The sequence below is a fragment of the Rutilus rutilus genome (assembly GCF_951802725.1).
Source record: "Rutilus rutilus genome assembly, chromosome: 25".
Taxonomy (NCBI): Eukaryota; Metazoa; Chordata; class Actinopteri; order Cypriniformes; family Leuciscidae; genus Rutilus; species Rutilus rutilus.
The window spans coordinates 23,179,825-23,251,913 of record NC_140229.1 but is presented as its reverse complement, the minus strand read 5'-3'; the positions used below and the strand labels follow the sequence as shown (position 1 = coordinate 23,251,913).

Sequence of the window (72,089 nt, the reverse complement as noted above, 5' to 3'; positions counted from 1 at the left end):
GACACATAGACTTTGGGATCACAGTCAGTTGCAGAGTGTGTCTTTGTGAAGAACATACAAACAGTCTTCTTGACATTAAGAAACAAGTGTGAATCATAAACCATTTGTTAACATTTATCATTGATTCATTGAGTTTAAGAGCTGCTTGTTCTTTGGTTCTTGCATGTACATACATTACAGTATTGTCTGCATACATCTGAACCTCACAGGGTGTGAGGTTCAGATGTATGCAGACAATACTGTAAAGTACATACCGAAGGTAAATCATTTATATATAAGCTGAACAGGAGGGGTCCCAGGATGGATCCCTGAGGCACACCCATTTCATTGCTCAGAAAGGGTCTCACAACCCACCCTTACACACTGAACTCTGCCTGTAAGGTAGGACTTCATCCAATTCAGCACGCTAGGGGAGAAATTACAATGAGATAATTTACAGATGAGTATTTGATGGTTGACAGTATCAAATGTAAAAAGTAAAAAAATATGGCACCAACAACACCTCCTTTGTCCATTTTTAGCTTGATGTTTTCTAAGAAGAGGCAATTTGCTGTCTTTGCTGTAGAATGGTTAGCTTGGAAACCAAATTGCATTGGGTGAAGTGTGTGAGGGCTGCTATTGAGATGAGTGGTCAGCTGTTCAGCAACACATTTCTCAGCAATTTTGGAGATGACAGGTAAAATGCTAATAGGCCTATAATTACTCACCTCAGTCGGGTCTCCTAATTTATGAACTGGAACAACGATGGCTAACATCCAGTCCTTCAGAAACCTCCCTTCTTTAATAGAGGCATTAATTATCTTTGTTATTGGTCCAGTAAATAAATCTGCATGCTTTTTAAAAAACAGAGACTCTAGTCCAAATATGTCCTTTGATTTTATAAGTGAGTTCAGAAATGTATTAACTTTAAATTCGGAGACCTCCATTAGAGATAAGGCTGATTGAGAGATGGGTCCGAAGTTTCAGTTTGATTAAAATAACACTAGGAATGAACTTCCGGTTTGGTAATGCGGTGTTGACACGCACAGTGATGAAGCTCCGCATTATTTCATGTAATCTCTTCAGAATACACCCTATTTTATCAGCACATCATATTCATTTAATCCTTTTTGTATGTTTGAAACATTCCACCTTCGGAATCTTTCACTTAAAACGAGCAAGTCTACGAGGACAGGAGGTAAACAACAGACTCAAGTTCAACATGCACAGGCCTGTCAAGAAAGCAGCAAAATGGCAGAAAACGAGCCCATATCTGCTCAGCTCACAATCGAATCTCTAGTCAAAGAGCTCGAAAAATTCAGAAAAAACATGACTGGGGAGTTCGTTGCACTTCTAAATAGCTCTCTGGAACCAACCGATCTTCAATCAAATCGATTGGTGCGACCCTGACAACACAGGCAGTGACCATAAGCGAGATGGAATCGGGTCTCTCAGACCATAGCGACGAATAACTCAAGCATGATGTAAACGCTCTTCAATCAAAACTGACGACCATGGAAAAGGAAAACACGGTGCTTAAAGCTAATGTTGAAGATCTGATTTCTCGCTCGAAGTGCCATAACATATGAGTGGTAGGCCTTCCTGAGGGCCTTGAGGGAAAAAGCGCGAGGAAGTTCATGACTAACCTGCTTTCTGAACTTCTCTGTGACTCCCTTACAGAACCACCTGAGCTGGGCCACTGCATCATGAGGCCCAGACCTCGCGCAGAGGAATCTCCACGTCCGCTGATTATCAGATTTCACCGATACATTGTTAAGGAAACTGTCATGAGTTGAGCTAAATCTCACAAAGACATTTCTTACAAGGGCCACAAAATCAAGATGTATGAGGACTTCAGCACCGAGTTGGCAGGGAAACGAGTGGCTTTCAACAAGATCAAGAGCCTACTTTACCAGCAAGCAGTGTGTTTTGTAATGCTGTACCCTGCTCGCCTCCGAGTGAGACGTAACGGCGGGGAACAGATCTTCAACTCCCCTGAACTCATCAGAACTTTCCTAATTAAGTCGTGGACAAATACTCGTTTCCGAAACGGGATGGTAAATTCAACAGGTACAAGCTGCTGTAAATAATTTAAGGACAGTTTTAAGCTCTCACGCTACTTCTGATTGGCCTTGAGGGAACATTAGACTGTCACACTACGAGTGCCTCTGTCTGCTTTATTTTGATGTTATTCACGCATCCCCAAATTATATAGTTTATGGGTTGCACATTAATGAAGCTATTCGGTTGATGAGTTTAAATGTTATACCACCTGATCCATGTTGGCAGTGCCATCTTGTGGCGGATCGCTTGTATAACTTTTACAACTTTAAATATTTTTTGTTTAATTTTTTCTTATTATCTACTAGTTTTTTTCTTCTCATAGTCTCTCAGCACATAACTAAGCTTTGATGGCTGTTTTGGGTGTATATTTAAGTTTTAGGAGTTGACAGTTCTACGTGGTTGATCTGTTGTGTGAATCGGTGTTCTGGCTACTCGTCATGTTCAAAAAGACGAGCATCAGGGTTGTAAGTATAGGTTTGTACCCCCCCTCCATCTCAGACTTTTTCCTTTTCTTTTATCTTCACGATAATATAAATGATTAGTCCTAAAGTGAACACAGAGGAGCTGGCTGATCATACCGTCAAATCTGTTACTTGAAATGTGAGGGTCAGGTGGTCAAATGAAAAGATCAAGAGTGTTCTCGCACTTAAAGAGCCTGTTTTCAGGATATAAGTTGAACTTTGCTAAAAGTGAGTGTTTTCCCATAAATGAATTAGCAAAACAAATTCCTCCAGCTATTCTCCCTTTCCACATGTCCTCTATGGGTTACCATTACCTAGGGGTTCATATTTCAAACTCATTCAAGTCATTGCACAAAGAAAATTTTACAAAATTAATGGACCGCATTAAAGCAGATCTTCAGCATTGGAGTAGGATTGTAGTAGTAGCGTTGGAGTAGTATCTTTACTAGGTAGGATTGAATCAGTTAAAATTAATATTCTACCACAAATACTTTTTTTATTTCAGACTATTCCTATGTTTCTTCCTAAATCTTTTTTGAAATCATTCGACACCATTAAATCCTCATATATTTTGGGCTGGTAAACCTCTGCATGTACACAAGTCAACTTATGAGGGTCTCGCTCTTCCAAATTTCCTTTTCTATTATTGGGCAGCTAATATTCAGAAAATATATACATGGTGTAATTCTCCGAATATTGATTGGTGTATGATAGGAGCTAAATCCTGCTTATCATCCTCGTTATCGGCATTAGTTTTTGATCCCAATTTGCGACGCTCCTCTAAATACAACACTAACCCGATTGTGCTTTCATCTCTCATTTTGAAAACAGTTTCATCATCATTAGGGCCCAAGCCCTGAAGGGGCGAAGGCCCTATTGTTTTCGTTAGGATTATTAGGGCCCAAGCCCTGAAAGGGCGAAGGCCCTATTGTTTTCGGTAGGATTATTTATTATTATTAGGGCCCAAGCCCTGAAAGGGCGAAGGCCCTATTGTTTCCGGTAGGATTATTTTTAGGGCCCAAGCCCTGAAAGGGCGAAGGCCCTATTGTTTTCGGTAGGATTATTATTATTATTTTTCTTACGACTATTTAGGCATTTTTGGGGCCCTTAACATGCTCAAAAACTCTTGAAACTTTGCACACGAGTCAGAACCCGCGGCCATCAGGGCCGGGCTGAAGCTGGTACCCGGGCGTGGCAGGGGGGCTCGACAGCGCCCCCTGGAACAGGGTCCGAAAACTTGGTCCATAAATCAAACACGCTTGCATGTAATAATATGAAACTCGGTACACATATAGATATCATCGGGCCGCACAACTTTCATGCTCTAAGTTTTACGCCAGCCCAACAGGAAGTCGACTATTTAGGGTTGTTTGGAAACGCATGCTTAGGAATTTGAAACACTTCTCTTAGGGAATTCACCCGGTCAGCACCAAACTCTGTGTGCATGAAGTCAAGACATTGAGGATGAAAAATTGCCAGGGGATTTTTGATATCTCGAACGGTTTGGCTGTGGCGAGGAAACAAATTTATGGCGAATAATGGGACACAGGAAGTGTATTATAACTTCTGCATACATTGACGGATCTTGATAAAACTTCAGCAGTGTGTTCGTGGTCAGAGGCTGATCACATTGATGTGACTATTGTGAGTCAAAATTATAGCGCCACCTACTGGCAGCAAGAAGTGTGTCACTTTCAAAATGCTTTGAAATCACCCTCTTATTTTTACCCGATTTGCTTCAAACTTTATCTGTATAATGTAAACACACGGCAGATGTAGACCTGTGAAAGGATTATTGATATCTTAGATACTGTTGCCGTGGCAACGCATCAAACTTTAATTTTCTTTTTGGATGCTTTTGAGATTCTTAAGATGCTTGAAATTGGATGAAACTCGACAGACACATCACATTTATTAGCCCGTAGACATGTGCAAAGTTTCAGAAACGGGCGTGGTGAGGGGCTCAGTAGCGCCACCTTTAGTCATAAATGGGGCGGTTAGTTTTATCAACAGCAACAAAACTTGGTATGTGTATTGTTCTCATCAAGACGGACAACTTTCTAATTGACATTAACCATCTCCGACCAACAGGAAGAGAGATATTTTGGTTTGAATGTGGATTTTCTGAAGAATTTTCTCTCCCTCTCTCTGTGTCTGTGTGTGTGTGAGGGGAGGGGGGGGATTTGACTATTGCTTTTATATTGTTAATCAAGGTTTCAGGGGCTTTTGGGGTCCTTAACATGCTCAAAAACTCTTGAAACTTTGCACACAGGTCAGAACCCACGGCCATCAGGGCCGGGCTGAAGCTGGTACCCGGGCGTGGCTGGGGGGCTCAACAGCGCCCCCTTGAACGGGGTTCTAAAACTTGATCCATATATCAAACACGCTCGCATGAATTAATATGAAACTCGGTACACATATAGATCTCATCGGGCCGAACAACTTTACCCCCGTCAAGTTTTACGCCAGCCCAACAGGAAGTCGGCTATTATGGGTTGTTTGGAAAACGCTTGCTGTGGAATGTGAAATACTCCTCCTAGAAAATTCACCGTGTCCCCTTCAAACTCGGTGTGCATGTAGTCAAGACTTTGAGGATGCTAAATTGCGGACGGATTTTTGATCTCTCGAACGGTTTGGCTGTGGCGAGGAATCGAATTTATGGCGAGAAAAGAGATACACGGAAGTGGAATAACTTCTGCATACATTAACTGATCTTGATGAAACTTCAGCAGTGTGTTCGTGGTAAGAGGCCGATCAGATGGATGTAGCTATTGTGAGTCAAAGTTATAGCGCCACCAACTGGCAGCAGGAAGTGTGTCACTTTCAACATGCTTTTGACAAAAGTGGGGGGGTTACTTTTAACTACAGTAAAGAAAAAATAGTTTGTATATTGTTCTCATCAAGCCGGACAACTTTCTAATTTACATTCAATAGCTCTGGCCATCAGGAAGTCAGATATTTTGGTCTGAATGTGAATTTTTTTGCAAAATCAGCCTCTGAATTTTTAGCCACTCCTCTTAAACTATTTATTTTATTCGTACCAAACTTTTTCAACATGATGAAACTACATTAAATATGCTAAATTGTGAATGGATAATAAATATCTCAAACGGTTTTGCTATGGCGAGGGATTAAAGTAAAAATCTTCTAAAAATGTAATTATATACCATTTATTTCTATATAAAAGTATACAAATATCACAACTAAACCCATTTTATTCTGTTTTTGCAATTCAAGAAGAATGAAAAAGTTAAAAACAGGCTATTTAGTGCTATTTGGTTCAACAAAAAAGCAAACATAGGGCTATACTGCCCTCTTGTGTCCAAAAGGACATCAAAATAGTATATAAAACTTTTTACCAGGTAGGCCAATATTGTATTTAAATATACATTTATTAGGTATGTGTCTGAGGATATTTTCCCACCGGTTAATCGACGTGTGACACGAGTGGGTGCTTTTAAATCGCTAATATAATAGTGAAAGAAAAATAATGATAATGTTGCACACACAAATCACACACATGTGGGAAAGAATGATGCTTTTAAACAACACTAAACCGCCATTAGGTGTCGCCAGGCATCCATCTTAATAAGCGAGTCATTGATTCATTCGTTCAAACGATTCGTTCGAATGAGTCGATCATGATTAAGACAGATGTTTATGGATTGATCATTCAATCTTTGAGTCAACCGATTCGTTAAAAATGCTGAATCGTTCAGTTATGAGAAAACACGTGATGCGTGATGGTTCTGCCGTGATCTTTGTTTAACTATTTTCGCTGCTGAAACAGAACAAAAACAGTCAACATTGCATTTAAAATGTAAGTGACTTAATTGTAACTGTTTATTAACCTGTTGTATGAAATCTAGGGGTGGGAGAAAAAATTTATTCTTAGATGCATCGCGATGCGGACGTGGACGATTCTGAATCGATTCACAAATGTCAAAAAATCGATTCTCTAAAAAAATATTTTTCTAATAACGTAATATTGACGGAAGGCAAAAGGCGGAACTCTAAGCGGACGTGCGTGCAGTCTGTGGCGCGCACATAACAGAGAAGTTTCTTCTGCTCACCAAGGCTGCATTTATTTGATTAAAAATACAAACAAAAACAGTAATATTGTAAAATAGTATTCCAATTTAAAACAGCTGCTTTCTATTTTAATATATTTTAAACTGTTATTTATTCCTGTGATCAAAGCTGAGTTTTCAGCATCATTACTCCAGTCGTCACTGTCACATGATCCTTCAGAAATTATTCTAATATGATGATTGATACTCAAGAAACATTCATTATTATTTTAAATGTCGAAAACAGTTGTGTACAGTCTTTGATGAATAGAAAGTTCAAAATAACAGCATTTATCTGAAATCTAAAGCTTTTGTAACGTTAAACACTACCGCTCAAAAGTTTGTGGTTAGTAATAATTAAAATTTTATTTTTGGGGGAAAGAAATAAAATAAATCAGTACTTTTATTTATGAAGGATGAGTTAAACTGATCAACAGTTACAGTAAAGACATTTATAATGTTAAAAATATATATATTTGAAATATATGCTGTTCTTTTGAACTTTACATTCATCAAAGCATTTTGAAAAAAAAAAATCTGTACACAACTGTTTTCAACATTGAAAATAATAATGAATATTTATTGAGCATCAATCATCATATTAGTATGATTTCTGAAGGATCATGTGACACTGAAGACTGGAGTAATGATGCTGAAAACTCAACTTTGATCACAGAAATGAATTACTATGTAAAATATTTTAAAATTGAAAACAGCTGTTTTAAATTGGAATAATATTTCACAATATTACTGTTTTTGTTTGTATTTTTAATCAAATAAATGCAGCCTTGGTGAGCAGAAGAGACTTCTCCTAAAAACATTAAAAATCTTCCTGACCCCAAACTTTTGAACGGTGTATATATATATATATATATATATATATATATATATATATATATACACACATATATAAATATATATATATATATACATAAATAAATATATATATATATATATATATATATATATATATATATAAATATAGCTGCGAGCAGCGATGGAGGGCCAAAGCCGGCGGTACCGCCACCCCGGTGCCTTTAGGTAACTAAAGGCACCGGGGTTGCGGTGCCACCGGCTTGGGCCCGTAATCGCTGCTTGCAGCTATATTTATTATTATTATTATTATTTTGTCAACCTTTCGGGCACTTTTGGGGCTCTTAACATGCTCGAAAACTCTTGCAATTTTGCACACACGTCAGAACCCGCGGCCATCAGGTCCGGACTGAAGCTGGTACCCGGGCGTGGCAGGGGGGCTCGACAGCGCCCCCTGGAACGGGATCCGAACACGTGTCCATAAATCAAACACGCTTGCATGTAATAATATGAAACTCGGTACACATATAGATCTCATCGGGCCGAACAACTTTCGTGCTCTAAGTTTTACGCCAGCCAAACAGGAAGTTGGCTATTTAGCGTTGTTTGGAAACGCATGCTGTGGAATTTAATGTACTCCTCCTAGGGAATTCATCGATTCGCCTTCAAACTCGGTGTGCATGAAGTTAAGACATTGAGGATGCTAAATTGCGGACGGATTTTTGATATCTCGAACGGTTTGGCCGTGGCGAGGAAACAAATTTATGGCGAAAAAATGAAACAGGAAGTGTGTTATAACTTCTGCATACATTAACTGATCTTGATGAAACTTCAGCAGTGTGTTCGTGGTAAGAGGCCGATCACATGGATGTGACTATTGTGAGTCAAAGTTATAGCGCCACCAACTGGCAGCAGGAATATGTCACTTTCAAAATGCTTTGAAATCAGTGTCTTATTTTTACCCGATTTGCTTCAAACTTTATGTGTACAATGTAGACACACAGCAGATGTAAACCTGTGAAAGGATTATTGATATCTTAGATACTGTTACCGTGGCAACGCATCAAACTTTAATATTCTTTTTTGATGCTTTTGAGACTCTTAACATACTTGAAATTGCATGAAACTCAACAGACACATCACATTTATTAGCCAGTAGACATGTGCAAAGTTTCAGAAACGGGCGTGGTGGAATGGCTCAGTAGCGCCACCTTTAGTCAAAAATGGGGGCTTAGTTTTTCCTAGAATCACAAAACTTGGTATGTGTATTGTTCTCATCAAGACGGACAACTTTCTAATTTACATGAACCATCTCCGACCAACAGGAAGAGAGATATTTTGGTTTGAATGTGGATTTTCTGAAGAATTTTCTCTCCCTCTCTCTGTGTCTGTGTGTGTGTGAGGGGAGGGGGGGATTTGACTCTTGCTTTTATATTGTTAATCAAGGTTTCAGGGGCTTTTGGGGTCCTTAACGTGCTCAAAAACTCTTGAAACTTTGCACACAGGTCAAAACCCACGGCCATCAGGGCCGGGCTGAAGCTGGTACCCGGGCGTGGCTGGGGGGCTCAACAGCGCCCCCTTGAACGGGGTTCTAAAACTTGATCCATATATCAAACACGCTCGCATGAATTAATATGAAACTCGGTACACATATAGATCTCATCGGGCCGAACAACTTTACCCCGGTCAAGTTTTACGCCAGCCCAACAGGAAGTCGGCTATTATGGGTTGTTTGGAAAACGCTTGCTGTGGAATGTGAAATACTCCTCCTAGAAAATTCACCGTGTCCCCTTCAAACTCGGTGTGCATGTAGTCAAGACTTTGAGGATGCTAAATTGCGGACGGATTTTTGATATCTCGAACGGTTTGGCTGTGGCGAGGAATCGAATTTATGGCGAGAAAAGAGAAACACGGAAGTGGAATAACTTCTGCATACATTAACTGATCTTGATGAAACTTCAGCAGTGTGTTCGTGGTAAGAGGCCGATCAGATGGATGTAGCTATTGTGAGTCAAAGTTATAGCGCCACCAACTGGCAGCAGGAAGTGTGTCACTTTCAACATGCTTTAGACAAAAGTGGGGGGGTTAGTTTTAACTACAGTAAAGAAAAAATAGTTTTTATATTGTTCTCATCAAGCCGGACAACTTTCTAATTTACATTCAATAGCTCTGGCCATCAGGAAGTCAGATATTTTGGTCTGAATGTGAATTTTTTTGCAAAATCAGCCTCTGAATTTTTAGCCACTCCTCTTAAACTATTTATTTTATTCGTACCAAACTTTTTCAACATGATGAAACTACATTAAATATGCTAAGTTGTGAATGGATAATAAATATCTCAAACGGTTTTGCTATGGCGAGGGATTAATGTCCAAAAAGGAAACACTAAAAATCTTCTAAAAATGTAATTATATACCATTTATTTCTATATAAAAGTATACAAATATCACAACTAAACCCATTTTATTCTGTTTTTGCAATTCAAGAAGAATGAAAAAGTTAAAAACAGGCTATTTAGTGCTATTTGGTTCAACAAAAAAGCAAACATAGGGCTATACTGCCCTCTTGTGTCCAAAAGGACATCAAAATAGTATATAAAACTTTTTACCAGGTAGGCCAATATTGTATTTAAATATACATTTATTAGGTATGTGTCTGAGGATATTTTCCCACCGGTTAATCGACGTGTGACACGAGTGGGTGCTTTTAAATCGCTAATATAAAAGTGAAAGTAAAAAAAACGGACGTCCGCACGGACATTGATAATGGTGCACGTTGGAAAGAATGATACTTTTAAACATAACACTAAACCGCCATTAGGTGTCGCCAGGCGACCATCTTAATGAGCGAGTCATTGATTCATTCGTTCAAATGATTCGTTCCAATGACTGAGTCATTCATGATTGAGACAGATGTTTATGGATTGACCATTGAATCTTTGAGTCAAGCGATTCGTTTCAAAATGCTGAATCATTCAGTAATGAGAAAACAAGTTGCTGTGATCTTTGTTTAACTATTTTTGCTGCTGAAACAGAACAAAAACAGTCAATATTGCATCTAAAATGTAAGTGACTTAATTGTAACTGTTTATTAACCTGTTGTATGAAATCAATGTCACAGTTTCAATCGTGATTGTATTCAGGAAATAGTTGCCTACTCGTCAAGTGAGGTTGCTTAACTCTATCATATGTTATAAAATATATAAAAACTCCATATTTGTAATTTTTATAGTCAGTATGTTGTTAACTGGGTTGCTTTTTTGTGTGCTGCGCTCATTTGTTTACAATTCTCCTGGAGAAGCAGCATGAGCCTCAGCAGTGCAACCTTGTTACCATTGATCAGTAATACATTTATTATTAACTGATGATTGCAACTTAAAATGAATGTAATGAAATTAGAATAATCTCTCGTTTTAGTGATTCCCAAGTTATTTTTTTGTTATTGACGTTCTAATCAGGCTATACTCTGGTCGGGCAAGTAAAATTCTCTTTCAGGTAGGCCTATTGTATTTATATATAAATATATTAGGGATGTGACTGTGATAACATTTTCCCACCGGTTAATCGACGTGTGACACCACTGAGCGCTTTTAAATCGCTAACTATAGTATACTATATACTAGTAAAATACAGACGTCCGCACAGACATTGATAATGGTGCGGAGTAGAGCGAGCATTTTCAATTTATTCCTATGGATGTAGGAATTAACTAAAACATTTTATTTATGTTTTTGTGTCCACTGTTCAACCGCAACCGCGTCACACACACACACACACACATTCCAGAATTGCAATCTTGACATCGCAGCCTGTTCATTATAGCCCTAATACAATATAATAATAAAAATAGTCAACCTAACATAAACGAATTACACTGCTCTGTTTAAATAGTCAGTAGTACAATCTGTACCATTCACAGTAAGCAGAGCTCCACTGTGATGTTTCCAAGAACATTTTCGCGCGTGTGAAGAGGATGATTTTTTCCATCGATATTGGAACACGAGTGAAGTACAAAGCCTATAATAAAGAATAGTTTAGCATCCAAATACATCGCAAATATTGAAACATTTTGATTCTAATGAGAGGGTTACGTGAGACCAACACTGCTTACTTTCGTTTTTATTTTTACATTAAATTTAAAGGATTTGTTGTGGAATATTTTGGGTGTATCATAAAATCAGAATAAGGTAAGACAAGTAAAATTTTCTGTCTTATATTTATATATATATATATACGTATATATATAAGTATATATATATATATATATATATATATATATATATATATATGTGTGTGTGTGTGTGTGTGTGTGTGTGTGTGTATATATAGATATTTATATACATATATATATATATGTATATATATAGATATTTATATACATATATATATATATATATATATATATATATATATATATATATATATATATATATATATATATATATATGTGTGTGTGTGTGTGTGTGTGTGTGTGTGTATATATATATATATATATATATATATATATATATATATATATATATATAAATATAGCTGCGAGCAGCGATGGAGGGCCAAAGCCGGTGGCACCGCCATCCCCGGTGCCTTTAGGTAACTAAAGGCACCGGGGTGGCGGTGCCACCGGCTTGGGCCCGCAATCGCTGCTCGCAGCTATATTTATTTATTATTTTTCTGTCAACCTTTCGGGCACTTTTGGGGCTCTTATCATGCTCGAAAACTCTTAAAACTTTGCACACAGGTCAGGACCCGCGGCCATCAGGGCCGGGCTGAAGCTGGTACCCGGGCGTGGCAGGGGGGCTCAACAGCGCCCCCTTGAACAGGGTCCGAAAACTTGGTCCATAAATCAAACACGCTTGCATATAATAATATGAAACTCGGTACACATATAGATCTCATCGGGCCAAACAACTTTCGTACTTTTACTTTTTACGCCAGCCAAACAGGAAGTCGGCTATTATGGGTTGTTTGGAAAACGCATGCTGTGGAATTTGATGTACTCCTCCTAGGAAATTCATCCATTCGCCTCAAAACTCGGTGTGCATGAAGTCAAGACATTGAGGATGATAAATTGCGGACGGATTTTTGATATCTCGAACGGTTTGGCCGAGGCGAGGAAACGAATTTATGGCGAATAATGGGACACAGGAAGTGTGTTATAACTTCTGCATACATTAACTGATCTTGATTAAACTTCAGCAGTGTGTTCGTGGTCAGAGGCCGATCACATTGATGTGACTATTGTGAGTCAAAGTTATAGCGCCACCAACTGGCAGCAGGAAGTGTGTCACTTTCAAAATGCTTTGAAATCACCCTCTTATTTTTACCCGATTTGCTTCAAACTTTATGTGTATAATGTAAACACACGGCAGATGTAGACCTGTGAAAGGATTTTTGATATCTTTAATACTGTTGCCATGGCAACGCATCAAACATCAATATTCTTTTTTGATGCTTTTGAGACTCTTAGCATGCTTGAAATTGCATGAAACTCGACAGACACATTACATTTATTACCTAGTAGACATGTGCAAAGTTTCAGAAACGGGCGTGGTGAGGGGCTCAGTAGCGCCACCTTTAGTCATAAGTGGGGGGGTTAGTTTTATCAACAGCAACAAAACTTGGTATGTGTATTGTTCTCATCAAGACGGACAACTTTCTAATTTACATTAACCATCTCCGACCATCAGGAATAGAGATATTTTGGTTTGAATGTGGATTTTCTGAAGAATTTTCTCTCCCTCTCTCTGTGTCTGTGTGTGTGTGAGGGGAGGGGGGGGGGGGGGATTTGACTATTGCTTTTACATTGTTAATCAAGGTTTCAGGGGCTTTTGGGGTCCTTAACGTGCTCAAAAACTCTTGAAACTTTGCACACAGGTCAGAACCCACGGCCATCAGGGCCGGGCTGAAGCTGGTACCCGGGCGTGGCTGGGGGGCTCAACAGCGCCCCCTTGAACGGGGTTTTAAAACTTGGTCCATATATCAAACACGCTTGCATGAATTAATATGAAACTCGGTACACATATAGATCTCATCGTGCCGAACAACTTTCCCCTGGTCAAGTTTTACGCCAGCCCAACAGGAAGTCGGCTATTATGGGTTGTTTGGAAAACGCTTGCTGTGGAATGTGAAATACTCCTCCTAGAAAATTCACCGTGTCCCCTCCAAACTCGGTGTGCATGTAGTCAAGACTTTGAGGATGCTAAATTGTGGACGGATTTTTGATATCTCGAACGGTTTGGCCGTGGCGAGGAATCGAATTTATGGCGAGAAAAGAGAAACACGAAGTGGAATAACTTCTGCATACATTAACTGATCTTGATGAAACTTCAGCAGTGTGTTCGTGGTAAGAGGCCGATCAGATGGATGTAGCTATTGTGATTCAAAGTTATAGCGCCACCAACTGGCAGCAGGAAGTGTGTCACTTTCAACATGCTTTTGACAAAAGTGGGGGGGTTAGTTTTAACTACAGTAAAAAAAAGTTCATATATTGATCTCATCGACCCGGACAACTTTCTAATTTAAAGTCATTAGCTCTGACCATCAGGAAGTCAGATATTTTGGTCTGAATGTGGATTTTTTTGCAAAATCAGCCTCTGAATTTTTAGCCACCTTTATCTAAGTGGTTTATTTTATTCCCACCAAACTTTTTCAACATGATAAAAATATATTAATGATGCTAAATTGTGAACGGATAATAAATATCTCAAACGGTTTTGCTATGGCGAGGGATTAAAGTATTGTCTAAAAAGCTAACACTCAAAGGGTCATATATTCTAAAAATGTAATTATACACCATTTATTACTATATAAAAGTATACAAATATCAGAACTTAACTCATTTTATTCTTTTTTTTCAATTTAAGAATGAAGTTTAAGTTTAAAAACTGCCAGAATGGTTGTTTAGTCTAAACAATAAATAAATAAAGTCAAACATAGTGCTATACTGCCCTCTTGTGTTCAAAATCAGGTAGGCCTATTATATCTATATAAAAATATACTAGGTATGTGACGGTGGGAATATTTTACCACCGGTTAACTGACGTGTGACACCGCTGGGGGCTTTTTAATCGCTAACTTAAAAACGAAAGTAAAATATGTTCGTCCGCACGGACATTGATAATGGTGCGGAGCAGAGCGAGCGTTTTCAATAAATTTCTATGGAAGGAGGAATGACCTAAAAAACGTTGACTCTGTTCTGCTCGTTCCTCGCTGAGGACGCGCACCATTATGAATGCCTGTGCAGCCGTGAGCATTTTAGTTTCATTTTCTAGGCGGATTGCTTAAATGTATTTTAAAAAAGCACAATGTTGTGTTTTTTGCTACTGTACAAAAATATAAGTTAACACTTTGCAGTTTGAATGATGTTCTGAACAAAATGACAGTATGTTTTTATGTGTCCACTGTTCAATCGCGCCCTCGTTTTAGTGATTCCATTTTTTCATTTAAGTTTTTTCATTGTTCTAATCAGGTCAGGCAAGTAAAATTACCTGTGTCTTATCCCTTACATTTTAATATAATATATATACACTACTGTTTGGCGTCAGTAAGATTTTTAAGCGAAGTTTCTTCTGCTCACCAAGGCTGCATTTATTTGATTAAAAATACGAACAAAAACAGTAATATTGTAAAATAGTATTCCAATTTAAAACAGCTGCTTTCTATTTTAATATATTTTAAACTGTTATTTATTCCTGTGATCAAAGCTGAGTTTTCAGCATCATTACTCCAGTCGTCACTGTCACATGATCCTTCAGAAATTATTCTAATATGATGATTGATGCTCAAGAAACATTCATTATTATTTTAAATGTCGAAAACAGTTGTGTACAGTCTTTGATGAATAGAAAGTTCAAAAGAACAGCATTTATCTGAAATCTAAAGCTTTTGTAACATTAAACACTACCGTTCAGAAGTTTGGGGTCAGTAATAATTTAAATTTAAATTTTGGGGGAAAGAAATAAAATAAATCAATACTTTTATTCATCGAGAATGAGTTAAACTGATCAAAAGTTACAGTACAGACATTTATAATGTTAAAAAAAATTATATTTGAAATAAATGCTGTTCTTTTGAACTTTACATTCATCAACGCATTTTGAAAAAAAATCTGTACACAACTGTTTTCAACATTGAAAATAATAATTAATATTTATTGACCATCAATCATCATATTAGAATGATTTCTGAAGGATCATGTGACACTGAAGACGGGAGTAATGATGCTGAAAACTCAGCTTTGATCACATAAATTAATTACAGTGTAAAATATTTTAAAATGGAAAACAGCTGTTTTAAATTGGAATAATATTTCACAATATTACTGTTTTTGTTTGTATTTTTAATCAAATAAATGCAGCCTTAGTGAGCAGAAGAGACTTCTCCTAAAAACATAAAAAATCTTCCTGACCCCAAACTTCTGAACGGTGTGTATATATATATATATATATATATATATATATATGTTTGTATAATATATATATATATATATATATATATATATATATATATATATAAATATAGCTGCGAGCAGCGATGGAGGGCCAAAGTCGGCGGTACCGCCACCCCGGTGCCTTTAGGTAACTAAAGGCACCGGGGTTGCGGTGCCACCGGCTTGGGCCCGTAATCGCTGCTCGCAGCTATATTTAGGGCCCAAGCCCTGAAAGGGCGAAGGCCCTATTGTTTTCGGTAGGATTATTATTATTATTATTATTTTTCTTACGACTATTCAGGCATTTTTGGGGCTCTTAACATGCTCAAAAACTCTTGAAACTTTGCACACGAGTCAGAACCCGCGGCCATCAGGGCCGGGCTGAAGCTGGTACCCGGGCGTGGCAGGGAGGCTCAACAGCGCCCCCTGGAACGGGGTCCGAAAACTTGGTCCATAAATCAAACACGCTTGCATGTAATAATATGAAACTCGGAACACATATAGATCTCATCGGGCCGCACAACTTTCATGCTCTAAGTTTTACGCCAGCCCAACAGGAAGTCGACTATTTAGGGTTGTTTGGAAATGCATGCTTAGGAATTTGAAACACTTCTCTTAGGGAATTCACCCGGTCAGCACCAAACTCGGTGTGCATGAAGTCAAGACATTGAGGATGAAAAATTGCCAGGGGATTTTTGATATCTCGAACGGTTTGGCTGTGGCGAGGAAACGAATTTATGGCGAATAATGGGACACAGGAAGTGTATTATAACTTCTGCATACATTGACTGATCTTGATAAAACTTCAGCAGAGTGTTCTTGCTCAGAGGCTGATCACATTGATGTGACTATTGTGAGTCAAAGTTATAGCGCCACCAACTGGCAGCAGGAAGTGTGTCACTTTCAAAATGCTTTGAAATCACCCTCTTATTTTAACCCGATTTGCTTCAAACTTTATGTGAATAATGTGGACACACGGCAGATGTAGACCTGTGAAAGGTTTATTGATATCTTAGATACTGTTGCCGTGGCAACGCATCAAACTTTAATATTCTTTTTTGATGCTTTTGAGACTCTTAACATACTTGAAATTGCATGAAACTCGACAGACACATCACATTTATTAGCCAGTAGACATGTGCAAAGTTTCAGAAACGGGCGTGGTGAGGGGCTCAGTAGCGCCACCTTTAGTCAAAAATGGGGGCTTAGTTTTACATAGAGTCACTAAACTCGCTATGTATATTGTTCTCATTAAACCGGACAACTTTCTAATTCACACTTATTAGCTGAGAGCAACAGGAAGTCAGATATTTTGGTTTGAATGTGATTTTTTGGAGAATTTTCTCTCTCTCTCTCTCTCTGTCTCTGTGTGTGTGAGGGGTGGGAGGGAATTTCCAATTGATTTCAGTGTGTTTCAAGGTTTCAGGGGCTTTTGGGGCCCTTAACGTGCTCGAAAACTCTTGAAACTTTGCACACAGGTCAGAACCTGCGGCCATCAGGGCCGGGCTGAAGCTGGTACCCGGGCGTGGCAGGGGGGCTCAACAGCGCCCCCTGGAACGGGATCCAAACACTTGTCCATAAATCAAACACACTTGCATGTAATGATATGAAACTCGGTACACATATAGATCACATCGGGCCGAACAACTTTCGTGCTCTAAGTTTTACACCAGCCCAACAGGAAGTCGGCAATTATGGGTTGTTTGGAGAACGCTTGCTGTGGAATTTGAAACACTTCTCCTAGAGAATTAATTAAATCGCCACCAAACTCGGTGTGCATGAAGTCAAGACATTGAGGATGCTAAATTGCGGACGGATTTTTGATATCTCGAACGCTTTGGTCGTGGTGAGGAAATGCATTTATTGCGAGAAAAGAGAAACACGAAGTGGTATAACTTCAGCATACATTAACTGATCTTGATGAAACTTCAGCAGTGTGTTCGTGGTAAGAGGCCGATCAGATGGATGTAACTATTGTGAGTCAAAGTTATAGCGCCACCAACTGGCAGCAGGAAGTGTGTCACTTTCAAAATGTTTTTGACAAAAGTGGGGGGGTTAGGTTTACCCACAATTACAAAAATCAGTAAGTATATTGGTCTCATCGAGCTGGACAACTTTCTAATTTGCAGTCATTAGCTTGGACCAACAGGAAGTCAGATATTTTGGTTTGAATGTGGATTTATTTGCAAATTCAGCCTCTGCTTTTTACCCACTCCTGCTAAGTGTTTTTTTTTTTATTCACACCAAACTTTTTCAACATGATGAAAATACATTAAATATGCTAAATTGAGAACGGATATTGAATATCTCAAACGGTTTTGACATGGCGAGGGATTAAAATAATGTCAAAAAAGGAATCAGAAAACATCTCATATATTCTTAAAATTTAATTATACACCATTTATTTTTATATAAAATTATACAAATATTAGAACTAAACCTATTTTATTCTGTTTTTGCAATTCAAGAAGTATGAAAAAGTTAAAAACAGGCTATTTAGTGCTATTTGTTTCAACAAAAAAGCAAACATAGGGCTATACTGCCCTCTTGTGTCCAAAAGGATATCAAAATAGTATATAAAACGTTTTACTAGGTAGGCCTATTGTATTTAAATATAAATTTATTAGGTATATGACTGTGAGGATATTTTCCCATCGGTTAAGCGACGTGTGACACGAGCGGGTGCTTTTAAATCGCTAATATAAAAGTGAAAGTAAAAAAACGGACGTCCGCACGGACATTGATAATGGTGCACGTTGGAAAGAATGATACTTTTAAACATAACACTAAACCGCCATTAGGTGTCGCCAGGCGACCATCTTAATGAGCGAGTCATTGATTCATTCGTTCAAACGATTCATTCCAATGACTGAGTCATTTATGATTGAGACAGATGTTTATGGATTGACCATTGAATCTTTGAGTCAAGCGATTCGTTTCAAAATGCTGAATCATTCAGTAATGAGAAAACAAGTTGCTGTGATCTTTGTTTAACTATTTTTGCTGCTGAAACAGAACAAAAACAGTCAATATTGCATCTAAAATGTAAGTGACTTAATTGTAACTGTTTATTAACCTGTTGTATGAAATCAATGTCACAGTTTCAATTGTGATTGTATTCAGGAAATAGTTGCCTACTCGTCAAGTGAGGTTGCTTAACTCTATCATATGTTATAAAATATATAAAAACTCCATATTTGTAATTTTTATAGTCAGTATGTTGTTAACTGGGTTGCTTTTTTGTGTGCTGCGCTCATTTATTTACAATTCTCCTGGAGAAGTTTGTCAACCTTTCGGGCACTTTTGGGGCTCTTAACATGCTCGAAAACTCTTGAAATTTTGCACACACGTCAGAACCCGCGGCCATCAGGTCCGGACTGAAGCTGGTACCCGGGCGTGGCAGGGGGGCTCGACAGCGCCCCCTGGAACGGGATCCGAACACGTGTCCATAAATCAAACACGCTTGCATGTAATAATATGAAACTCGGTACACATATAGATCTCATCGGGCCGAACAACTTTCGTGCTCTAAGTTTTACGCCAGCCAAACAGGAAGTTGGCTATTTAGCGTTGTTTGGAAACGCATGCTGTGGAATTTAATGTACTCCTCCTAGGGAATTCATCGATTCGCCTCCAAACTCGGTGTGCATGAAGTCAAGACATTGAGGATGCTAAATTGCGGACGGATTTTTGATATCTCGAACGGTTTGGCCGTGGCGAGGAAACAAATTTATGGCGAAAAAATGAAACAGGAAGTGTGTTATAACTTCTGCATACATTAACTGATCTTGATGAAACTTCAGCAGTGTGTTCGTGGTAAGAGGCCGATCACATGGATGTGACTATTGTGAGTCAAAGTTATAGCGCCACCAACTGGCAGCAGGAATATGTCACTTTCAAAATGCTTTGAAATCAGTGTCTTATTTTTACCCGATTTGCTTCAAACTTTATGTGTACAATGTAGACACACGGCAGATGTAAACCTGTGAAAGGATTATTGATATCTTAGATACTGTTACCGTGGCAACGCATCAAACTTTAATATTCTTTTTTGATGCTTTTGAGACTCTTAACATACTTGAAATTGCATGAAACTCAACAGACACATCACATTTATTAGCCAGTAGACATGTGCAAAGTTTCAGAAACGGGCGTGGTGGAATGGCTCAGTAGCGCCACCTTTAGTCAAAAATGGGGGCTTAGTTTTTCCTAGAATCACAAAACTTGGTATGTGTATTGTTCTCATCAAGACGGACAACTTTCTAATTTACATGAACCATCTCCGACCAACAGGAAGAGAGATATTTTGGTTTGAATGTGGATTTTCTGAAGAATTTTCTCTCCCTCTCTCTGTGTCTGTGTGTGTGTGAGGGGAGGGGGGGATTTGACTATTGCTTTTATATTGTTAATCAAGGTTTCAGGGGCTTTTGGGGTCCTTAACGTGCTCAAAAACTCTTGAAACTTTGCACACAGGTCAAAACCCACGGCCATCAGGGCCGGGCTGAAGCTGGTACCCGGGCGTGGCTGGGGGGCTCAACAGCGCCCCCTTGAACGGGGTTCTAAAACTTGATCCATATATCAAACACGCTCGCATGAATTAATATGAAACTCGGTACACATATAGATCTCATCGGGCCGAACAACTTTACCCCGGTCAAGTTTTACGCCAGCCCAACAGGAAGTCGGCTATTATGGGTTGTTTGGAAAACGCTTGCTGTGGAATGTGAAATACTCCTCCTAGAAAATTCACCGTGTCCCCTTCAAACTCGGTGTGCATGTAGTCAAGACTTTGAGGATGCTAAATTGCGGACGGATTTTTGATATCTCGAACGGTTTGGCTGTGGCGAGGAATCGAATTTATGGCGAGAAAAGAGAAACACGGAAGTGGAATAACTTCTGCATACATTAACTGATCTTGATGAAACTTCAGCAGTGTGTTCGTGGTAAGAGGCCGATCAGATGGATGTAGCTATTGTGAGTCAAAGTTATAGCGCCACCAACTGGCAGCAGGAAGTGTGTCACTTTCAACATGCTTTAGACAAAAGTGGGGGGGTTAGTTTTAACTACAGTAAAGAAAAAATAGTTTTTATATTGTTCTCATCAAGCCGGACAACTTTCTAATTTACATTCAATAGCTCTGGCCATCAGGAAGTCAGATATTTTGGTCTGAATGTGAATTTTTTTGCAAAATCAGCCTCTGAATTTTTAGCCACTCCTCTTAAACTATTTATTTTATTCGTACCAAACTTTTTCAACATGATGAAACTACATTAAATATGCTAAGTTGTGAATGGATAATAAATATCTCAAACGGTTTTGCTATGGCGAGGGATTAATGTCCAAAAAGGAAACACTAAAAATCTTCTAAAAATGTAATTATATACCATTTAATTCTATATAAAAGTATACAAATATCACAACTAAACCCATTTTATTCTGTTTTTGCAATTCAAGAAGAATGAAAAAGTTAAAAACAGGCTATTTAGTGCTATTTGGTTCAACAAAAAAGCAAACATAGGGCTATACTGCCCTCTTGTGTCCAAAAGGACATCAAAATAGTATATAAAACTTTTTACCAGGTAGGCCAATATTGTATTTAAATATACATTTATTAGGTATGTGTCTGAGGATATTTTCCCACCGGTTAATCGACGTGTGACACGAGTGGGTGCTTTTAAATCGCTAATATAAAAGTGAAAGTAAAAAAACGGACGTCCGCACGGACATTGATAATGGTGCACGTTGGAAAGAATGATACTTTTAAACATAACACTAAACCGCCATTAGGTGTCGCCAGGCGACCATCTTAATGAGCGAGTCATTGATTCATTCGTTCAAATGATTCGTTCCAATGACTGAGTCATTCATGATTGAGACAGATGTTTATGGATTGACCATTGAATCTTTGAGTCAAGCGATTCGTTTCAAAATGCTGAATCATTCAGTAATGAGAAAACAAGTTGCTGTGATCTTTGTTTAACTATTTTTGCTGCTGAAACAGAACAAAAACAGTCAATATTGCATCTAAAATGTAAGTGACTTAATTGTAACTGTTTATTAACCTGTTGTATGAAATCAATGTCACAGTTTCAATCGTGATTGTATTCAGGAAATAGTTGCCTACTCGTCAAGTGAGGTTGCTTAACTCTATCATATGTTATAAAATATATAAAAACTCCATATTTGTAATTTTTATAGTCAGTATGTTGTTAACTGGGTTGCTTTTTTGTGTGCTGCGCTCATTTGTTTACAATTCTCCTGGAGAAGCAGCATGAGCCTCAGCAGTGCAACCTTGTTACCATTGATCAGTAATACATTTATTATTAACTGATGATTGCAACTTAAAATGAATGTAATGAAATTAGAATAATCTCTCGTTTTAGTGATTCCCAAGTTATTTTTTTGTTATTGACGTTCTAATCAGGCTATACTCTGGTCGGGCAAGTAAAATTCTCTTTCAGGTAGGCCTATTGTATTTATATATAAATATATTAGGGATGTGACTGTGATAACATTTTCCCACCGGTTAATCGACGTGTGACACCACTGAGCGCTTTTAAATCGCTAACTATAGTATACTATATACTAGTAAAATACAGACGTCCGCACAGACATTGATAATGGTGCGGAGTAGAGCGAGCATTTTCAATTTATTCCTATGGATGTAGGAATTAACTAAAACATTTTATTTATGTTTTTGTGTCCACTGTTCAACCGCAACCGCGTCACACACACACACACATTCCAGAATTGCAATCTTGACATCGCAGCCTGTTCATTATAGCCCTAATACAATATAATAATAAAAATAGTCAACCTAACATAAACGAATTACACTGCTCTGTTTAAATAGTCAGTAGTACAATCTGTACCATTCACAGTAAGCAGAGCTCCACTGTGATGTTTCCAAGAACATTTTTGCGCGTGTGAAGAGGATGATTTTTTCCATCGATATTGGAACACGAGTGAAGTACAAAGCCTATAATAAAGAATAGTTTAGCATCCAAATACATCGCAAATATTGAAACATTTTGATTCTAATGAGAGGGTTACGTGAGAGCAACACTGCTTACTTTCGTTTTTATTTTTACATTAAATTTAAAGGATTTGTTGGGGAATATTTTGGGTGTATCATAAAATCAGAATAAGGTAAGACAAGTAAAATTTTCTGTCTTATATTTATATATATATATATATACGTATATATATAAGTATATATATATATATATATATATATATATGTGTGTGTGTGTGTGTGTGTGTGTATATATATAGATATTTATATACATATATATATATGTATATATATAGATATTTATATACATATATATATATGTGTGTGTGTGTGTGTGTGTGTGTATATATATATATATATATATATATATATATATATATATATATATATATAAATATAGCTGCGAGCAGCGATGGAGGGCCAAAGCCGGTGGCACCGCCATCCCCGGTGCCTTTAGGTAACTAAAGGCACCGGGGTGGCGGTGCCACCGGCTTGGGCCCGCAATCGCTGCTCGCAGCTATATTTATATATATTTAGGGCCCAAGCCCTGAAAGGGCGAAGGCCCTATTGTTTCCGGTAGGATTATTAGGGCCCAAGCCCTGAAAGGGCGCAGAGCCCTATTGTTTTCGTTAGGATTATTATTATTATTATTATTATTATTATTATTATTATTATTGTTGTTCAAGGGTTCGGGGGCTTTTGGGGCCTTTAACGTGCTCAAAAACTCATGAAACTTTGCACACAGGTCAGAACCTGCGGCCATTAGGGCCGGGCTGAAGCTGGTACCCGGGCGTGGCAGGGGGGCTCAACAGCGCCCCCTGGAACGGAATCCGAACACTTGTCCATAAATCAAACACACTTGCATATAATAATATGAAACTCGGAACAGATATAGATCTCATCGGGCCGAACAACTTTCGTGCTCTAAGTTTTACGCCAGCCCAACAGGAAGTCGGCTATTATGGGTTGTTTGGAAACGCATGCTGTGGAATTTAATGTACTCCTCCTAGGGAATTCATCCAATCGGCTCCAAACTCGGTCAGCATGAAGTCAAGACATTGAGGATGCTAAATTGCGGACGGATTTTTGATATCTCGAACGGTTTGGCCGTGGCGAGGAAACGAATTTATGGCGAATAATGGAAACAGGAAGTGTGTTATAACTTCTGCATACATTAACTGATCTTGATTAAACTTCAGCAGTGTGTTCGTTGTAAGAGGCCGATCACATGGATGTGACTATTGTGAGTCAAAGTTATAGCGCCACCAACTGGCAGCAGGAAGTGTGTCCCTTTCAAAATGCTTTGAAATCACCCTCTTATTTTTACCCGATTTGCTTCAAACTTTATGTGTATAATGTAAACACACGGCAGATGTAGACCTGTGAAAGGATTTTTGATATCTTTAATACTGTTGCCATGGCAACGCTTCAAACTTTAATATTCTTTTTTGATGCTTTTGAGACTCTTAACATACTTGAAATTGGATGAAACTCGACAGACACATCACATTTATTAGCCCGTAGACATGTGCAAAGTTTCAGAAACGGGCGTGGTGGAATGGGTCAGTAGCGCCACCTTTAGTCAAAAATGGGGGTTTAGTTTTTCCTAGAATCACAAAACTTGGTATGTGTATTGTTCTCATCAAGACGGACAACTTTCTAATTTACATGAACCATCTCCGACCAACAGGAAGAGAGATATTTTGGTTTGAATGTGGATTTTCTGAAGAATTTTCTCTCCCTCTCTCTGTGTCTGTGTGTGTGTGAGGGGAGGGGGGGATTTGACTCTTGCTTTTATATTGTTAATCAAGGTTTCAGGGGCTTTTGGGGTCCTTAACGTGCTCAAAAACTCTTGAAACTTTGCACACAGGTCAAAACCCACGGCCATCAGGGCCGGGCTGAAGCTGGTACCCGGGCGTGGCTGGGGGGCTCAACAGCGCCCCCTTGAACGGGGTTCTAAAACTTGATCCATATATCAAACACGCTCGCATGAATTAATATGAAACTCGGTACACATATAGATCTCATCGGGCCGAACAACTTTACCCCGGTCAAGTTTTACGCCAGCCCAACAGGAAGTCGGCTATTATGGGTTGTTTGGAAAACGCTTGCTGTGGAATGTGAAATACTCCTCCTAGAAAATTCACCGTGTCCCCTTCAAACTCGGTGTGCATGTAGTCAAGACTTTGAGGATGCTAAATTGCGGACGGATTTTTGATATCTCGAACGGTTTGGCTGTGGCGAGGAATCGAATTTATGGCGAGAAAAGAGAAACACGGAAGTGGAATAACTTCTGCATACATTAACTGATCTTGATGAAACTTCAGCAGTGTGTTCGTGGTAAGAGGCCGATCAGATGGATGTAGCTATTGTGAGTCAAAGTTATAGCGCCACCAACTGGCAGCAGGAAGTGTGTCACTTTCAACATGCTTTAGACAAAAGTGGGGGGGTTAGTTTTAACTACAGTAAAGAAAAAATAGTTTTTATATTGTTCTCATCAAGCCGGACAACTTTCTAATTTACATTCAATAGCTCTGGCCATCAGGAAGTCAGATATTTTGGTCTGAATGTGAATTTTTTTGCAAAATCAGCCTCTGAATTTTTAGCCACTCCTCTTAAACTATTTATTTTATTCGTACCAAACTTTTTCAACATGATGAAACTACATTAAATATGCTAAGTTGTGAATGGATAATAAATATCTCAAACGGTTTTGCTATGGCGAGGGATTAATGTCCAAAAAGGAAACACTAAAAATCTTCTAAAAATGTAATTATATACCATTTATTTCTATATAAAAGTATACAAATATCACAACTAAACCCATTTTATTCTGTTTTTGCAATTCAAGAAGAATGAAAAAGTTAAAAACAGGCTATTTAGTGCTATTTGGTTCAACAAAAAAGCAAACATAGGGCTATACTGCCCTCTTGTGTCCAAAAGGACATCAAAATAGTATATAAAACTTTTTACCAGGTAGGCCAATATTGTATTTAAATATACATTTATTAGGTATGTGTCTGAGGATATTTTCCCACCGGTTAATCGACGTGTGACACGAGTGGGTGCTTTTAAATGGCTAATATAAAAGTGAAAGTAAAAAAACGGACGTCCGCACGGACATTGATAATGGTGCACGTTGGAAAGAATGATACTTTTAAACATAACACTAAACCGCCATTAGGTGTCGCCAGGCGACCATCTTAATGAGCGAGTCATTGATTCATTCGTTCAAATGATTCGTTCCAATGACTGAGTCATTCATGATTGAGACAGATGTTTATGGATTGACCATTGAATCTTTGAGTCAAGCGATTCGTTTCAAAATGCTGAATCATTCAGTAATGAGAAAACAAGTTGCTGTGATCTTTGTTTAACTATTTTTGCTGCTGAAACAGAACAAAAACAGTCAATATTGCATCTAAAATGTAAGTGACTTAATTGTAACTGTTTATTAACCTGTTGTATGAAATCAATGTCACAGTTTCAATCGTGATTGTATTCAGGAAATAGTTGCCTACTCGTCAAGTGAGGTTGCTTAACTCTATCATATGTTATAAAATATATAAAAACTCCATATTTGTAATTTTTATAGTCAGTATGTTGTTAACTGGGTTGCTTTTTTGTGTGCTGATCTCATTTGTTTACAATTCTCCTGGAGAAGCAGCATGAGCCTCAGCAGTGCAACCTTGTTACCATTGATCAGTAATACATTTATTATTAACTGATGATTGCAACTTAAAATGAATGTAATGAAATTAGAATAATCTCTCGTTTTAGTGATTCCCAAGTTATTTTTTTGTTATTGACGTTCTAATCAGGCTATACTCTGGTCGGGCAAGTAAAATTCTCTTTCAGGTAGCCCTATTGTATTTATATATAAATATATTAGGGATGTGACTGTGATAAAATTTTCCCACCGGTTAATCGATGTGTGACACCGCTGAGCGCTTTTAAATCGCTAACTATAGTATACTATATACTAGTAAAATACAGACGTCCGCACAGACATTGATAATGGTGCGGAGTAGAGTGAGCATTTTCAATTTATTCCTATGGATGTAGGAATTAACTAAAACATTTTATTTATGTTTTTGTGTCCACTGTTCAACCGCAACCGCGTCTCACACACACACACACATTCCAGAATTGCAATCTTGACATCGCAGCCTGTTCATTATAGCCCTAATACAATATAATAATAAAAATAGTCAACCTAACATAAACGAATTACACTGCTCTGTTTAAATAGTCAGTAGTACAATCTGTACCATTCACAGTAAGCAGAGCTCCACTGTGATGTTTCCAAGAACATTTTTGCGCGTGTGAAGAGGATGATTTTTTCCATCGATATTGGAACACGAGTGAAGTACAAAGCCTATAATAAAGAATAGTTTAGCATCCAAATACATCGCAAATATTGAAACATTTTGATTCTAATGAGAGGGTTACGTGAGACCAACACTGCTTACTTTCGTTTTTATTTTTACATTAAATTTAAAGGATTTGTTGTGGAATATTTTGGGTGTATCATAAAATCAGAATAAGGTAAGACAAGTAAAATTTTCTGTCTTATATTTATATATATATATGTGTGTGTGTGTGTATATATATATATATATATATATATATATATATATATATAAATATAGCTGCGAGCAGCGATGGAGGGCCAAAGCCGGTGGCACCGCCATCCCCGGTGCCTTTAGGTAACTAAAGGCACCGGGGTGGCGGTGCCACCGGCTTGGGCCCGCAATCGCTGCTCGCAGCTATATTTAGGGCCCAAGCCCTGAAAGGGCGAAGGCCCTATTGTTTCCGGTAGGATTATTTATTAGGGCCCAAGCCCTGAAGGGGCGAAGGCCCTATTGTTTTCGTTAGGATTATTATTATTATTATTGTTCTTCAAGGGTTCGGGGGCTTTTGGGGCCTTTAACGTGCTCAAAAACTCATGAAACTTTGCACGCAGGTCAGAACCTGCGGCCATTAGGGCCGGGCTGAAGCTGGTACCCGGGCGTGGCAGGGGGGCTCAACAGCGCCCCCTAGAACACAATCTTAAATCTTGGACACATACAAGAACGTATTAGTATGAAACTCGGTACACATATAGATCTCATCGGGCCGAACAACTTTCGCACTCTACGTTATTAGCTCTGCCCAACAGGAAGTCAGCTATTATGGGTTGTTTGAAAAATGCATGCTGTGGAATTTAATGTACTCCTCCTAGGGAATTGATCCGATCCACACCAAACTCGGTCAGCATGAAGTCAAGACATTGAGGATGCTAAATTGCGGACGGATTTTTGATATCTCGAACGGTTTGGCCGTGGCGATGAAACGAAATTATAGCGAGAAAAGATAAACAGGAAGTGTGTTATAACTTCTGCATACATTAACTGATCTTGATGAAACTTCCACAGTGTGTTCGTTGTAAGAGGCCGATCACATGGATGTGACTATTGTGAGTCAAAGTTATAGCGCCACCAACTGGCAGCAGGAAGTGTGTCACTTTCAAAATGCTTTGAAATCACCCTCTTATTTTTACCCGATTTGCTTCAAACTTTATGTGTATAATGTAGACACTTGGCAGATGTAGAACTGTGAAAGGTTTATTGATATCTTAAATACTGTTGCCGTGGCAACGCATCAAACTTTAATATTCTTTCCAGATGCTTTTGAGACTCTAAACATACTTGAAATTGGATGAAACTCGACAGACACATCACATTTATTAGCCGGTAGACATGTGCAAAGTTTCAGAAACGGGCGTGGTGAGGGGCTCAGTAGCGCCACCTTTAGTCAAAAATGGGGGCTTAGTTTTAAGTAGAGTCACAAAAATCGTTATGTATATTGTTCTCATCAAGCCGGACAACTTTCTAATTTATAGTCATAAGCTGTGACCAACAGGAAGTGAGATATTTTGGTTTGAATGTGATTTTTTGTAGAATTCTCTCCCTCTCTCTCTCTGCCTCTGCGTCTCTGTGTGTGTGAGGGGTGGGGGGATTTTTCTTTTGAGTGAGATTTGTTTAAAATTCCTGTTTTTCAAGGTTTCAGGGGCTTTTGGGGCCTTTAACGTGCTCGAAAACTCTTGAAACTTTGCACACAGGTCAGAACCCGCGGCCATCAGGGCCGGGCTGAAGCTGGTACCCGGGCGTGGCAGGGGGGCTCAACAGCGCCCCCTGGAACGGGATCCGAACACTTGTCCATAAATCAAACACACTTGGATGTAATGATATGAAACTCGGTACACATATAGATCACATCGGGCTGAACAACTTTCGTGCTCTAAGTTTTACGCCAGCCCAACAGGAAGTCGGCAATTATGGGTTGTTTGGAGAACGCTTGCTGTGGAATGCGAAGTACTCCTCCTAGAGAATTCATCCAATCCCCACCAAACTCGGTGTGCATGAAGTCAGGACATTGAGGATTCTAAATTGCGGACGGATTTTTGATATCTCGAACGGTTTGGCCGTGGCGAGGAAACGAATTTATGGCGAGAAAAGAGAAACACGAAGTGGTATAACTTCTGCATACATTAACGGATCTTGATGAAACTTCACCAGTGTGTTCGTGGTAAGAGGCCGATCAGATGGATGTAACTATTGTGAGTCAAAGTTATAGCGCCACCAACTGGCAGCAGGAAGTGTGTCACTTTCAAAATGCTTTTGACAAAAGTGGGGGGGTTAGTTTTACCCACAGTTTTAAAAATCAGTACGTACATTGGTCTCATCGAGCCGGACAACTTTCTAATATACAGTTATTAGCTCTGAACAACAGGAAGTCAGATATTTTGGTTTGAATGTGGATTTATTTGCAAATTCAGCCTCTGAATTTTTACCCACTCCTGCTAAGTGGTTTATTTATTCACATCAAACTTTTTCAACATGATGAAAATACATTAACCTGTTAAGCGTTGCCAGTGCGCCCGCGCACTGAAGCGTTATTTATTTATTTAATTCAAAATTACTATCAGATTTAATGTTATACCTTGACAAACTATACATAATTAAAAAGATATAATACTCAAGTTTCAGTATTTAACCACTATTGTATTCTGAGAAACTCATAGTGACAGTTATGTCTTAATTTGTGTCAGGAGTTTTGAAATGAAAAAATGAGTCGATACCTTTAATATGAATTATGCGCGTCAGCCGCTTTCATTCATAAAAAACTCCGTGCTGTCGTCATGACAGCGATACACAAAACAACGTGCCTCAGGGCTTTAGCTAAAAAATGTGCAGATTTGGAGAAATATTGATAGATTCTCATAGATTTACATCATATTTCTATAGACAGGAATAATATTTATTGAATTTATACCCAAATGCGTCGATGTAATCTTTATGAGCGTTTGGGACTCTGATTTACTGTGTTTTTAATTCATACCAACAGCCTGAGGGCGCTACATGCACAATAATAGTCCATATATGGAACATGAAGAAGAGCCATGATCATGTGACATTCCAGGACGTTAAAAATAAAGTCATTTGACATGGTCTTGAAAAACATTTAACTAAATCCAGAGTTTTGGACTTATTATCTTCAGATTTTAAACATAAAATGTTTAGACATGTGGCTTTAGCTATAATGCATTTCTAGATTGCTCCAGTGCCAACTTCAATTTTATTTTCATGAGGATGTTTCATAAAAAATAATTTCTAATAACTTTACAAAACTTTGAAGCTATTTATAAAAATTTTTTTCATTATGACAATAATTAATTCTACATTTACAATAAACTGCCAGGTGTCAGCTTTCAAATGAGATCATACTTGTGCTTTTAGTACAAAGGGTTCATGAACTGTATGTGTTTCAGTTTGGGTATGTCATTTCTGGGGATTTTTCAAAAGTGGGGTTGCAGCTTAACAGGTTAAAGATGCTAAATTGTGAACGGATATTAAATATTTCAAACGGTTTTGACATGGCGAGGGATTAAAATAATGTCAAAAAAGGAATCAGAAAACATCTCATATATTCTTAAAATTTAATTATACACCATTTATTTTTATATAAAATTATACAAATATTAGAACTAAACCTATTTTATTCTGTTTTTGCAATTCAAAAAGTATGAAAAAGTTAAAAACAGGCTATTTAGTGCTATTTGTTTCAACAAAAAAGCAAACATAGGGCTATACTGCCCTCTTGTGTCCAAAAGGATATCAAAATAGTATATAAAACGTTTTACTAGGTAGGCCTATTGTATTTAAATATAAATTTATTAGGTATATGACTGTGAGGATATTTTCCCATCGGTTAAGCGACGTGTGACACGAGCGGGTGCTTTTAAATCGCTAATATAAAAGTGAAAGTAAAAAAACGGACGTCCGCACAGACATTGATAATGGTGCACGTTGGAAAGAATGATACTTTTAAACATAACACTAAACCGCCGTTAGGTGTCGCCAGGCGACCATCTTAATGAGCGAGTCATTGATTCATTCGTTCAAACGATTCATTCCAATGACTGAGTCATTCATGATTGAGACAGATGTTTATGGATTGACCATTGAATCTTTGAGTCAAGCGATTCGTTTCAAAATGCTGAATCATTCAGTAATGAGAAAACAAGTTGCTGTGATCTTTGTTTAACTATTTTTGCTGCTGAAACAGAACAAAAACAGTCAATATTGCATCTAAAATGTAAGTGACTTAATTGTAACTGTTTATTAACCTGTTGTATGAAATCAATGTCACAGTTTCAATCGTGATTGTATTCAGGAAATAGTTGCCTACTCGTCAAGTGAGGTTGCTTAACTCTATCATATGTTATAAAATATATAAAAACTCCATATTTGTAATTTTTATAGTCAATATGTTGTTAACTGGGTTGCTTTTTTGTGTGCTGCGCTCATTTGTTTACAATTCTCCTGGAGAAGCAGCATGAGCCTCAGCAGTGCAACCTTGTTACCATTGATCAGTAATACATTTATTATTAACTGCTGATTGCAACTTAAAATGAATGTAATGAAATTAGAATAATCTCTCGTTTTAGTGATTCCCAAGTTATTTTTTTGTTATTGACGTTCTAATCAGGCTATACTTTGGTCGGGCAAGTAAAATTCTCTTTCAGGTAGGCCTATTGAATTTATATATAAATATATTAGGGATGTGACTGTGATAAAATTTTCCCACCGGTTAATCGACATGTAACACCGCTGAGGGCTTTTAAATCGCTAACTATAGTATACTATATACTAGTAAAATACAGACGTCCGCACAGACATTGATAATGGTGCGGAGTAGAGCGAGCATTTTCAATGTATTCCTATGGATGTAGGAATTAACTAAAACATTTTATTTATGTTTTTGTGTCCACTGTTCAACCGCAACCGCGTCACACACACATTCCAGAATTGCAATCTTGACATTCATTATAGCCCTAATACAATATAATAATAAAAATAGTCAACCTAACATAAACGAATTACACTGCTCTGTTTAAATAGTCAGTAGTACAATCTGTACCATTCACAGTAAGCAGAGCTCCACTGTGATGTTTCCAAGAACATTTTTGCGCGTGTGAAGAGGATGATTTTTTCCATCGATATTGGAACACGAGTGAAGTACAAAGCCTATAATAAAGAATAGTTTAGCATCCAAATACATCGCAAAAATTGAAACATTTTGATTCTAATGAGAGGGTTACGTGAGACCAACACTGCTTACTTTCGTTTTTATTTTTACATTAAATTTAAAGGATTTGTTGTGGAATATTTTGAGTGTATCATAAAATCAGAATAAGGTAAGACAAGTAATATTTTCTGTCTTATATATATATATATATATATATATATATATATATATATATATACATATAGATATATATAGATATAGATAGATAGATATTTATATACACACACACACATATATATATATATATATATATATATATATATATATATATATATATATATATATATATATATATATATGTGTGTGTGTGTGTATGTATATATATATATATATATATATATATATATATATATATATAAATATAGCTGCGAGCAGCGATGGAGGGCCAAAGCCGGTGGCACCGCCATCCCCGGTGCCTTTAGGTAACTAAAGGCACCGGGGTTGCGGTGCCACCGGCTTGGGCCCGTAATCGCTGCTCGCAGCTATATTTATTATTATTATTGTTCTTCAAGGGTTCGGGGGCTTTTGGGGCCTTTAACGTGCTCAAAAACTCATGAAACTTTGCACGCAGGTCAGAACCCGCGGCCATTAGGGCCGGGCTGAAGCTGGTACCCGGGCGTGGCAGGGGGGCTCAACAGCGCCCCCTAGAACACAATCTTAAATCTTGGACACATACAAGAACGTATTAGTATGAAACTCGGTACACATATAGATCTCATCGGGCCAAACAACTTTCGCACTCTAAGTTATTAGCTCTGCCCAACAGGAAGTCAGCTATTATGGGTTGTTTGAAAAAGGCATGCTGTGGAATTTAATGTACTCCTCCTAGGGAATTGATCCGATCCACACCAAATTCGGTCAGCATGAAGTCAAGACATTGAGGATGCTAAATTGCGGACGGATTTTTGATATCTCGAACGGTTTGGCCGTGGCGATGAAACAAATTTATAGCGAGAAAAGATAAACAGGAAGTGTGTTATAACTTCTGCATACATTAACTGATCTTGATGAAACTTCCGCAGTGTGTTCGTTGTAAGAGGCCGATCACATGGATGTGACTATTGTGAGTCAAAGTTATAGCGCCACCAACTGGCAGCAGGAAGTGTGTCACTTTCAAAATGCTTTGAAATCACCCTCTTATTTTTACCCGATTTGCTTCAAACTTTATGTGTATAATGTAAACACACGGCAGATGTAGACCTGTGAAAGGATTTTTGATATCTTTAATACTGTTGCCGTGGCAACGCTTCAAACTTTAATATTCTTTTTTGATGCTTTTGAGACTCTTAACATACTTGAAATTGGATGAAACTCGACAGACACATCACATTTATTAGCCAGTAGACATGTGCAAAGTTTCAGAAACGGGCGTGGTGAGGGGCTCAGTAGCGCCACCTTTAGTCATAAGTGGGGGGGTTAGTTTTATCAACAGCAACAAAACTTGGTATGTGTATTGTTCTCATCAAGACGGACAACTTTCTAATTGACATTAACTACCTCCGACCAACAGGAAGAGAGATATTTTGGTTTGAATGTGGATTTTCTGAAGAATTTTCTCTCCCTCTCTCTGTGTCTCTGTGTGTGAGAGGGGAGGGGGGAATTTGACTATTGCTTTTATATTGTTAATCAAGGTTTCAGGGGCTTTTGGGGTCCTTAACGTGCTCAAAAACTCTTGAAACTTTGCACACAAGTCAGAACCCCCTGCCATCAGGGACGGGCTGAAGCTGGTACCCGGGCGTGGCAGGGGGGCTCAACAGCGCCCCCTTGAACGGGGTCCCAAAACTTGGTCCATAGATCAAACACGCTTGCATTAATTAATATGAAACTTGGTACACATATAGATCTCATCGGGCTGAACAACTTTCCCCCGGTCAAGTTTTACGCCAGCCCAACAGGAAGTCGGCTATTATGGGTTGTTTGGAAAACGCTTGCTGTGGAATGCGAAGTACTCCTCCTAGAGAATTCATCCAATCCCCACCAAACTCGGTGTGCATGAAGTCAAGACATTGAGGATTCTAAATTGCGGACGGATTTTTGATATCTCGAACGGTTTGGCCGTGGCGAGGAAACGAATTTATGGCGAGAAAAGAGAAACACGAAGTGGTATAACTTCTGCATACATTAACGGATCTTGATGAAACTTCACCAGTGTGTTCGTGGTAAGAGGCCGATCAGATGGATGTAACTGTTGTGAGTCAAAGTTATAGCGCCACCAACTGGCAGCAGGAAGTGTGTCACTTTCAAAATGCTTTTGACAAAAGTGGGGGGGTTAGTTTTACCCACAGTTTTAAAAATCAGTACGTACATTGGTCTCATCGAGCCGGACAACTTTCTAATATACAGTTATTAGCTTCGACCAATAGGAAGTCAGATATTTTGGTTTGAATGTGGATTTATTTGCAAATTCAGCCTCTGCTTTTTACCCACTCCTGCTAAGTGTTTTTTTTTTATTCACACCAAACTTTTTTAACACGATGAAAATACATTAAAGATGCTAAATTGTGAACGGATATTAAATATTTCAAACGGTTTTGACATGGCGAGGGATTAAAATATTGTCAAAAAAGGAATCATCTCATATATTCTTAAAATTTAATTATACACCATTTATTTTTATATAAAATTATACAAATATTAGAACTAAACCTATTTTATTCTGTTTTTGCAATTCAAGAAGTATGAAAAAGTTAAAAACAGGCTATTTAGTGCTATTTGTTTCAACAAAAAAGCAAACATAGGGCTATACTGCCCTCTTGTGTCCAAAAGGATATCAAAATAGTATATAAAACGTTTTACTAGGTAGGCCTATTGTATTTAAATATAAATGTATTAGGTATATGACTGTGAGGATATTTTCCCATCGGTTAAGCGACGTGTGACACGAGCGGGTGCTTTTAAATCGCTAATATAAAAGTGAAAGTAAAAAAACGGACGTCCGCACGGACATTGATAATGGTGCACGTTGGAAAGAATGATACTTTTAAACATAACACTAAACCGCCATTAGGTGTCGCCAGGCGACCATCTTAATGAGCGAGTCATTGATTCATTCGTTCAAACGATTCATTCCAATGACTGAGTCATTCATGATTGAGACAGATGTTTATGAATTGACCATTGAATCTTTGAGTCAAGCGATTCGTTTCAAAATGCTGAATCATTCAGTAATGAGAAAACAAGTTGCTGTGATCTTTGTTTAACTATTTTTGCTGCTGAAACAGAACAAAAACAGTCAATATTGCATCTAAAATGTAAGTGACTTAATTGTAACTGTTTATTAACCTGTTGTATGAAATCAATGTCACAGTTTCAATCGTGATTGTATTCAGGAAATAGTTGCCTACTCGTCAAGTGAGGTTGCTTAACTCTATCATATGTTATAAAATATATAAAAACTCCATATTTGTCATTTTTATAGTCAGTATGTTGTTAACTGGGTTGCTTTTTTGTGTGCTGCGCTCATTTGTTTACAATTCTCCTGGAGAAGCAGCATGAGCCTCAGCAGTGCAACCTTGTTACCATTGATCAGTAATACATTTATTATTAACTGATGATTGCAACTTAAAATGAATGTAATGAAATTAGAATAATCTCTCGTTTTAGTGATTCCCAAGTTATTTTTTTGTTATTGACGTTCTAATCAGGCTATACTCTGGTCGGGCAAGTAAAATTCTCTTTCAGGTAGGCCTATTGTATTTATATATAAATATATTAGGGATGTGACTGTGATAAAATTTTCCCACCGGTTAATCGACGTGTGACACCACTGAGCGCTTTTAAATCGCTAACTATAGTATAATATCAACTAGTAAAATACAGACGTCCGCACAGACATTGATAATGGTGCGGAGTAGAGCGAGCATTTTCAATTTATTCCTATGGATGTAGGAATTAACTAAAACATTTTATTTATGTTTTTGTGTCCACTGTTCAACCGCAACCGCGTCACACACACACACACACATTCCAGAATTGCAATCTTGACATCGCAGCCTGTTCATTATAGCCCTAATACAATATAATAATAAAAATAGTCAACCTAACATAAACGAATTACACTGCTCTGTTTAAATAGTCAGTAGTACAATCTGTACCATTCACAGTAAGCAGAGCTCCACTGTGATGTTTCCAAGAACATTTTTGCGCGCGTGAAGAGGATGATTTTTTCCATCGATATTGGAACACGAGTGAAGTACAAAGCCTATAATAAAGAATAGTTTAGCATCCAAATACATCGCAAATATTGAAACATTTTGATTCTAATGAGAGGGTTACGTGAGACCAACACTGCTTACTTTCGTTTTTATTTTTACATTAAATTTAAAGGATTTGTTGTGGAATATTTTGGGTGTATCATAAAATCAGAATAAGGTAAGACAAGTAAAATTTTCTGTCTTATATTTATATATATATATATACGTATATATATATACATATATATATATATATATATATGTGTATGTGTGTGTGTGCGTGTGTATATATATATATATATATATATATATATATATATATATATAGATAGATAGATAGATATATAGATATAGATAGACAGATATTTATATACATATATATATATATATATATATATATATATATATATATATATATATATGTGTGTGTGTGTGTGTATATATATATATATATATATATAAATATAGCTGCGAGCAGCGATGGAGGGCCAAAGCTGGTGGCACCGCCATCCCCGGTGCCTTTAGGTAACTAAAGGCACCGGGGTGGCGGTGCCACCGGCTTGGGCCCGCAATCGCTGCTCGCAGCTATATTTTTAAATTAAACACATTGTCCACCTTAATGCCAATTTGTGGTAACCATCTTTTTGAACCTTCTACTTTGGATTCAACTTTTGCACAGCTCAGAGAGAAGGGCCTAGTGCTGTTTCATGATTTGTTTCCTGATGATCATGTATTTGTGTCATTTCATGATTTACTGAGTAGATTCAAAATTCCTAAATCCAATTTATTCTGCTATTTTCAATGCATGACTTTGCTAAAGCAGACTTTTTTCTTTTTTTTTTTGCTACACTGTTTTGCTACACTGTCAAAGGCTCTTAACGGGATAGTTCACTTTGAAATTAAATGTTGGTATGTTTTATCTTAGCTCAAGGGCGTCCAAGATGTAGGTGTCTTTGTTTCCGCAGTAGTTTCAATTTTGATATTTTTAGGTCAAACCGTTCTTGTCTGTCAGTCATATAATGCAGGTCTATGGTCACTATCTCAAAGAGCATGCACAGAGTCCAAATGAAACAATTCCCCATCGTAAGTACACACTGATGACCTAAGACACGAAACGAGCGGTTTGTGTGAGAAAACGAACAGTATTTATATCGTTTTTACCAGTGGCGGCTCCAGAGATTTTCTGTTGCAGGTGCTATGGGGATGCTCAACACTTAAGAGAAGGTGCTTTGAATTTTGGGGCGTTTCATTATGGAGGGATGCAAATCGGACCACCCTTGGTATAGGCCTACACATGCGTACACGCCTGCATTAACTGTATACTCGTTCCGCGACTATAAGCATATATATACTGTAACTGTATATATATATATATGTATATATATATATATATACATATATATATATATGTAAAAGTATTCAAGGCAAGGGCAGGGACGCAACTACCCAGTGTCAGAGGGGTATGCAGCAACAATTTTGGCAATCATCAATCTGGTGCACTTTGAGAGTTAAAAATTAAAAGCTCCAACCCATATTCAGTGTGCAAATTAAACAAAGAAAAATTCAAACCTCTTTTAGTTACAGTGTCAGTCTACATTACACTACTACATAATAATAGTTATAATATTAATCCCACGATAGTAATAGCCATATATTGTAAAACAAATGCACTGCAAAATAAAGGAAACTTTCATAATTAGTTCTGTACTAATTTCTATACTTGAAAGAATGTATTTCTACTTCACATTAAAGATGTGATTGGGCCAGCCCAGTGTCAATCAAGAAAAGAACCAATAATTTTGATTGATCACGGCTGATCTACGTAAAAAAAAAAAAAAAAAAAAACCCTAAAGCTGACTTTTTTTGACCAATGCATTACACCGGCACTAACCCAAACGAATGGGCCCCCGCCGATGTACGAGTTTTATGGGCCGTTAAGACAAAAAAAAAAAAGTATGAGATGTATCGGCCCAAAAAGCACGTCGGCCAGCCCACCGGGAATCTCCCAGTAGTCCCGATAGTCTACATGCCTGGACGTCACACTTTAAATCCTACCTGTTGCCTTTCACCATCCACTTATTTAGCTGCTGTCGCATCAATTGACATGCCATCTACTTTTCTCTCTTTCTTTTTCTATGTTTAGTCCCCGACAGCTTTTTTGCTTTATCCATCATTTTCGACGACAACTCACTACTCGTTCCTGCTCGCTCCGCGCTCACGGCGCCACCGCCCGCTCGCAATTTTTTTATTATTATTTAATTCCTATTTTTAACAACATGAAAAAGACTATTCAAACATGACATTAAAATATAAATATAAACAATTACAGACATTTCTTGGGGGTGCTGGGCAGGTGCTATGGCTATTATAGGGGGAGCTACAGCACCACCTAGCTCCTCCCTGGCGCCGCCACTGGTTTTTACCTCTTGTACACAGCCACGTCCAAGTGATCTGAGGGCGCGCGCGCTTCCTGGTGTGTGATGGGTGCTTGCGCAGACTAAGCCAGAACGCGCGCACACGTCACACACCAGTAAACGCACGCGCCCTCAGATCACTTGACCACGTCTTGTTGCAATACTGTTGCATTGGAAATCTTCATGCCCCCTTCTAATGTTTCTTGGCTGAAGGACTTAATGTCCTTTCTACACCTGGAAAAACACTCCATCAGAGACTCTGTTAACTCATTTTATAAAATGTGGAATCCTATCATTTTCTTTGTTGAGACTGTACCTTCATTGGAGATTTGATGATTTTCTCCCCCTTTTTTTCCTCTTTTTCTTTTCTTCTGGTTCTTTTTTGGGGGGGGGGGGGGGGGGGTAATTTGGGATGGGTAGAGTGTTCTGTATATTTGTATCATTTTTTTATTTATTTCTATGGATGTTAAAAAAGAAAAACAGTAGGTTGTGATGTATTTCATATATGCCATGCACATATTGTAACTTCAAAATCTGCTCAATAAAAATATACATAAAGAAAATAAATAAATAATAACACTAGGAATAACAGCAAATTTTACAATGGCTACTTCACCTTCAATGACATATGTGACCCCTTCAAGATGAGACACAGACAACTGAATTCAGAATTGCATACTAACAGACTATAACTATTTTTGCCATAGAAAGATATAGGAGAATAGTAAGAGTATGCTAGGATGCAGTTCTGAATTCAGCAGCTGAATGAGGGAATGAGTGAGGCATATACAGTGCATGCATTCCTTGATTCAATGTCTGTTGCTTGCAGGTAGAGGTGATTAAAAGGTGGTTATCTTTTAATTGATCACATTTTGTATGTCTCTCTTATTTGACACAAAATTCAGTTCATAGAGCTCTCATGATGAATGACTGAATCAGGTGTGTTAAATGAAGAAGAAATACAAAATGTGCAGAGTGGTGAAGTTGAGTATCACTGACTAAGAAAATGGTAAGACAAAAGTTCATAATTTAAGATCAAAAGTTCATAATATACTTAGAAGTTATGTTGAATATTTTGCATTTTTTGCTGAATGTATGTGTTGTGTTACATGTATGGTCTGTCTCCCTTGTTTCATAGTGTTTTTGGTTTAGTCCTGTGACCCAGTTTCCCCCATCTGTCTAATTAGTCATCTCCTTCACCTGTGTCCTGTAATTATCTAATTTAGTTCCTTTTGTTTTCTCTGTGTATTTATACCCTGTGTTCTCCCTCAGTCTTCGTCCGTTCTCATTAATGTTTAGTGTGGTTTTCTCCTAGTTCCTGAGTTTTGTCATTAAAGACTATTATTTTCATCCTCCTTCATCTTCGTGCTATTTCCACTACCACGTTACAAAATGTTGTTTGTCACAACATGTCTATTTAAAATGAAGTGTTGACCGGACAGTTTTAAAGACTCACTCTAAAAAATGCCAAAACAAAGGAAAAAAGAACAGTTGTAATTGCTAATGTTCATTCACATTTGGTTGTAAAATTTGCAGGACATTTTAGATATCTTTAAAAATCTAAATCATTTTGATTTTAGGCAACTCTATCCCACATATATTGTAAAAGGAATAACAACTACTTGCAGGAAGGAGGTGTTGGAGGATACATGCAGAAGACATTAAAACTCCCAGTGAGTCCATTAGATGGCCTAATAAAAGACCCAAATGTGTATAGAAGTTTGATATGGCCATGCTTTTTAATATATTTTATCAATATCTTTAGATGATTGTTTAATGGTGATTTTGTTCAATTGTAGATGCAAGACATACAATATATTATTAACAATAAAAGTTACAAAACAACTCTGATGCCGGTAACATTTATTCAGGTTACACTGATTTCATGAGATTGGCAAATGATTAAAATGTTAATTAAACTGATGCAGATGTCAGCAGTGTTGTGACCTCACTAATACAGACATGCCTGTATATGTCTTAACAGAGTCAACCACTTTTAACAGAGATACATTCACAATCACAAACCAGATCAAATTCACAATCACAAACGTAGCTCAGAAAAACACCTCACAGTTACAGTACATGATTAAAAATCAAAGAGTAAGATTTGAAGCTCAAGATTTTTCTTTTGAACATTTGAAAGAAAATCTGTTCTAAAATAATGTCATGAATGTCAACAAAACAAAAGAATTCATGCATGTATAGGTAAAATAATTATTTGTCTCTAAGAGTACACCACAACATTCAAATTAGTACTTCAGGTTTATATATTTAAAACACATCTTTATTTTATTGGAATAAAACACTTAGCTTAGTTTAATTATTTTTCCTGTTTTCTTATTACAAGGCAAGAGCAAGAGCAAGAGCAAGCAACTTTTTGTTTAATGGCACTCATGCATTAGTCAGGATATGCTATGATTAATATTAAAACCAGCAGGGTTTTTTTCCATTTGTTGTCATAGTTAATGTTAATGGATTCTTGAATTTTAAGGTGTGAGTTTTAAGTTTTCTTACCATAATGTACTGGACTAATTTAAAAAGAGACCAAAGGGGCACAAGTTAATTTACTAAGCTTTCTTTTATAATGTCTTTCCAAGATGAGGGTATTTCTGCAGGCTCTGCATTGTACTCCAGTGCAAACTGCTCATTGAATTCTGCCATCACATATTTCCAGTATGCTGTGGCCTCTATGCTGGGGTCTGGATCGATTTGCCAGTCTGGATAGATTTTTTTGTATTCTTTATATGGATGCGACTGATTGTTAGTGTCACGGCACTCAAAGTTTCTGTTGCTGTGCACTAGTGATGAGCAGATGTCGGTCACTAGTTTCTTAGAATCATTAGATCTGTAGCGACCGAGACCTATTGGTCTGTGGATTGAGACAAAGTGTTCAGCGTGACCGTCTCCTCCAGCCTCACATGGTGCTTTACAGAATGGACACTGTTTCCCACAGCCATGCACTCGATTGAACAGCACATCCTGGGGTTTGGGGTGAAGACAGTATATTTTCCTTTGAAAATCTACTTCAAAACTTGTTTTCAGTGATTTATCCATGTCCGTTACAGAACATTGAAGGCATTCAGCAAATCTTCTTAGATTTGCATCGCTCAGTGTGCTGATTCTGTCCACTGCGTCCTTGGGAAAAACAAGCCTATTTACAAGTTTATTACAAATGTTCTCAATAAATCCCTTGATGTCATTTATCTTTCTGTCTCGCTCTGCCTCTTCAATGGCCTGTTTAATTTCACTGATGACTTCATTGACAAGGTTCTCCTCCAATGTGTACATTCTGTTCTCTGCTGAAAAGTGCTCTTTGATTTTGTCCACAATAAAGGCTTTAACAAACGTTTCATATGACGTGATGAACCCCAAATATGTTTCAAATTTAGATTTATTGAGAAGATTTTTCAAGATTGATTTCTGAAATGTTGTCCTTGATCCGAAAATTGCTACGTTTTCACCAGTCACCATCTTGTCTGCCATGTTCATGCCCAAGTTCTCTGAAATAAATCTTTCCAAGGCAGGTTTAAGGCAGTTTCTGATGAATTCATCAGCTTTCCTCTGACACTGGTCTCGTTCACTGTAAAGGTCAATGAAGTCAGAGCGGTATGTTTGTTTGAAGTTCTCCAAGGCTGTTTGCGGGTTGTTTTCCTTGATGAATTGATTGTGAATCTCTTGAAATTCTCTGCTTGCAAAGCCGCATATGTGCAGTTTAAGAGACAGCTCAAAATCTTCCTTTAGCTCAAGATCTTCATGAGCCTTAAGTTTATCATCAATCATGTTAAGAATTTCCCTGATATATGTGTCATCATAATCATCCTTACTTTCCCTCTTTAATTTAGCAAATTCCTGACAATCCCTGATGAGGTTTTCTGACATCTCTTGAACTGTATTGATATGGTTTTTATACCACCACTTGGATACACTTGTTTTGTCTTTGTAGGCAATAAACTTTCCATTGCCATGACTGTTTAAATCTTTAACATTGTCTAAGTTTATTGAACTTCCTTTAGATTGAAAATGTATCCTCAAACAAGTTAAAACTTTTGTCCTGATATCTTGTTGTTCGAGCCCTGTGTCTGCCAGTGTCCTGACAGTCTCCTGCCACATTTTTTCAAATGCTTCATCCAGCATGGAGTCTGACATGTCTGACTTGTTCTCACGACAGTTTTTCAGCAAGTTCAGAACTTTCTTCTCCATTGTGTCCATGTATGTCTTTTGGATTCCTTCCACTTTGATCATTCCATTTCGACGTGAAACAGCTGCATCCAGTTTGCTTTTGACAGAATTTGAAAGTTCCTTCTTCAAAGACTTGGCAGAGTTTATAAAGTCTTGTCGATAATTTTCCACTAGTTCAACATGACCTTCTCCTTGTTCATAGTATGATTTGATCTTGTAATTAATTTTATCTTGTCCTTTTGAAAGCTCAAATTCTGCTTCTTGTTGTAAATGACAACAAACATCTTCAACGGTGCACTTCTCAGAGTTTTTAAATTTTCCATGGTTTAAGATCTTGGTTTCAGCTTCTAATGCCCATGTGTGCATTTGCTTTCTCAGTGTCCAGTCCCATCTGTTGTACTCTGTGCACAGTTTCATGTATGCATCAGCCACCAGGCTGTTTCTGAAACTGAAGATGAATTTCTCATGTTTCACAGCTTTCCACAAGTCTTTGGTCCATTTAAGAAATTCATTGATGTTGTAGGACTTGTAAACTCTGAGGATTTCCATTATATGCTTTTTGAGAGCATACACAGACTCACTATAGCCAATACTCACGGGTGCCATTGGGGGGTTTCCATGCCACAATCCAGGGATGTAGTGGTCACCCGTCTCAGTGTCATAGTTCATCACATCTGTAAATTTGCTGAATTTTTTCTTCTCCATTTTGGCTGCAGCTTGTGTCATTTCATCCAGTTGTTCCAACAGAAACTTACGGTCTCTCATGTTTGAAACATGAGCCGAGACATCAGCAACATTCTGGTGTACAAACAAACACGTGTGTTTCTTTCCGACCTCCTTCATCCTGAGGAAGGCATGAACAATGATCTGTAAAATGTCTTTCATCTCTGTTGAATTCTCCATGGCAATGTTGACAATTGTTACGTCACTCAGTCCAACAACAAGAGTTGCCAACTCATTGTCATGTTCATGGCTGTTGTCCAGTTGTGCGAGCTCAGGGGATTTCAGTCCTTCAGTGTCAATTATCACTATATAATCACAATTGAGTTCTGCTTGGCGATCATCTGCTACTTTAATAAGCTGCATAAAGGCTCCCCTGGTGCACCTTCCACTGCTTACTGCAAACTGAACTCCAAACATGGTGTTCAACAGTGTTGACTTTCCTGAACTCTGGACCCCCAAAACCGTGACAACCATAATCCTGTTTTTGGACTCCACCAGTGTGTTTAATTCAGAAAACACACCAGAAAGCCATTTTTCAGGGACATTTGAAGAATCTCCATCCACTAGTTCAAGTGAAAATCCATCCAATAGTAGTTCAGCACAGAGTTTAGGTAAGTGTTCCAGCTGTTTTCGGTGAAGTGAATCTTCTGGAAGTGAGACTGAAGCCTCGTAAAGCTGGCTCATCTCTCGAATGAAGTGCTCCACTCCTAAAGAACTGTTTGATATCTTTTTATCAAGCTCAGCAATTTCTGCCTTATTTGGACAATCATCTTGACATTTCTGTTTGTACAGTTCTCTGAGTTGAGGCAGTACTTCATGTGATCGATTCTCTAGAGCGATTCTCAACCATTTTAAGAAGTAGGCCCTTTCTGGTGTTGATATTGCACTGATAAAGCAGCTCATAGTGGCAGACATGTTTTTGCTACGTTGCTCTTCTCTGAGTTTATCTTTCTGTTTCTCAAGGTCATTTTTGTACTTCTCAATATCCTCATCCCCTAATTCCTTCAGCCGGCATTTCTCCTTTTCTAACTTGGCCAGTTTAATCAAGATCTCTCCTTGCAAGGGCAGCTCCTCCTTCTTGAACTGCACTATATCCTTTATTTTTGATGTGATTTCATATGCACATTTTTTTGCACGCTGACATTCTTCACCATCCTCGTCCACCAAGATTCCCAGATTTCGTGCAATCTCAGCTAAACGAACAACTGAGGTTTTGAGATTGTTGTTCTTAATTGCATCTTGTAATTTGCTCTGAATTTTGTCAACAAAGTCTGCATCATTATGGCTGGATTTAAAGATGAAATTGCTTTTCTTCAGATTGAGCTTGTTGACTGTTGCTTTTATGTTGTTGTTGGAGTCCCCCACAAAAAATAGCTGAGGTGTAGGTTTCTGACTGGGGACTGAAAATAATTGTGTATCTAAAAACTGTGATTCAAAAAACACAAACATAGCAGTTGAAGCCTCACAAAGAAAAGAGTACTGTGTTTCAAAGTCCTGGATGTCACCTCTCAAGTTTGCAATCGCTATTGGCTCAGGAAAGACATCAATGTTCTTGTTTCCACAAGGAAGATACAAGGTCATCTCAACTAAGCCATTTGATATTTTATTGTCGATGTTTCCACAACCCATGTTGAAGTGCACAAAGGTATCGGTGTATTGTTGTGAATTGCTGAGCAGTTTATTCAGAATTTCTGATTTGGAAATGTTGCACCTGCCAAGTCTCACAAAAGACACTAACGGTAGGTCTGAGAGAACAATCCTTTCTTCCACAAATCCACTTGGATCTGACAGGGAGTGTGGTCTGTATTTTTTCACAATATCTCTCATTGCCCAAAGCATAAGCGTGATCTGATTGTTATCACTGTTTGGAAGCAGCAGAGGAATCGCAAACTGACACATGGACATTTTCATGATCATTTCCTGCTGAAGAAAACTGTCAGAACAAAGAAACACAGCAGTCAAAACATCTAAAGGGTTTACTGACTGAGAACAGTCTGATTCAGCACTATCCTGATCATCATCCCACTCTGAATCTTCTGACTCATCTGAAGAGGAAAACTTAACACTCCTCGCTGTCCTTTGTAGCAACATCAGTCTCTTCAAGAACAGCCATGGCAGATCTGAAAGGGACTGGACAAGCACATCTGTCACACTGTTCTTGTTGATCTGCAGCACTGTGTGCAGAGTGAGTTTCTTGCCATAATACTCTGCCAAACCCACATTTTCCAGGAGGATCTTCATGATTTTCCCTGTAAATTAGAAGAAAATGAGTTACATTTTAAAATATCTTCTTTTGTGTTCAACAGAAGAAAGAAACTCATACAGGTTTGGAACAACTTGAGGGTGAGTAAGTGATGACAAAATTTTCAGCCCTTCCTTGGACTTCAGACAAATCACCAAATCATCCTAACCGAGAGCAGGCAGCACATAATAAGAGGTATACACACAGGATAAATGGGAATATGGGATAGCCAGCATGGTCAAAATAGATCATTGAATTATTGAAGTAAACAGCCAGTATTAAAATTAGAAAACATAAGCAAATCAAAAGAAATAGGTCAAATGAATACAACTGAATAAAGATACAAATGAAATAAACAGTGCTTTAGAAATATTACAGAAACTGAATGAAGTAATCAAATGTAAAAAAAAACAACAACAACAACAACATTTTATAGACTTCACTGTATGAACTACATATACATTGATCCTTATTAAAGGGGCCATAACATGCCTTAATATTATTTTAATAGGTTTCTTGTGGTTTACATATAATGTTGGTACAGTTTTTGCACATAAAGCAGTTATATAAAATTAATTTTTCTGCCCTAATTTTGATCTTTAGTCTAAAATGCTCTGTATTAGTTCTGAGTGTCATTTAAGACAGCCACTGTTACGACTGGCTAACCCATCCCATCCCACCCCTGGTAGACTTCAAGAAAATAAAAATAAAATACAAACATAGAATGTAGACCCAAAAAAAAAATAATAATAAATAAATAAAAATTACATGGATGTTAAAAAAGTTGACACAATATCAAAAGCAGCATGCAATAAATTCACTCTGTCTTAACATTGGATCCATGCATACGAGAAGTTGAGAGTTCCATCGATATAATGTCCAGCAAAGACACTGTCCATGTTCGTCTGTCCATTGTGTGAGGAGAATTCCAGCGGTTAACTAAAAATTGTTTTGCCGCTGTGAGAGCGGTAAAACAGTCCCAAAAGAAGTGCAAGTACGTGCCTAGAGATCCTTGAGAACACAGATTACACTTGGGAGAGGAAGATAGATTCATATAGAAACGTTTCATAGGAGTCAAGTAAACCCTATGTAGTAATTTCTAGTGTATCATTTGATGATTGGGGTTCTTCGAAGACAACTTAAACATCCTCCATACCGGATCCGAAAATAAAACATGCACATCTTTATTAAGATCCTTGGCTTAAACAGCTGTAATAGATAAGGGTTTGAATGAATGTTCAAGAAGATACCGATAAATAACTGAAACAGAAGAGGGAGATCTCTCAGAAGGAATGATTATTTTTGCAGTGGGTGAATAGGTAAATGAGAGTCCCAAGGCAAGGGTGAGAAGCTCAGTCACTCGGGAGGAGCTCAGAGTAGAGCTGCTGCTCCTCCACATCGAGAGGGGCCAGCTGAGGTGGCTCGGGCATCTTTTCAGGATGCCTCCTGGACGCCTTCCCGGGAAGGTGTTCTGGGCATGTCCCACCGGGAGGAGACCCCGGGGAAGACCTAGGACACGCTGGAGGGACTATGTCTCCCGGCTGGCCTGGGAACGCCTCGGTGTCCCCCCGGAAGATCTGGAGGAAGTGTCTAGGGAGAGGGAAGTCTGGGCATCCCTGCTTAGACTGCTGCCCCCGCGACCCAGCCCCGGATAAGCGGAAGAAGATGGATGGATGGATGGATTGAGTCCCAAGGCACCCCATATGCCCGAAGGGCCAATCTTATTCGCAAATACATATAAAAATATGTACCTTGTAAATTACAGACTGAGCATTCTTAAAGTCATTGCTAGGGAGGTTGTGTCTGGAGTGCCAGGGCGATACACTGTAAAAAAAAAAAAAAAAGTTGAGAAAACGTAAAAGTTTAAGGCAACCAGCTGCAGGACATTTTTGAGTTTTCTCAACTTACGTGTTTGAGTTATCTCCACTTTTCTCAACTTTTTTCATGTTAAATAGTTGAATAAACCTTAAGAACTGAATTTGTCCTACAAACCGTAAGTTGGATTTTTTACAGTGTACCTGAGGGACCGACCAAGAGGGCTCCGCCACATCTGGAGAACTGAGGGGCTGGGTGGTAACCTAACCCTAACCCATGCAGAGAGAGGCCATATCCTTAACTTCAAGACCCACAAGACCAGGGCCATGCACAGATATTTTGAGGGGCAGTGGCCTAAACCAAAAAAAAGGGGCACTAAGGGGGTGGTTGCTTGTTAACACAAATTATCCAGTTATTACAAAATGTACAATTAAAAGAGAAGACAGCACACACTCAAATACATTTTAGACTTTATTGTAGATGTTTTGATAGAACATCACAATTACACATTGCTGATAATAACAGAAACTATTTACCATTTTACATTTTGGTATTTACCTTTTCCTTTTACAGCAAAACCTTTCTATTTGGTACCATGTCCTGAAAGATCTTAATAACCTCATCTTTTACGTTCTTGTCCACACGCATTATGAAGTTTAGTTTTCACCAGCTTCAACTTCGAGAATGAGCGTTCAACAGCGGCTGTTGAGACAGATAGTGTTGCAAATATTTTCAACAGCTTAAAAAGTGTTGGAAACACAACATGAGCATCAAACTCCTTAAATGTTTCCAAAATTGCATGGGCACTTTTTTGTGAACATGTGAATGAAGAGTGGAAAACTCTAAGCTCAGTTCGCAGCTGTTCCTCCTCCTCTTGAAATCCGTAAAACTCACAGAGAGTATTGGCAGCATTAAGTGCTTCAGCATCTGCAGTGTCTTTCCACTTTGATGGCTCAATCAAACAATGCAGTGACATCACAATTTTGTCAGTGTTCCCCTTCCCTTGAAATCACCTGTGGAGTTCCTGAATCAGGGAATCCAAAAAAGTGAAGTACATCCTTAAGGGCCCTACACACCGGGACGAATATCGGCGCGCGTTATTCGCCAGCGTTTTTCAACGCGTTTTTTGTGTTCACACCCAAGCGATTTTCGCTGACGATGAGCCGAGTGAACATGCAAATTCATTCCCTGACATTAGATGGCGCTTAATGTAAAACAGAAACCACTCCATAACAATTCTCTTTTATCAAGATTTTTGTAGTCGCTGTCGCGTTTGTCATATAGTTCTTTATGTTCCGACACCAACGAGACCAGCAGCTCTACACTCATCTTGCCTTGCATCTTCCTCGTCTCATTTCTTCCCGGCAGTGTAGACGCTACTTGGTGTCTATCTTCTTCGCCGTTACGTATGTGTGCACGGCAAGACCGTTTGTGTTTGAGCGCCCCCAAGTTGTGTTTTACTGTAACTTCAGAAGCTCCAGACACGTGAGCAAAAGCGCCAATCTCATTGGTCGGATAGTTTTTGACGCGGCGCGTCAAACCAAAAAAACGAACCCGAGGCGTTTTTTAAAAAATGACGCTTTTACGCGTGCCGTTTTTCGCGCCGGTGTGCACACTCACATTGGCGCCCTTTGTTTAGTCATGAGGCGTTAAACGTCGGCGAATATCGCGCGCGAAATTCGTCCCGGTGTGAACAGGCCTTTACTCTGTACTCCTCTAAAGTCTGTGGCTGGTGGTCCTCTGTTGCTGATGTTGAGCAGTACTTAAACTTTGTTGGTACTTTTCGCCGCCTTGCTTGTCCTGGAATCTCTTCAGGCACATTGATCCCTCTTGTCTCTGCTTGAATGGTAGTGTACTGAAGTTGTGTGACGTCAGTACAATTTGGTAGGTGGCCAATGAGCATTTGCCCATTGGGGCATATAAACCGTTCATTCATGCCTCCTGGTGTGCGTCATGGTTGAGAGCCCGCCCCTTCCTGTCGCAACTACGGATTGAGTGTGCGGCTGGGTGGCTGAGGGTTTGTGCGCGTGGGTTGCTGCTTACTCCCAGTACGGTGTGCCTTCAGGGCTTCCATCGGTGTGGCATCGCAGCTTAACTGATCGGAACACCACCTGTTGCAATCAACAAGGCTGTTACATGATTCTCTTACGGTATATGTTGAAGTGTAACGATCGTATTCTCTGGTCTTCATGGACACTAAAGTGGGTTAAGTGAGCAGTCGCATTAAACAGCGCGCGCGCTCTCTCTCTCCGCCACTCGCTCTTTAAAGCCACGCTGCTGCTTTCTACACACCATTACGTTTAAGTTAAACATGTCTATGCGGGCTTGAAAGATAATTTTTTTGTTTGTTTGTTTGCTACTAGTTGGCATTTTTTTTACTTTTTGGAAGATTTGTTTTTTTTTTGTTATTTGATTCTGAGTGATTGTGTCTGCTTGGAATTACTTTCAGGTGTAATGTTATTACCGTTAACTCTGTATTTGGTGTAAGTTTCTGCCGCGGTCACAGTAGATCTGTTTGTTTTTCTTGAATGTGAATGTGAGTGTTTAGAGTAATTATATTTTGTTTATTTTGGGGTGCATTGTAAATTGTTTATTTTCGTGTTGGTTTTCGTCATGTTAGAGTCAAGAAATTGAGTTGAATGTTTGTTTGTTTTCTTTGTTTGGTTATTTAAATAGTTTAGTTTATTAATTATCTACATTTTTCTTTTTTTTTCTTCTTTCCTTTAGGAGCTGAGGACTTCCCGGAGCGGGCTGGTTGTCGGTCTCACTGCAGGTTTTGCTTCACTAAGAGTGTTATTGCAGTTTCATTATTGCCGTGTCACTACCTTTGGTTATTTGCAGTGAATTTGGTGGGTGTACGTTGGGTTGGCGTGCTTCTTATGGTAGACCTGCTGCCAGCACACTAGCCTGCTCCTGACCGGAAGCCTCAGCCCCTGTGAAGATTTATTGTGAATCTGTGGAGATTTATTGTGAATCTGTGAAGGTTTATTGTGAATCTTGTGAGGGTTTATTGTGAACCCTGTGAAGGTTTATTGTGAATCTTGTGAAGGTTTATTTATTTTTTCGCTTTGTCCAATTCAATCATGACCCATGTGAATTATTGATTTTAAATCATTGATCAACTTTTAGCCTTAATAAAACATTTTTGTACGGAAGCCCATGCCTCTTGCCTTTTCTAGGTGGAACGTATTTGTGTGCTTTATTTGGGTTGTTTTCCCCGTTAACCTGGGGTGGCGTAGTCGCTAAAATTGAGCCACTTGCTACATGTGGCGTAGTCGGCAGGGTCCACAGGATTTTTGGCAGAGGCGTGGGACCGTATAGTAGTTTGTTTTGTATTTATGTGTGTTTTCTTTTTTTTTTTTTTCTCTCTTTTGTAGGAATAAAGCAGTAGCGTGTGCTCTGGAGACGGCAGTTTCTGGTTTGACTCCCTTCGGTGACGTCCCTTGGGGTTGGGTATAAAGTATATATATTTTATAATAATGGAGGGAGAATTACAGGAACTTAAAGAGCTTGTGGCTCAACTGTGAGCTGATAACGAGAGATTGCGACAGGAGGGGGCGTTTGAGCTGCAGGGGGCTAGCGTTGCTGGACCTAGCACCTCTGCCACAGGCTTTTCCTCCATACCTCCACCATTGACTGGTACTAGGAGGTGCCTAAGTTAGTGCACACAGCCGTCAAGGCAGAGAACTTGTGTATCACTTGTTTTCCGTTGTATAGCCGTCATGGCAAGAGCACTTGTAACCAGTATTTCGCATTGTGTAGCCGTCAAGGCAGAGAACTTGTGTATCACTCGTTTCTCGTTGTATAGCCGTTATGGCAAGAGCACTTGTAACCAGTGTTTCTTATTGTGTAGCCGTCAAGGAGGGGAACTAGTGTATCACTTGTTTCTCGTTGTATAGCCGTCATGGCAAGAGCACTTGTAACCAGTGTTTCTTATTGTGTAGCTGTCAAGGCAGAGAACTTGTGTATCACTTGTTTTCCGTTGTATAGCCGTCATGGCAAGAGTACTTGTAACCAGTATTTCGCATTGTGTAGCCGTCAAGGCCGAGAACTTGTGTATCACTTGTTTCTCGTTGTATAGCCGTTATGGCAAGAGCACTTGTAACCAGTGTTTCTTATTGTGTAGCCGTCAAGGCAGAGAACTTGTGTATCACTTGTTTTCCGTTGTATAGCCGTCATGGCAAGAGTACTTGTAACCAGTATTTCGCATTGTGTAGCCGTCAAGGCCGAGAACTTGTGTATCACTTGTTTCTCGTTGTATAGCCGTTATGGCAAGAGCACTTGTAACCAGTGTTTCTTATTGTGTAGCCGTCAAGGCAGAGAACTTGTGTATCACTTGTTTCTCGTTGTATAGCCGTCATGGCAAGAGCACTTGTAACCAGTGTTTCTTATTGTGTAGCCATCAAGGCAGAGAATTGTGTATCACTCGTTTCTCGGTGTGCAGCCGTCATGGCAGAGAACTTGTGTGCCGCTTGTTTCTCGGTATGAGTGCCAGTTAGTCTGAATGATTTGAGTATGATGATGCTGATCCATTGTTCTCTGTATTCTCAGATTTTAGGTGCAGTGAAGCATATCCATCGCCTTTTTGTAAATGATTTTAAGTGTTGTCGCTATGGTGGTTTGTCTAATTTTGTCTCTACCTACTTTAGGCCCTGGAATTGAGTGGCAAGGGTTTGCTTATCATCGGGGCGACGACACAAAAGTAAGGGGTAGAATGTAGTGAAGTTGTGTGACGTCAGTACAATTTGGTAGGTGGCCAATGAGCCTTTTTTTTGAGCCTGCTTTATTTGGGTTGTTTTCCCCGTTAACCTGGGGTGGCGTAGTCGCTAAAATTGAGCCACTTGCTACATGTGGCGTAGTCGGCAGGGTCCACAGGATTTTTGGCAGAGGCGTGGGACCGTATAGTAGTTTGTTTTGTATTTATGTGTGTTTTCTTTTTCTTTTTTTTTTCTCTCTTTTGTAGGAATAAAGCAGTAGCGTGTGCTCTGGAGACGGCAGTTTCTGGTTTGACTCCCTTCGGTGACGTCCCTTGGGGTTGGGTATAAAGTATATATATTTTATAATAATGGAGGGAGAATTACAGGAACTTAAAGAGCTTGTGGCTCAACTGTGAGCTGATAACGAGAGATTGCGACAGGAGGGGGCGTTTGAGCTGCAGGGGGCTAGCGTTGCTGGACTTGAAATTGACTTTGAATGTTTGTTTGTTTTCTTTGTTTGGTTATTTAAATAGTTTAGTTTATTAATTATCTATATTTTTCTTTTTTTTCCTCTTTCCTTTAGGAGCTGAGGACTTCCCGGAGCGGGCTGGTTGTCGGTCTCACTGCAGGTTTTGCTTCACTAAGAGTGTTATTGCAGTTTCATTATTGCCGTGTCACTACCTTTGGTTATTTGCAGTGAATTTGGTGGGTGTACGTTGGGTTGGCGTGCTTCTTATGGTAGACCTGCTGCCAGCACACTAGCCTGCTCCTGACTGGAAGCCTCAGCCCCTGTGAAGATTTATTGTGAATCTGTGGAGATTTATTGAGAATCTGTGAAGGTTTATTGTGAACCTTGTGAGGGTTTATTGTGAACCCTGTGAAGGTTTATTGTGAATCTTGTGAAGGTTTATTATTTTTTCGCTTTGTCCAATTCAATCATGACCCATGTGAATTAGTGATTTTAAATCATTGATCAACTTTTAGTCTTAATAAAACATTTTTGTACGGAAGCCCATGCCTCTTGCCTTTTCTAGGTGGAACGTATTTGTGTGCTTTATTTGGGTTGTTTTCCCCGTTAACCTGGGGTGGCGTAGTTGCTAAAATTGAGCCACTTGCTACAGTAGCATTGTGAAATATTTCTTTGAATTGCTCTTCAGTCCTCAGTGTGTTCATTTTGCTAATGACACCATTTACAACAGTGTATGCTGCTGCCAAGTCCAAGTCTTGCCGCTGAAGAGCATTTGAAGCAACTGCTGTCTCCATGAATATTGGAGTTGTTATCGCCAAGCAAAAATAAATTCAAAGTTAATGCTGTGCAATGCTGCAACTAGATCAGGTGGCTCAGACTTGGTCAGATCTTCCAAAAATTGCACAACTTCAGGGAGGCATTTTCTGAGAGTCCTGAGGGCTGTTTCCCTGCAGGTCCATCGGTTGTCTGAGAGCTTCTGTAGCTCAAGGGCACGCTGGCCAGGATTCATGGCTTGCTGTGTTTGAACAAAAGCTGCATGTCATTTTGTGGAGATGGCAATGAAGGTGTAAAGTTTTTCAACTACTGTCAAAAAACTGACAAAGTGAATGCTTGACTTTGCACTCTCCACTAATACAAGATTCAAACAATGAGCATGGCAATGAACATATAATGCCTTTTCATTTTGCTTTTGTATTGTAGTCCTTTGTAAGGCCCACTCATGTTGGCTGCTCCATCATAACCCTGATCATGGATGTCCTCAACTTTTAGCTGGTTCTCCTTCAGCAAGTTAATTACTAGGTTTTCAAGCTGTTCTCCTGTTGTTGACTGAACATCACAGAGCTGAATGAAGGGCTCCTTTATGGTCATGTCATGTACATAGCGCACCACAAAGCACACCTGTTCGATGTGTGATACATCAGTAGTCTCATTAAGTAAAATTGAAAATATTGACGCTTCCCTTACTTCCTTCAGAATTTCCCGTTTCACATAAATAGCCATTGCTCTAATTAGGTCATTTTGTATTCGGTTTGAGAGGAGAGACACCTGAGGTTTTTGACATGATGCTTGTTTTTCTTTGATGTTGTCAAGATGAAGCTTAAGGACACTGTCATATTCACCTTATTCCGCCCCGCCCACTTTTACTTCTGTCCAGTACTTCCGTTGTAAACCAACTTCCGGTTTAGCGGACCCTCATTCAATTTCGAGGAGAACTGCAGAGAAGTCTCACTGATAAAATGTCACATAAGATAAGCTAATTTGTGCCAAATGTGCTATGTACGTGTGTACCAACAGCACAGCAATGCACTGTTTCTCGGGGTAATTTTTAAACGACTTTTAGGTGTTTATATAACCCGTCTGCCTGTCTGATCGCAGCCCGGCCGATGTGTAGTGTTTAGCCTACATTAGCCACAAACATCTAATGTTGTAATGGTCTCACTACAGGACACATACACATGCTATACCTTGTTTGAAAGCTATGGTCCTCTAGAATTCAGTCGCTGGATTTATTTTACAGCCATTACTTGTGTTAGAGATCAAACCATAAGAAATTGCAGCTAGCAGTTAGCTAAGCTAACGTTACCCTCTTGTTCATCTAGTTGAGGCTCTACTTTCTTTCTACACCAGTTCGTGGCTATTTTTTTCTCATCTGTTGGCTATACACTGCAAATGTATCTGGTGATTAAGCAAACAAACTGTGGTGTAATAATGTTTCAAACTTTACATGTAGCAGTGTTTGTGCACATCTTCATAACTAAGTAATAGCTATTAGAAAGACACAGCTATTATTAAATAATTTGATTGTGGCATTGTTTCAAAAGCTTCAAGTGAAATGTACTTTAGTACGTTGCAGCAGTTGTTAATAACCATAGGCCAACGCATTTGGCTATAATATTATAGTCTATCTACTTATATCAAGACAGATAACAGATTGGACCAGGGCAAACAAAGCGCTAAGTAGCTAAACCAGGAAGTGAGATTACGCGGATGGCGCCACCCAGTGCTACTTCCGGAATAAGGTGAATTGGCCAACCAACTCAGAACAGTCTCAGACTTGGCAGGCATGATGTGAAGAGACTCAGGCTTAGCAGGCATGACGTGAAGAGACTCAGGCTTGTCTTTTTTTTTGTATTGTTATTATTGTTATTATTATTATTATTACGATTACTGTAATTATTATTGATATCACTGTCAATTATATTTGCGTCATCGCAAAATGTTATCATCATCGCCATCTTTAGCATTACTATTTTTTTGTTATTACTGCTGCTATTATTATTGATATAAATGTTGTTATTATTATTATTATTGTTATTATTGATTTTATTGATTTTATTATTATTATTTTTTCTCTCTGTCAACACAAATCTTATCATCACCTTTCTTTTTTTATTTTGTTAGTATGCGTACCACTACTGTTATTGTTATCATTATTATCACTATTATCAATGTTATATATTATTATTATTGATATTACTATTGCCGTCAACACAACTTATCACCATCTTTAGTATCATTATTGTATTATTACTGTTATTATTATTACTGATATTACTGTTACGTCACCACAAAATATTAATATCATTATTATTATATATGCTATTACTATTTAAATACTTCTACTATTACTATTATTTGTCTTTTTTTTTTCATTGCTGTTATTATTACTGCTGTTTTATTGTTGTTTTTGTGTTTTGTTGTTGTGTTATGTCACCCTATGTTGTAAGTTTTGCACTCCTAATAAAAAAAAAGATTACAAAAAAGAGACTCAGGCTTGGCAGGCATGACGTGAAGTGGCTCAGACTGAGAGGATTCTGGGGGTTTGCGGTGTTCCTCATCTGTTAAACCCACAGTAAGCGATGAGCCGCTTAACAAAAGGGAATAGTCAATATACTGGGCCAGGGAAAAATGATTTTTTTCCCCTGGCAATTGGGACCGCACCGGATCGTTCAGCCCAAAACGAAAAATGTCTTTAAGAGCCACATCGTTAAATTTTACCTGGTAGCACAGTCCACAAAATTCCTCCACATACGTTTCCAGGGGAAGATTCCCCTGGTGTAAGTTTAGGAGGGCAACTGCTGGGTTCATTGGTGTAGGTCAAGTATTCTGTAATAGATCCACTGGAGCCGAGTTGAGAGATGAGAACCCAAGTGCAGTTTATTATAAACAAAAGCAAACATGAAAAAAAACAAAAAAAACATGGCATGGCAGGGCATGAAAACTCAAAAACAAGACATGAACTAGAACAGAACTTCACAAACAGTGGTTACAGCTGACAATACTTGACAGAGACACATGGCAAACATGAGGGCTTAAATACACAGACTAATGACAAGACAAGGGACACCTGTGAACAATAATCAGACAATTAACCAATGACAAGACACATGGCAGGATCACATGATAAACAGGGAATCACGTGACACACAAAAAAAAAAAATGTGACAACTGTCAGACAGTTTAACAACACTTTGATTTGGCTGATGCTCAATGGGCTCTCCTTCACTCTCTGAGCCTGCCTCTGCCTCATCTTCAATGGAGTAATAAGTAATAGACATTTAATTTCATATAGCATACAGCATAAATCCGTATACTGTGCTAATATACAACTCATTTAGAGCCTATGATGTGTTAGTCTCAACTAAGACAAGTGATTATAATGGGAAATATACTTACAAGAATTAAACTGACAAGCTGTCTGCTAACTGTTCTATATGATGATTTACCTGCTGGCTTGCTGGAGCTTTGAATCCATGTTTGCAGTGTTGAACTGCCTTTAGCAGCCTCCCTTCGCCTTTTCTCTCTCTGTCTCTGTCTTCTTTTTTGTGAAGGCATTGTTTTGTTTTTGTTGTCTTCTGGGGTGGGGGGGTTGTCTACAAAGAGTGCCAACAACAGAAAATTTAGTTATTTGTATTAGATCTGATCGAGAGTACAATAATTTGATTAGACAAGCAGCTAATTCTAAGAACGTGGATATGTTGTACAAGTTGTTAGCAGTAGAAGACCAAGAGCAAAACATTACCGACATAAATAAAATAAAAAAAGACTAATTTCGCAGATTCAACCACTGTCTTGCATAGCCTACCTGTTAATGCAACAGCTTTCGTGAACTGTCGAGACTGTGTTTGAGGTATTATCATATTTAATCAACCTTGTCCTAGTTTTGTTTAGTAAAGTTTTAGTCAACTAAATGTCTGAGCATTTTAGTCTAGTTTTAGTTAATGAAAACTAAGCCACATTTTAATCATGCTGCATAATGGTTAAATTGATAATCCTGATTATTTTGTTCAAAATTATAATAAATTATAATAAATATAAATTTCATTAGAATTATTATGGTTTCACCTATAAGCAGAAAAATCAAGAGAATGTCAGCCCATATGAATGGTTTATTTTACCATCTAACCACCATCTCATCTAATTTCCTGATTTATTATAGATTTATTATATCAGTGGTTTTAAATTCTGGTCCACCTGGGGACCCACCGCTCTGCACGTTTTGTATGTCTCTAATAACTGACAGGTGTGAATCAGGTGTGTTAAATAAGGGTGACATACAACATGTGCAGAGCTTGGGTCCCCAGGAGGACCAGGATTAAAATCCACTGATCTATACAAACATTGTAGAACAAAAACAACAACAACAACAAATTAAACTAATAGTACTAATAGACAGAAAGATAGTACTAGTACTTACTCTGCACAGGGAATGCTTCTCTGAGGTCTGCAGGTGGCTGCACTTTTCCCTTTGATTTTCTATGAAATATACATTTAAACAAGAACATGTTGTAATCATCCAGGTAGATGCTGCAACTTGGTGGTGGTTGAGGAGATTCCCCCTTCTGTAAAGCGCTTTGAGCACCCAGAAAAGCTCTATATAAATGTAAAGAAATATTATTATTATTATTTTGTCTTTTAGAATAAAAGCAGTTTGTCTTACGCTACGGAATCATCATTTGGTTTGGAGACCTAACGGTGAAAATGAAAGCTCAAATAAGTAGCTTGGTCAGAGTAGCAGGAAAAATTATGGGAATACAGACACTCTTCACATGTGTTGTGTTCAGAGTATGTGTGATGAACTCTGGTAGGAGATACTGTACAGGGTCCCGCTATGCAAGCATAATCATTACAAACATTCGTTTGTTCTATTGTCGACAAAACTGATTAATAAGCAACTCCAGTAAGGTGGTGATATAACTGCATGTACTGTTGGCGGATTAGAGGTAATATAAATACAGGAGTTGCATGCTTTTAGGTAATTTATGAACTAATAGTGTTTATGTTTTTATTTTATTTAATAATAGTGTTTTTTATTTAGTTTAGGGAAGAATGCTTTATGTGGAATGAATATTAATGTTTGAATGATGGATATTTTTGGTGGGTTGATGTTGCAGCAGTTCTCTCATCTAAGACAAATTTCCCCTATAGGGGAGAAAATAAAAAAGTACCTTGACCTGCCTCGACTTACTTCTACTTCTTACATACTGTATACATTTTTAAAAATTAAGCTTAGCGTCAGTTCTGGCATGTCACGTTAGTCAACTCGCATCAGCTGACTTTCAGCTGATCCACGTCTACCTGTAGGAATACGACACCTATCATAAGCTCCTCAGTATTATCAGAACTATGACGCTATCGTGTTTCTTTAAGGAGCCAACTAAAAGGCGAAATTCGGCAGGCAAACCGCATCATCTCACAAGGAATCGTGCAATCGTGAATTTAGCGAGAGGAATTCTAGGAAAGGATTTCACCTCAGATTAATTCAAGTTTGTGAACTTGAACACGAGATTCGCCGCACTTGTTCTAGGCTTATCTGGTTGCATTGGAAAAATGCTTGTTCTTGATTCTATCCGATTATTGCAACATGCTGTGTTAAAGTAGCACATGCTTTTGGCTAAAGCTAATCTATATTATCGGTAACATACTTGTGCAAAATAAAGTAGGGACGTTCACCGCAGAGATCTGTTATTCAACACTAACAAAATCGTAGCTTGATGGTCCTGTGAAGGAGTGTGGAATCATGGGAGTCGTCATGTTCACCTCCAAAACCAATGGAATTCAGTACGACGGGAGCAGAAATCATTTTCATGAATGAGGAAGCACACTGTACTTCATTGCTTAGCTGCGCACGGCATATGACTCCTCTGACCAGACTACACTAGTCTTAATACTATGGTTATATAACATGCTTGTTGTATCAGATTTTGTTGTCGCTAGTCGGAGCCATTGCTGTATGTTTCCCCTGCCAAACTACACTAGTTTTAGCAATAGTTCTGCGATTATACAACATGCTTGTTGTATCAGATATAGCTGCTGCTAGGGGTGTAAGCTTCCCCCAATAGATCCCATACACTGTTAAATTGGCTACAGCAACACGCTTGTTACAATGTGTCCTTGCTTGCTCCTGCTTTGGGTGATGCTTCCCACATTATATTGGATCTGTAGTGCTCAACATATGCGACTAACATCAGGATGTATTAACCATTCTATCAGCATCAGTCGTGTTGGTAGTGTGTAAAAAAAAAGGCATCCAGAATTTCGCTGTCAGTTTGTGTTGGGGGATATTGGCATATGGTTTTGTTTTCGGGGGGTTATCACTGCTCTCCCTGCTCTCCCTGCTCTTATCCATGCTAGGCTGCATGAATGTACAGGGAGTTCTCACCCAGAACAGAACCATACCGCCAATCCAAACTGAATGCTACTAGTCAATCGTATTTGACGATAGTGGTCCTGACAGAAATATACTGTAATGGAATACTAATATTTTTTATGTTTTAAAAGCTACTACAATTATGAAAATATGGCACGTTTTTGGTGAGTTTATAATGTAATACATTTTTCATAATGTTAAAATCGTTATTACATTGAGCTCAAGATTTTATTACGTTTTGATAAAATTATTACATTATGAATATTTTGTTACAATAATGTATGTAATATGTAATGTAATTATTTGTGTAATAAATGTGATACCACATTATGTGCAGTTATTACATTATGAGTTGCTACAACATAGTATACGTCTCTGTAAAAATATATATTGTTTTGTTAACAAAGACATTCTTAGGGAAAAAGTATTGAAGTATTGATGCACTCTTGATTAATTGATTTATCTCAGTGGTTCTCAGCCCTCTTCCTGGAGCCTATTTGCTTATACTTCTAAAATACAACATACCAAAACAACAACAACAACAAAAGAAGATAAAAAGCAGTTCATCTTAAATCCATTCTTCATGTTTATTATTTAACCTGGTCTAATTTAAATTTCATCAGTGAAACTTGAAAAATTCTTCCTCATTCAAATCTGTCCTTAATTCTTTCCCCAAATCACACACTGCCATTTCTCCACTGATTGTTTACAGAATATCCAAACACTGAATATCACAAGCAGACATTGATATAAATCAGTAATACATCTGAAAAGAAACAGATACTTACCCTGAATCTGAAATGTTTCTCTGATGCCTGAAGGGTATGAGGAGGACCAGCCGGAGCCCCTCTCTCTTATATCTCCATCTCTGGACTGTACCAAACAACAGAGGGGAGGGTGGTGTGATCTTAGTTTAAAAAAAGAGATTACATTAGAAGAACATAACGTCCCAATAAGTCCCTATTATAGTGAAGGATTAATGTGCAATACTGGCTATTTCCGTAAAATGAACAATAACAGTATTTTGAAGACTTTCCACTTTCAGTTTCATTTTTCCTTTCAGTTTTATTTTTCCTTTCAGTTTTATTTTTCCTTTCAGTCATGTGATTTGCAGGAACTTGCTGAGTTCAGGGCTGGGTTTCCCGAAACCTTCTTAACGCTACGTCGTTCTTAAGTTACACCTTAAGCATACCTTATCATTAATACGTGTTTCCCTCAACGTTCTTAGTTAAGTATAGCTTCTGTAAGTCATACTTTCGGAAAGGTTGGTCTGGACCACTCTTAGATTTGCCTTATCACTGTTGCAGGTCTATACGAATATAATTCTGAAGTTTTAATACACCCAGACAGGGTTCAGTTAGGCTAATTCAAGTGTTTTCATGCAAAGAATAAAATTATCATTACACTGATTTTTGTTAGATTTTTAATTATATTATTAAATACAGTATATTATTATATATATTATATTATTTGTGTTAGTCATGTGATTTGCAGGATCTTGCTAAATTAAGAGTGACAATGCAGATCTGGAAAGCTGTCCAATTTCCCATCATCCTCTACTTTGATCTTCAGTTGGTCAGTTCTGCCAAACTATTAAAATAACTTTAAGCACTGGGTCAGAGGGCCGTATAAAGCTGTTAGAATTCAAGAGATCTGTCTGGCTAAATGAAAATGAAAACACAATTTAAAAAAAGGAGAAGCAAATAAGAAGATTGTCAAAACATGGTAATAGATACACTTTTGTTAATGTCTCAGCTTATGTCACACTCACAGAATGCAATATATTCTAGCTTATTTACAATGTTGTGCTTTTCTGTGACCGCCACAGCTGTAATGGCAGACACCAAAAGCTTAATTTTTACTGGATTCCATTCACACACACACACACACACACACACACGAAAGAAAGAAAGAAAGAAAGAAAGAAAGAAAGAAAGAAAGAAAGAAAGAAAGAAAGAAAGAAAGAAAGAAAGAAAAACAGTTTGAGGGTAACCATTTAGCTTACATCCAGAAGCAATACAATCACAACTGAACTGGCCATAATGCGGCCCGTAAATAAATATAAAGCGTTCTGCACTTTTCTACAGAGGAAGTCCTGATATTCCTGTAAGACTTCATAATCTACTGTCAGCCTCACAGCTTACATGTGGTTTCATTTTTATTTGCAAGGGGGCCCAGAATCTCTTTTTAAAGTTAGTAGATCTATATTCAGACACTAATTAAAATCATTTATAAGTGATTTGTCTTTTTCTTTTTTCTTTTTTGACATACAATAAATATTGTATTTACCTCCTTTTTTCATACTGTTACAGCAGAATAAAAAGGGGAAAAATCAGAGGGAAAGGAATGCAGTGACTGAAAAAAGCTCTTGCCTTTTTCATGTTATACCATGGAACATTAAAATACCAAGCGTTATGTTATTCTCCCGACGTCTGAAAATAGAATGTGTTTTGTGGAGAGTCTTCCACCTGTGTGGTAACAGATCAGGGGTGCGTTTCCCATACAACTATATAGCTCGCTGCTTAACTACCATAGTACGATGCAGCGTTGGAGAAATCAACTAGCTAGTCACGACCATAGATATCATATATAAAGGCTAGATGTCTCGTGCGCGCTGCTGGCCAATGTAGGTCGACGTCCGCACGTGGCGGCCATCTTGCGACAGTGTGCTCGCTCACTGTTTAATGGTGCAAATACTTTAAAATAACCATAACTTGCTCAATTTTCTACCGATTTTCAAACGGTTTGGTTTGTTATAAACGTCAGAGATGTAGTTATGAGACTACATTCATACACTGCATACATATGAAAAATTATAACATACATGTTCAAGCATTCGGAATTATAGCCACGTTAATAACGTTTGTAAGAAACCAAACCGTTTGTAAATCCGTCAATATTTCAGCGAGATATGAGGATTTGTGTGCATGTTGATCATTCACCTTAATGCACAGAGCACTGACACAAGATGGCCGAACGGTGATGCCGGAAGTGACTGCGCCATAAGACATCTAGCGTTTATATATGATATCTATGGTCACTCGCAGTATCGTTCAACCACGTTGGTTTATGATGTCTCGCACGTGGTGGACTAATAACTTATTTTAATTAATCTGTTTAAGATCGAATTAACGCTAGATTTTGTCATAGGCTATAAGATACAGACATGGCATCTGAAGACCATTTCTAATTTTTCTCAGTTATTTTGCTTTATTACCAGACTCAATATTTGGCTCGTTCTTACATAGTAGAGCACATTCGCACATGCGCAGTCTTCAAAAACGGAGCTTTAAATCTCTTGACAAACTAAAAGACGTAAATTACTTTTGTATGTATTCTAAATAAATAACACGGGATGTACTGAATGTCAGCTTGCTTAGTTTGCTTAAAAAAGAAGGCCTCCTCTCTGAAAGCCTACAGATTACTAAAAACACCTGAGGCTAAGCTTATTTTCACACAGTTTAGAAATAAGTGTAATTTTTTATTGTACAAAGCAAAACAGTTTTATTTTGAAAATCAAATTAATCGAACGGTTTCCAACCCAAGAACATTATGGCAAACAATTAAATCTATAACTGGTGAAAACAAAATTAAAAATAACAACCGTTTACAAATATCCATAAATGGTACTCTTCTCACTGATCACGATAAAATTGCTAATTCTTTCAATGAGTATTTTATTGCATCTGTACAAGAATTATCCTCTAGATTTACTGTTCCTCTGTTTCTCACATCAGTACCAGCAGAATCTCAGCAATTCTATTTTTCTGAAATCGCACAAAATGATATAACTAATATTTTGTGTTCTTTGAACGCTTCCCATGCTTGTGATGTAAATAATTGAAACATGATTTTTCTTAAAACTCATGCCAGTACTCTTATACCACTTTTTCATCATTTAGTTAATCTGTGTATTAGGCAATCAGTATTTCCTGCCATGTGGAAAACGGCCCAGATCACCCCGACTTTTAAGTCTGATGATCCAACCAATGTCTCCAACTACCGCCCAATTGCAATTCTCCCAACTGTTTCCAAGTTACTTGAAAAAACATTATATAATCAACTTATCAATTACCTTGAAAACAATAACCTGCTCAGTGATTGCCAGCATGGCTTTCGACCCTTGCGGTCAACCATGTCGGCTTTGCTGCTTTTTACTGAGCAGATACGTGCGTCTTTAAATAAGGGTGGTTACTGGAGTTATATACATAGATTTTCGAAAAGCCTTCGATACAGTTAATCATCAAATTTTGTTAAATAAACTTCTTTCTTTTCATTTGTCCTCCTCCGCAATAGATATGTTTATATCATATTTAAGTGACAGATCTCAGTAAGGATCGGTTTAGTAACATCACAGCCACGAGTGTGTTCTATGGGAGTTCCACAGGGCAGCATTTTAGGTCCTTTACTTTTTCTTATGTACATTAATGATCTTCCTTATGTGCTTAATTTTTCTAGTTCTTTGTTATATGCTGATGACACTGTTATTTTTCTGCCTGGTTCAAATATTGACACAATTAATTACAAACTTAACACAGATCTGCAGCATTTACATAACTGGCTGCAAGATAACCATTTAACACTTAATATCAAGAAAACAGAATGTATGTATTTTTACCAACCTGGTCTCACAGGATTCCGTGAAATGTCCACGTGCCCTTAACTCAAAATCCGTGGAGCCATCACGGAATCGCCCCAAATTCCGTGATGCTGCCACGGATATTACTCCAATGCAAGTCAATGACACTGACCTTCCGTGGTCCACACACGGATACCCGTTTCAATGACGGAGTACAGATCTCACTCAATCGACGTGCTTTCTCATTTGGAAACGCAACATTTGAAGTATTTGTGAACTTTTCCAACAACAAATGCCATAATGACGTTAACCTGACTGTTATTGAAGCTACTGCATTGTCATCATAAAATTTCGGTTTGTTTCAGTTAGCCTAACCAAAGTCCCGTGATGGCACCACGGACCTCAACAACCTGACCTCACTCATGGACGTTGTAATGTTGCTGGCTTGTTTAGGAACTTATAAGCTTTAGGTCGACTGTTGCAATGGCATGTAATTAACTTGACATTTTGTCTCGTCCTGTCATCATAAAATCCAGTTTGATGGCGTTTTACACCTATTGCTCGCTTGGCTATAGTCAGATCTAAAATCTGTGATAGGAGCACGGAGTGAGTCTGTGGTGAGACCACGGATAACTCCAACGCGCAAGTCAATGACACTCGATCTTCCGTGGTCCACACACGGATACCCGTTTCAATGACAGAGAACAGATCTCACTCAATGGACGTGCTTTCTCATTTGGAAACACAACATTTTAAGTATTTATTTATTTTCCAACACCAAATACCATAAAGACTTTAACCTCTCTGACTCTGTTATTGTAGCTATTGCATTGTCCAGCCATCATAAAAATTCAGTCTGATTCTGTTAGCCAAACTGAAGTCCCGTGATGGCACCACGGACCTCAACAACCTGACCTCACTCACTGGATGGTGTGATGTTGCTCACTTGTTTAGACACTTGAAAGCTTTATGTCGACTGTGTTGCAATTTTGTCTTGTCCTGTCATCATAAAATCCAGTTTGATGGCGTTTTACACCTATTGCTCGCTTGGCCATATAGTCAGATCTAAAATCTGTGATAGGAGCACGGATTGAGTCTGTGGTGAGACCACGGATAACTCCAACGTTCGTGATATGGTCACGTAATTTAATCTATTGATTCGTGCCACGGACACGTTTATTTCGTAATTTTTCGTCTTTCGTGATTACAGCTCGATTATTTCTGCCTGTCGGCTGCAGCAGAGAAGCTGTTTAATCAACATTTATTCACGAGATCTTATCGTGGTTTATGTGTTTTTTTTTTTTTATGTTATTATTTCGGTCTTATTGCCAGGGAAGCTGGATTGTTTTGCTGTTTATTGATCTTTTTAAAATGATATTTTATTAGTAGGAAATCGCGCTGAAGAAGTCTCGTTCCGAACACATCGCGATATTTGGCATCAGTTCGTGTGTCAGCTGTTGGTAAGTAGCCTAGTAAATAAATACATAAATACGCTGTCCTAATAATGTGTGATATAATGTCTTTTCTGTTTGTCGATATTAATCTGCCATTATATCTGCCATCTCCACGGAGACTTTGCGTTTCATTGCTTTCTAATTCAAAATATATGATTAAACACTGCCTGTCACGTGACGTGCTATAGGCTTAGATATTCATATCAGATTAAAAATAGTACAATTAGTTCCAAAGTTGTATTTGTAGTAGAAGCACAGTAAAAACAACACTTACCATGCTTTTACCACAGTAACATTAGTTTTACTGTGATAGGGTGTGGTAAAAGGACAGTAACCACAAAACTTACCATGCTTTTACCACACTATTGGTAGTTTTAATGTGATACTTATTGTAAATGCACAGTAACCACAACACTTACCATGCTTTTACCACAGTAACCCTAGTTTTACTGTGATAGGGTGTGGTAAAAGGACAGTAACCACAAAACTTACCATGCTTTTACCTCTGTATTGATAGTTTTAAAGTGATATTTGATGTAAATGCATATTAACCACAACACTTGCCATGCTTTTAACGCTTTATAATGTAACATCCAATATGTGTAAGGTAAATCAGTACTTTTTCCTTTAAATAATCCTATATATTATACATAATTATATTTTCTTTTCTCTTTTTCCAGCTGAAAAGACCAAAAGGGCCTTTCGGACTCAGTCAGCCCATTATTGTTTGAGGAGAAGTAAACGGAGGAGACGGAAAGCTGCAAAGGCAAATATTCACAATGGTATGTATGTGTTGTGTTTTAACCCTAAATCAAACATTTTATCAAGCATTTGTTGTTTCTTAAAACTTTTCTCACAAAACCCATATCCCAATCAGTACAAACATAGTCTGAAAGTCTTAATAATTCACAAGATTTAACAAGTTGTCAAATTCGTACGATACTCGTACATATTTGTATACTCGTACACAATCCTGCAGCTTTTACTCCTAGTGCTGTCATTGGCTACTGCCTCAATTCCTGTACATATTTATCGCGATATTTGTAAATCAGTTGCGCCACTTCTTGGAAAGTTGTCGGATATCACACACACTGTCAGAAAGTTTATATTAATTGCAAATTGGTCCCCGTCTGTTCATGTTCCAGTGATACATGATGTCTCTCCACACCTCATAACCTACCTCTGTTTGCAAGAGTGGAAAAGCTTATCTGACTTGTCACATGACATCAGATACTCGATTATTTTGTCATAATCAGAATGTTACACTGCTGATAACTGTCCCGTTTGCATGTAAATCATTTTCGTATGATTATTGCTTGCTATTATAGACATACTTTTATTCATAGAAATGCCCACATATCACATATCATATTCTTTTATAACGTTAGATTATCGATGTTTATTGCAACATTTGTACAAATGTATATATAGCCTGGAATATGTTTTTTATTATTATTATTATTTAAACGAAAAGAGGTAACGTTAGGGTTGTGTTTTAATTTCGTTTTGTTATAAATAGAATAACGTAAACGTGCAGTGAATAATCAATATGCGTTGCGCATGAACCACATTTGTGTCCCTATAATGTTTAATTTATTTAAATGAAAACGAAAAGAGGCAGAGTGGTGTTTTATATTACATATTTCGTTTTATTGTTGCTTAAAATGTACATACAGAGTAAGTTAACAGAGATAACCGGAGTAGCAGAGCGAGCTGAGTGACGCTTTTAAGAACGCGCTGTACCATGTAGGAGTCGCACATGGCAAATTACAAACTTTGCGTACTTGATATTGAGAAAAGCCTAATGTCGGCGCTTGTCTTCTTGTGACAAACATGTCGAGGAGCAAGATCTGCTGTATCATCTGCTTATAGCCGCGTTTCCACCGCAGGAACTTTCCCCAGGAACTAGGAACTTTGGGCTGGTACTCGATGTGTTTACACCGCAGGAACCAGGGTCTAAATGAAGTTCCGGGTAAATATTTCCCCCTCCGATAGTCCCTGCTCACGAGGTAGTACTTTTTCAAAGTTCAGGAACTTTCAGGGGTGGGACTTGTGCGCTGCACAAGCTGATTGGTTGTGTTCACGCCGCATTTTGGTTGGATGACTCCACGCAGCATTTTCTTTATTTTGAACCTCCCTTTTAAAAAGTGGCTTCATGCAGTAAAGTTGTCTGTCTGCAAATATGGAATTTAATAAAAAAAACTGGGGGACTGGCGACGAGTTTCAGGCTTTATTATTTGGGTATTTGTGGAAGAGGAAACTTTCTGCGCGTTCGTCACAGCCATCTCACGGCCAATGTCCGCAATAGCTGATAACATACAATTTTATATCTAACGTTAGCATTACGAGCTCTGAACACGCTTTATCAGTGCTCGTCTCTTTTCTGCCACAGCTTTTAATATTAAGTCATTATGTTTACACATTGTCATCTATTGCAAGGCAAACCATGTTACAAATTTACTATAACAGGATTGAAATAGCGCATTGAGGTGTAACAAACAACTATTTACAAGACTGTCACTATTTATGATTGATAGACGGGGTTCAGGCTTTTTTTAAAGAGTATTTGCGCAAAAGGAAATTTTTGCGCGTTCGTCCCAGTCATCTCACAACGTACCTTGTCTTAATTTTATACGCATACGAGCTTTCTGAACACGCTTTAGTATCAGTGCTCGTCTATTTTGTTATGTCAATTACCTCGTTAGTAAACCAATAACTGCAGCACAGTTTGAATCTCCTCCATAGGCTACTTATAAATGTGGCGCTCAAAACTGATTACTGTCCGTCGCAGACTGGGAGGAGCAGTTGCGCGCAGTTTACCTTCCCGGTACTTTAGACCGCGGTGTAAACGCAGAAAGCAACCGGTCTGGGGCAAAAAAGGTTCCTGGGAAAAAAGTTCCTGGGACAAATTGTTCCGGGTAATTTCGGTGGAAAAGCGGCTACATGCCATCCATTGTAGTTTACTATGTTCTTCTTCGCGCGAAAATGACGTCGATCGAAACACCACGCCTATCAAGTAAGGGTACTGTTGGCAGTGGAAACGCTAGCCAGATCATGGTTAACAGACCCGAACCGTACCGTACTGTCCCGTACCGTACCGTACTGCTCAGTGGAAACGAGGCATTAAAGAGCCTGTTTTCAGGATAGGCCTATAAGTTGAACTTTGCTAAAAGTGAGTGTTTTCCCATAAATTAATTAACAAAACAAATTCCTCCAGCTATTCTCCCTTTCCACATGTCCTCTACAGGTTTCCATTACCTAGGGGTTCATATTTCAGCAAGAACATTTTACAAAATTAATGGACCGCATTAAAGCAGATCTTCAGCGTTGGAGCAATCTTCCATTTTCTTTAGTAGGATTTGAATCAATTAAAATGAATATTCTACCACGAATAGGCTACTTTTTTTTTTATTTCAGACTATTCCAATTTTTCTTCCTAAATCTTTTTTTAAATCATTCGACACCAATATATCCTCATATATTTTGGGCTGGTAAGCCTCCTCGTGTACACAAGTCAACTTGTGGGGGTCTCGCTCTTCCAAATTTCCTTTTCTATTATTGGGCAGCTAATATTCAGAAAATAAATGCATGGTGTAATTCTCTGAATATTGACTGGTGTATGACAGAAGCTAACTCCTGCTTATCATCCTCGTTATCTTTTTTATCCCAATTTCAGACACCCCTCTAATACACCACTAACACGATTGTGCTTTCATGGGTCAACATTTGAAAACCGTTTCGTCATCATTTTAAATTAAACACTTAAATTAAACTTTTGCACAGCTCAGAGAGAAGGGCCTAGTACTGTTTCATGATTTGTTTCCTGATGATCATGTATTTGCGTCATTTAATGATTTACTGAGTAGATTCAAAACGACTAAATCCAATTTATTACGCTATTTTTCAATTGCGTGACTTTGCTAAAAGCACACTTTGCTACCTTCCCTCACCAGCCAAAGAAAACTTGAATTGAAGATATAATGTCACTTCTGAAATCACTTCTGCTCTGATTGGCTGTTTCACTGCGGGCTCATTACAGTAGCTCAGAGTGACAGCAAACAGGTCCCTGATGTCCAGCGTGACAATGGAGAGATTAGGCGTTCAATCGTAGCCTACATCAGAGTCCTGCACGGGTCCGATTTTGTAAATCCGCACCCGCCCGTACCCGCAGTGCTTCAAACCGCATCCGACCCGTTTTCCAACAGCAGCACTAACGTTAATTAAAATCCGCACCCGACCCCAACCCGCTTAAAATAGAACCGACATGCATGCAGCAAATAAGCCTTTCACAATATTTTCTTCAGATAACTCCAAATTTCTCCCACACACATGGATATCCTTCTCGACGGCTGCAAGCAGATCGCGCGCGCGGTTATGATGGATTTTTAAAAGTGAAAGAAGCCTAGGTAACGTTATATAGATCCCTGGGAGGGCGCAGTTCCGCCTGGCATTGAACATGGGCTGGCATATGCACATTTTTGGAGGCGTGCATATTAAAGGTGCCCTAGAATTTGAAATTGAATTTATCTTGGCATAGTTAAATAACAAGAGTTCAGTACATGGACATGACATACAGTAAGTCTCAAACACCATTGTTTTCTCCTTATTATTTAAATCTCGTTTTTGAAAAACACCCCTGCAAAAATAGGCGAATCTCCACATAACACCGACTGTGACGCAACAGTCGGGATCATTAACAGAAGATGATATGTGCAATAGATGTTCGCTATCCCCAGCAGATTATACTCATACATTTTAGGCTATACCTGTCCTAAATTGTATTCATTCTGGTCTTCTTTTTCTGCTACACTGTCAAAGGCTCTTAAAGTGAAACCCTGCCCAATAATTGCAATTTTTGGAATAACACCTGTTGATGGCTTGTACACCAAGCGCCATGTTGATATTATTGCTTTTGCTTCACTGGTAGCCAGAAGATGAATACTGTTGCTTTGGAAATTCTCATTCCCCCTTCTAATGTTTCTTGGCTGAAGGACTTAATGTCTTTTCTACACCTGGAAAAAATGTAACACTCCATCAGAGACCCTGTTAACTATAAAATATGGAATCTTATCATTTCCTTTGTTGAGACTGTCCTTTCATTGGAGATTTGATTTTTTTTTTCTTTTTTTTTTCTTCTTTTTCTTTTTTTTCTTCTGTTTATTTTTTTGTGGGATAATTTGGGATGGGTAGAGTTAAGAGTGTTCTGTATCTTTTTTGGATGTTAAAAAAGAAAAACAGCAGGTTGTGATGTTTTTCATATATGCCATGCACAAAAACAGTCACTTAAAAATTTGCAAAAAAAAAAAAAAAATATATATATATAACAACACTAGGAATAACAGTACATTTTACAATGGCTACTTTTCTGAAATCAGACAACCCCGATGACATATGTGACCCCTTCGAGATGAGACACAGACAACTTACTAACAGACTACTCTAACTATTTTTGCTATAGAAAGATATAGGAGAATAGTAAGAGTATATAGGAAGCCGTTCTGAATTCAGCAGCTGACTGAGGGAATGAGTGAGGTATAAATATACACTGCATGCATTCCTTGATTCAGTGTCTGTTGCTTGCAGGTGGAGGTGATTAAAAGGAGGTTATGTTTTAATTTATCAAATCATCAATGATGATCATTAAATGTTGAGTTAGAACTGGGGACCCACCATTGCTCTGCACATTTTGTATGTCTCTCTTATCTGACACAC

General features: G+C 38.2%; 1 protein-coding gene across 1 annotated transcript; it reads right to left on the bottom strand.

Annotated features, from left to right (window-relative positions):
- Positions 1-40,922: 40,922 nt before the first annotated feature.
- On the bottom strand, positions 40,923-58,415 carry LOC311285698 (up-regulator of cell proliferation-like). The gene is made up of 3 exons (XM_084401507.1): positions 58,392-58,415; positions 57,421-57,567; positions 40,923-46,220 (listed from the first exon to the last, which is right to left on the bottom strand). The coding sequence occupies exons 2-3, from the start codon at positions 57,527-57,529 to the stop codon at positions 41,629-41,631; spliced, it is 4,701 nt and encodes a 1,566-aa protein (XP_084257633.1). The 5' UTR covers positions 57,530-57,567; positions 58,392-58,415; the 3' UTR covers positions 40,923-41,628.
- Between the last annotated feature and the right edge of the window lie 13,674 nt (positions 58,416-72,089).

Excerpts from the sequence above, each read along its gene's own strand:
- LOC311285698 (XM_084401507.1), bottom strand. The coding sequence starts at position 57,529 with ATGCCTTCACAAAAAAGAAGACAGAGACAGAGAGAGAAAAGGCGAAGG. Across the intron at positions 46,221-57,420 it reads AAGCTCCAGCAAGCCAGCAG|GGAAAATCATGAAGATCCTC; the intron begins GTAAATCATCAT and ends TCTAATTTACAG.